Source organism: Nelumbo nucifera, chromosome 8 (assembly GCF_055504915.1).
Source record: "Nelumbo nucifera cultivar China Antique chromosome 8, China Antique-T2T, whole genome shotgun sequence".
NCBI lineage: Eukaryota > Viridiplantae > Streptophyta > Magnoliopsida > Proteales > Nelumbonaceae > Nelumbo > Nelumbo nucifera.
The window spans coordinates 27,431,052-27,486,713 of record NC_142656.1 but is presented as its reverse complement, the minus strand read 5'-3'; the positions used below and the strand labels follow the sequence as shown (position 1 = coordinate 27,486,713).

The window sequence follows — 55,662 nt, the reverse complement described above, 5'->3', positions numbered from 1 at the left end:
CTTACTCCTCTCCATCACACAACTCCTACTCTGCTTCTAGTGGCGTTATACTAGTGATGATGACAGAAGTCGCGATAATGGAAGAACTACTCCAAAAGATGGTTGAAACCATTGACAACCTCAAGAGCTCCAACACTGAGAAGGATCTCCAAATTGCCTTCCTGATGAACAAATTGGAGATACAAAACCGCTAAGCAAAGTCCAGTCAAGGACCTTCTCACCCTCTAGGATTCACTCCTCCAATGACTCCTAACCTCCAAGAGCAGCAGAAGCAGCAACAAGAGGAGCATGATCGGGTCACAGTGCAAAACATGATGCAAGACACCACCCAAGTTTCTATCGCTTCTTTGATGGTGCAACAACTCTAGTACATGATCGCTAACACCATAAGGGCTCAATATGGAGGAGTTCCACAGACCTCTCTAGTGTATGCCAAACCATACACTCGCCGCATTGATGAGATGTGCATGCTAGTCGGCTACCAACCTCCTAAGTTCTAGCAGTTCGACGAGAAGGGAAATCCGAAGCAGCATATACCCACTTCATTGAGACTTGCAACAATGCGGTAACCTACAGCGACCAAATGGTGAAATAGTTTGTTCGCACCCTCAAGTCTACAGCGTTTGATTGGTACACCGACCTCCAGCCCAGCTCCATCGACAGTTGGGACCAACTTGAGAGAAAATTCCTCACTCGCTTCTACTGTACACGGCAAACTGTGGGACTTCCAGAACTCTCTACTATAAGGCAAAGAAAGGATGAGTCCGTCATTGACTACATTGAGCGGTGGAGGAACCTCGCCCTTCAATGCAAGGAACAAATCAGCCAATCATCTGTCATAGACATATGCGTCCAAGGGATGCATTGGGGACTACTCTATAGCCTCGAATGGAACATGCCCACCACCTTTGAAGAGTTAGCTACTCGAGCTCATGATTTGGAGATTTGGATAGGCAAGCATGGGAATCCCCAACTAAGTGATCCACGTGAAAAAAAATGATGAAAAGAAAGAAGTCAAAAAGGACCTTAAGACCTCTTCCTCCAAAGGAAAAGAAGTCATGAATACTACCACTACACCAATTAAGATCTTTGGCAAGAAGAAGAAGATGGAGATCAAAGTGAAGTCTTTTGCAAATCAAGGCCAAGAAAAGTCTAGGCCTACTCTGAAGGAACTAGAAGAGAAGGAGTATCCATTCCCTGACTCCAACATTCTAGAAATGCTCAACTAGCTACTCCAATCAAAGTTGATTGAGCTTCCACCGCCCAAGCGACTTGAAGAGCAAGGACGTATGACCGACCCCAAGTATTGCCAGTACCATCGGATGATAAGTCATCAAACTGAAAAGTGTTTTGTCCTCAGGACAAAATACTTTGTCTTGCAGAACAAGGAAAGATCGAGTTAGATCTTGGTGATAATTTTGCTGCTACAATGTCACTATGGTGACTTTTGGGTCTTTTGACATCACACCTCTACAACCCTCTATAGGTTCTTCCTCCTCTACTCAAGCTACAGTGAGCGTCCAAACCTCAAGGAACTTTGCACCTGGCAAAAGGGAAGTCAACACCACAGCACAACTCAATGGATTCTCCTCAAATTATGGAGACTAGGGGCAAAGTGACTGGACCCCAACTCAATGGATTTTCCTACGGTGTCCCTCCCACAAGGGGCAGTTCCTGTCCAGTTTATTATTAATCAAAAGGTGACCACAGTTTATGCCTATCCTGACATGCCAATGTTTAACAATCCCGACATTCCAACTCTCTATGAGCTAATGACTGATGACTTGGACTACTGAGAAGAGTCGTCTATTTCGAAAAATGAGATAGAAGATGGGTGGTCCACCTTCACCAGCAAGAAACCTAAGGAGAAGGTACAACACCAACCCAAAGGAAACATTTCAAATGGGAGCAAGACTATCTCTATCTACTCTAGTAACTCAAAAACATTTCCTCAAGACAAGATCAGATGGACTGTCATCTCTCGACGTAAGAACAAGGCTCATCGTCTCGTCATCCCTGCGTCAACTAGACCAAAGTGGACTAAAAGATGGTGAGTACACAACGCCTCTAAGAAGAAGAAAGCACCTCAGGTACCACCAGCTAGTAAGGAGGAAGTGCTTCAATAGCTTCATCCAACTCTAGTAACCCTTTGGGAGTTCATGCCAAGAGAACTTTTCCCAGAGGAATGTGTAGCGACATACATGGTGATAATTGACGAAGAGGAAACATCACCATCAGTAGAAGAGGCTTCATTCGACGAGGACGAAGACATGACAAGGCTTATTCAAGAGCACCCCATGTGTGATGAAGAAGTAGCAAAGCAACTGGAGGAAGTGCCATCCCACTTGAGCCTTACCCAAGCGCTACAACTACCGCAGAAGGTTCACTTTGCAATGGCAAAGACCCTGATCCTCCCCAACAAGTACCAAAGCAAAGTACTAAAAGAGGACAACTGCACAGATTGCATGTCGACAATTACCTTCATAGATGAGGATTTACAACTTGGATCATGTCCACATAACAAACCCTTGTATGTTGCTGGATATGTTCGTGAACAGAAGATATCATGCATCCTCATTGATTGTGGATCTACGGTCAACATCATGCTAGTGTCCACTATGAAACAACTTGAGATTGACAATGATGAATTGGTAAAGAGCAAGTTGACAATCCAATGCTTTAATCAAAAGGAACAATGTGTCATGGGCATGGTGCATCTCAAGATATAAATAGGGGACTTAAACATCTTTGGCCCTTCTACATGTCATCGATGCCAAGACATCCTACCAACTACTTTTGGGACGTCCTTGGTTGCATGAGATAGGAGTGGTTCCTTTAACGTGGCACCAATGCTTCAAATATTATTGTAAGGGAACAAAAAGGAAAGTAGTCGCTGAGCTAGAGCCTTTCAACAAAGTTGAAGCACATTTTGTTGACACAAAGTTCTATGTTGACAAGGTCATTTCAGAAGCTCTTCCTGTCTCTATGCCGAAATCTTACACAATGAAAGTTTAGAAGGAAAAGGAAGACACAACACATGAAGAAGAAAATGCATCTTCAAGTGGTGACAAGAATCATCTACAAAATCAACATGCATATGCTACCTTGCCAACAACTCTACCATCGACTTCCTCTTCTTGTAATCAATCAGCCCCCTTGCTTCGTTACACACCAAAGTCGAGGAAAAGGGAAGGACAACTACCTTTTAAGGTAATGGCTGCACCAAACACTATACCAATATCAAATAGCGACATTGAAGTTCTCGAGAAGGATCTTATGCTTCCAATCTCCACAACATCGAAGCCATCGATATCTAAACCGCATCTAAACGGATTTGTTCGAGCTTCATCAACCAGTAAAGTAGGGCAATATCAAGAAGGGTGGTTTGACCCCAACGCTGAGAAGCTCCTCGAGAAGGTAGGTTACAAAGAAGGTGAAAATCGTCAATTAGGGAACCTTGAGCCAGTCCTTACAAGTGGACAAGCCTATGGCCTAACAAAGACGCAAAGAGCTTTACAAAGTGAAGGCTCCCACATCCCTCAGAAAAATGTTGGCTTAAGATACCATCGAAATCCACCAACTCAAATTTCATAGAGGAAGGTGTCATCCAACTACATCACTATAGAAGTGGTGGACAAGAAGGAAAAGAAGCATACACAACGGAGTTCAGTCTTCGACCGTCTAGGAGAATCGAGAGAAAAACAATTAGTTTTTGACAGGCTTGGAGGACAAGATGCTGCTTCAACGTCATCTGCTCAACCACAAAGGACTTCAATACTCTCCCGCATAGGGCCCAAGGGTGCCAATACGAAGAAAAAGGGCCGACCACAAAGTCAAAGCCTACAATGCACCATTGCTACAAAGGAAAAGTTAGAGCCTTAGAGTGTTGTTCCTTCTCGTATGAAGAAGGTGGCAAACTTAGAAGTTTCCTCTAATGAGACATTGACAGTTAGACAATAGACTATTGTCATCTCATCTTCTCAATCAAAGTTCAACTTTCAACCAAGACAAGAGATGGAAGAACAAAGTGAAGGGCTAACTGAGGATGAAGACATTGTCTCGGTTAATCACATCACCATTGAGGAGAAAGAGGACGAAAATCTGTCAAGCACTTCTTCAGATGAAGAACTTGAGCCTGATCCACCTACCATTGAAGAAGGAGGCCAAGCAACAGTGGATGACCTGAAGGAGTTGAACCTTGGCACTGAAGAGGAACCTAGACCTATCTACATTAGTGCACTCCTTAGCCTTGAAGAAGAAGCCAAATACTTCAAACTACTTTAGGAGCACAAGGATGTCTTTGCTTGGACATACAAGGAAATTCCCGGGTTAGACCCAAAGGCTGTTGTCCACCACCTCTCTATTAGGCACGGGGTACGACCAATCAAGCAAGCACAACGTCGATTCCGACATGAGTTGATTCCGCAAATTGAAGCAAAGATCAACAAGCTCATTGAAGTTGGTTTCATTCGAGAGGTGAAGTATCCAACTTGAATTGCAAACATTGTCCCTATGAGAAAGAATAATGGTCAAATTCGGGTCTGCGATGAGTTTCGAGACCTAAATCAAGCTTGCCCAAAAGATGACTTTCCTTTGCCTATCACTGAACTCATGGTAGATGCAACTATAGGCCACGAGGTGTTATCCTTCACGAATGGTTCATCTGGATACAATCAAATTTGCATGGCACCTAAGGATGAGGAACTCACGGCCTTCTGAACACCAAAGGGATCTATTGTTACAAAGTGATGCCTTTTGAGCTTAAGAATGTCGGTGCTACGTACCAACACGCGATGTAGCGGATCTTCGATGACATTCTTCACAAGAAGGTCAAATGCTACGTTGATGACTTGGTTGTCAAGTATAAGAAGAGAGAAGACCATCTCGATGATTTGTGTAGCATCTTCAATAGGCTAAGAAGATATCAACTAAAGATGAACCCTCTCAAGTGTGCATTTAGAGTCACCTCAGGTAAGTTCCTCGGGTTCATTGTTCACCATCGAGGGATTGAAATTAATCAATCAAAGATTAACACCATTCAAAACATGCTAGAGCCGCGGAACCTACAAGAGTTAAAGAGTCTCCAAGGACGACTGGCTTACATTCGACGGTTCATCTCCAACCTGGCAAGACGTTGTCAATCATTCAACAAATTGATGAAAAAGGATGTCCCATTTGAGTGGGATGAGGCTTGCAAAAATGCCTTAGAGAGCATAAAGCAATACCTCCTCAAACCCCTAGTACTTGTCGCACCAATTCCTGAGAAGCTGCTTATCCTATATTTTGTTGCACAAGCACAGTCATTAGGAGCCTTGTTGGCACAAGTCAATGAGGAAGGGAAAGAGAATGCACTCTACTACCTCAGCCAGACACTAATAGGAATTGAGTTGAACTATTCACCCATAGAGAAGACTTATCTTGCTCTCATTTTTGCCACAAAGAAGTTACGACATTACATGTTGGCACATACCGTCCACCTCATCTCAAGGGCAGACCCCCTCAAGTACATCATGACACAACCTGTACTTTTAGAGAGATTGGCTAAATGGGCTCTCCTCTTATCAGAATTTGACATCACCTATGTCCTACAAAAGGCTATGAAAGGATAGGCACTGACAGGCTTCTTTGTAGATCACCCTATTCCAACAAGTTGGGAACTCTTCGAAGACCTTCCTGACGAAGAAGTGTTCTACATAGACATCTTACCAGCATGGATGATGTTTTTTGATGGAGCAGCACGCAAAGATGGTGCGGGTGCTGGTCTTGTATTTGTCTCGCCACAAAGAGAAATCCTCATATACTCATTTGTCTTAATTGAGCTTTGTTCTAACAACATGGCCGAGTATCAAGCTTTAATCATTGGCTTAGAAATGACCATTGATTTGGAAATGCACCACCTCACGGTATATGGGGATTCGAAATTGGTAATCAACCAATTGAAGACAGAGTATGAGGTGCGCAAGGATGACTTAGTTCCCTATCACCACTATGCAATCCAATTACTGAAGGAGTTCGAGCATGCTACCATTGAACATGAACCTAAAAGCGAAAACAAGCAAGTAGATGGCCTTGCCAATCTAGTGGTAGTCTTAGCACTCACGGGTGATGAAGCAACAACAATACCCATTTGTGCAAAGTGGGTTCTTCTCCCTAAGTCACCCCAAGAAGAGATAGAGCAAGAAAGCAATGTGGCTTCTGTATTCACTATAGATGTTGAGGACTAGAGACAACCCTTCATCGACTACTTGCAGCATGGAAAGTTGCTCGAAGATCGCAAACGTAGAGCTGAAATACAACGTCGAGCACCTCATTTCCTATACTACAATGACAAACTCTACAAACGCTCCTTCAATGATGTCTACATGAGATGTATCCACGGAGATGAAGTCCAAAGTGCACTCGACCAAGCACACTTTGGAATTTGTGGTGTTCATCAATCAGGACCTAAGCTCCATGATCGCCATTAGCGGATGGGCTTCTATTGGCCAACAATGGTACAAGACTCAATTGAATATGCCAAAAGATGTCAGGTATGCCAAATTCATGGGGATTTTATTTGCCAACCACTGGAACCTCTACATCCTACAGTTGCATCATGGCCATTCGATGCATGGGGACTTGATGTGGTTGGTCCCTTGCCTAAGTTTTCTCGCCAACACCTCTTCATCCTGACAGCAATGGATTACTTTTTCAAATGGGCTGAAGCGGTTCCTCTTGAGAAGTAAAGAAAGATGTTGTCAACTTTCTCCGGACTCACATTGTCTATTGCTACGGTGTTCCATATTACATAATTACAGATAACGGGAAGCCATTCTCAACAGCATTGGTGACAATTTTGTGACAAGTTTGGCATTAAGTAAAGGTTTTCAACCATGTACAATGCAACAGCCAATGAACTTACAGAGGCCTTTAACAATACTCTTTGTAAGTTACTTTAGAAGATTGTGTCAAGTCCAAAAAAGATTGGCATGAATGCTTGGATGAGACCTTATGGGCTTATCAGACATCTTACCGCACCGCTACAAATGCAACTCCTTTTGCTTTAGTATGTGGTGTAGAAGTTGTACTTCCCCTAGAGAGACAAATGAACTTCCTAAGGATGGCTATCAAGGTGGGAATTACAGAAGATGAGAATGTAAAGCTATGACTAGATGAGCTCGAAGCGCTAGATGAAAAGAGATTAGAATCTTAATAAAGAGCAGAGTGCTACCAAGCTCGTTTAGCTCGTTCATTCAACAAGAATGTTCGTCTTTGATCATTTCAGAAAGGTGATATTGTTCTTGTTGTTCGACAACCTATCGTTCTCTCACACCGTTCAAGGAGGAAATTTAACCCTAAATGGGATGGGCCTCACGTGGTGGAAGAAGTCTACACTAATGGTGCTTATCTCCTTGTCACGTCAGAGGGTCTATGTCTTGGGCCCATTAATGGAAAGTACCTTTAGAGGTACTACTCTAGGTCTTGCATTGTAATGCTCTTGACCCGCATGAGCCTAAACTGTGAACGACTTAAAATAAATGTCAAACATAAAGGTTTCTTCTTTCTTTTTAAAGATAGAAAAGGGGAACTTTAACTTTATTGCTCAAATACGTCATTTACAATGCAAAAAAAAGGAAGAAAGTGGAAAATTGTCTTTCCAAAACATTTTATTTTTTGGGACCTTGGTGAATCCAATCGGCTTCCGAGAGAGCCTCGAATGCCTCTAGAAGTTCAGCCCTCATCTTGTCTATGCCCTGCACTTCTTCTTTGTTTGCAACCTTCGCTTGCCTTAGCTCATCATATCGAGCCTTTGTAGCTGCAAGTGCCACCTCAGCCTCTCGTTGGTCTTGGGCAAGAACACTATATTGGGATAATAAGGAAGAATGTTTCTCCTCTATTTTTTGCCTCTCATCCTCTAGTGCTTGAAACTTTGCGTCGATTTGACATCGCGCATATTCGACAATGGCAAGATCTACTTTAATTTGATTCTTTTGACAACTAATAAAAGATGCGTTCTTCACATGTGCAGCTACCTTTGTGGATAAATTTGATAATTCCTTATGCTTTTACTTTTCAGTTGGAGCATTCTTAATGATATCTCTTTGAGCAAGGTAATCCTCTATGCGTGATAACAATGAATCAACTTTTTGAATTAATAGAGAAGTATCAAAGTGGAAAACGTCCTCAAGGGCCTCTACAATCGAAGGAAACTTGGTTGTTTGCCAACCATTCATGTAATTGAAACATTTCTTGCTTACAGGCTCCAACTCATCCTTCAGGAAGCTCTTTATTCCTTCAATGTTAAGGAATCATGCACATGTCGCAAAATCTCCAGTAGGACTAGTACCTCTTGGAATAACTTGAAAACTCTAGCACTACTTGATTTGTGAAAGGACCTCTTGCACAATGAAAGGAAGAATTATGAGAATTGGAAGATATGGAACTATGAGAATGGTGGGATGAAAGGGATTGTACTTCCTCAGTGTGCTCTCTGCTTTGCATATTAGAAGATGCATGCCCAAGTGCTTCATCGTCAGGAAGAGAAAAGTCATTAATGTTATATCCCAATACATCCACTATATTCTCTATGACATCTTGTTGATAGTGTCATCATGAGGTATCTCTGGGAATAGCTTCAAGTGATAATCCTCTGGCACATGCGGGAAGGCTGCAAGATAGAGAGGCTACATTAGTGAAAAAATTAAGGAAACGGAAACAAGGTTAAAATGTAAAGTATGGATCTTACCCCTGGCAATGGTACGAGGCGGCAGATCAAAGGGAGGAGCTGAAATTAAAGAAGGTGGACTAACCACTGATGATTGGTTAGTTACTGCATCAACAACTACTTTAGTCTCCTTCTCACAGGTCGTTGGTGGAGGAAGATCTTCTCTGCTTCCTAGATTCTAAGAAGCATCAACATCTGTGACTATATATTGTTGGGATGTTCTTGAAGTTGGTACCTCTTTGGGATCGCCATCCAACTCAATTACATTTTGGAACTGTGAGGACGGTGCCTTAGGTCCATGTATCTTCACTAACTTCCGACGAGGATGCTCATTGTTGGAAAGAGAAGTGGTAATAGGGTCATAATCATGACTTCTCTTCAAAGGAGGACCTGTAGGCTGCTTGCTTGAATTCACTGTCTTTCCTTTCCCTGGGATCTTTTTAGGAACTTGTACAACTTTACTTTGATCTATTGTCCCACTTAATTCACTCAAATATAAGGTCCTCACAACGATGTCTTCTAACACTTTTCCTAGACCTTGCATCCACCAACTCAAATAACTAGGGTCACACTAGTGATCAATATGTCCAACAAGCCCTGCAATATAAAATGTAGTACCGGTATTCACCTAAGTAAGGGATAACTACAAGCTATAGAGTTGGTGAGGATTGACCTTATAAAATAAGTGCTTCGGAGACCCCGAAAGTCTTTGATGAAAACCTTGCTGACGAGCAAACCTATGTGGGCTATACATTTCCAAGCAACATTGAGACCCTTGACGCAACATCACATAGATAGGGTGAATGCTAAACATAAATTCCCTAGACTTTATGGAGCAAGAATTATCATCTAAACTATCGCTAGGATTCTGAACATTATACTGCAATTTTTTGGGTCTCCAACTAAAGTCATCTGACATGGCTCCACGAAGGAGGTCTCGAGCTGAATTGGCCTTTGCCTTATAAAAGAAGTAGGCATTCAAGAGCCCTTGGAACATGTCAATGAGAGGTCGTTCGTAAGATGACAGAACATCACTGAATACATCTCTGACAAAGTATAGTCTAACCCAAACATACAAGTAATGTCTAGGAAATGCGAATGTCGATGCCCCAAGGAAGTTAGATGATCCCTTTACTTGTGGGTATGTGTTGGAAAGACCCTGATAATTGCTTGCTAGCACAGGAGGAACCAAGTTATATGTAATCCTTGAGCCATTTGTGATGCTGCTTTGAATGTTCCAGGACGAAGAACATTAAGGCCATTTGAGGGTAAGACAAAGTGACACAGCCACAAAGCTAAGTAGGCTGCTATCCAGCCTTCATTCTCAACTACTTGATCCCTAAGAAATCATAACCTAACAAATGGATTTTCTTTGCACGTCTTAGAGTTGACCTACTTTCTTCTCATTTGCGAAGGCCTATTGATTTTCCTGATTGCATAATATTCCTTGGTCTTCTTGTTGAAATCATATCCAAACTTGACGTCTTTGTAATCCTGGAGAAAGTGAGGATTCAGAGTCCTTTCATTTGTTGTATACCAGAACTCGAGCCAATTTGCATGAGTAATTCGGTCGGATCCTTTTTCGAAGGCAAGTTGAGCATAAGCTTTGAACAAATACTGGCATGAACAAGGCAAACCATCTGAACTAGAAGATATTAGATCCTCTAAGATGGGAATCACTTCCTCGTAATATTCTCAACCAATGGAAATGCCTGAAATCTGTCGGATGTCCCAAAGAGATATTCTGATTTCACCTTGACTGGTCACAAAAGTGTTTGTGTCAGGGCACCAAACCTCATATAGGGCTCTATAAATGTTGTCAGGCCGACTATACACACGAGTAGCTGCATGGACCACTCGACTTAATTCTTTCATGTTCCATGTGTCTCATATAGGGCTCTATAAATGTTGTCATGACCCCATTTCATGGACCCTTGTATCTTTTCTGCAATATAGGGAAATGAACGGTTGTTTGCAGTAGTATGGTGGAAGGGATGTTTTAAGCATGGCTGCCTAGACATAGTAATATGATCCCCTTGGTGCATTTCATGGTTCTCGGGGTACCAACTAATCTCTGTCATCCTCGAAAGCAGTTCTGGTTCAACTCCACTTCGACCATAAGGACCTGTCATCGGCTCATCAACAACAAGTACGAGCTCTGTGTGATGAGCACTCCTCGACCAATGAGCTTTTACCAGTATGCTAGGAAAGCGAAGGAACTATCCCTTCAATGCAGGATCAACATGCTCCATCACCCACCCTTCTTGAGGCAAATTCATTGGCAGAGAGGGTGTAGGAGATGATGAAGAGACATCGTGACAAAGTAAACCAAAGGAAGCCATTACCTACATAAGCAAAATGAGAGTGTCAATACCATATGAAATATTCACCTTAAATTGAAGGAACAAGATATGTGTGGCACTCTCTCATAAAGAAGCTCTACACAAGCTAATCCCTAAGTCCAAGAGACCTCGAACCCAAAAGTCTACGAAGCTCTGGACGTAGAGACCTTGGACCATGAAAGGTCTGTGAGGGCCTACTATTGGTGAAGCTCCACATGTTGTGACTCTCTAGTGAAGAAGTTCTATGCAAGCTAATTCCTAAATGCAAGAGACCTCGGACCCAAAAGTCTATGAAGCTCTGGACCAAGGGACCCCATACCATTGAAAGTCTGTAAGGGCCTGCTATTGATGAAACGATACAAATATGCTAGGTTGTGAAGCCCTAACTCAACATGACATGTTTTGTAGAAATGATTGGATCTCATCATTATACCTGGAATGAATTGTCTCCTTTAAATGAAGTGATCCACAAGTTCCTATATAACAAATGATGGACTACCTTAGTTACAATGGCAATGTGGTACAAAATTCAAGAGAGTAGGTGGCCGCAATGATTAAATAAGCATCAAAATCTAATAGCGGGGGTGATTACAAAGAAAGCAGATATCTAGTTGTTACAATGTAAAGATGTCATCGGGTCATCAAATTAGAAACATGTTTGAAAAGGAGAAAAGTATTCATACACTCGAAGACCTCTTCTATATTTCGATGCATGGGTTATTCAATATTGACATGAAGCAAAGCACTATCTATACAAATTAGACACTCTTTACCCTACAATGGGTTGTTAGGGTATCTAAATTGGGTTATGTGACAAATTTTCAGTGTTTGATTCTTACGAATGGTCAATTGATGGGAAAGGAAATCCAGTTCAACCGAACATCAATTTCTTATTCAAAGCTCTACTCTCTAGAAACATATTTTGAATATTGATTCCAAGCATTCTTCAAGAGTCAATATGCTAGCTTTAACAGTAAATGTGCAATCAGTCATTCAACAACATGCATCTTCCCATGTGTGAGTTTGTGGTGATGGCAACAATAGTACTCGCACCTCAGCTATGGTGACAAAACAAAGCAAAGGTCCATCATCACAGCTAGCAAGATATATTCCCAAATTCACCAAGATTGAATGGTATTACTAATAGAACAAAAGCAATGATTTAAGTGCGACACAGATAGGGGAATTTGAATGTGAAGACCTTTGATTGATGAACATTTTACATAGGCCTACAAGGTTAAGTGGTTATTTTGAAAATTGATGTCATGTTAAAGCTGAATTGACATTCAACCAAGCAAATGAACACAGATTTGCCACACTCATATTGCAATAGCAAAAAAAAAAAAAAAAGCAAAGTGCAAGTATGAGAATTTGCCTTTATGGGTTCGATTTACTATTCCAGTTTTGGGCATCTCACATCAAATTAATTAGCAGACATCATTACAAGAGAATCAACTATGAGCTCATTTTCGTAGTCTAACAGGATAAAGGGATTTATTCAAAGCACTATTCATGAAGATCGACAATATAGCGGTATACAAGGTTATTATGCATGATCAAGATTAAAGAATGCACCATTGTTATTATGCATTAAGTGATCAAATGGTCTACAATCTACTATGGTCATCACATAGAAAAAAGGATCGGACGAACTTATTTCTTGATTATCATTTGTATACAATTGCCTTTAATGAGCAGTCCGAATTTCCTGCCATAGGCCTCTATCCATCCTAGAAAGGGGCTAAAAGATCAATTCAGGTCACCATACATGCTATCAAAGCAGTCGAACATCCCACGTAACCATGGTTTCAATCACAAATGGAGGTTTCATGCTTGAAACCAAGCATATACACCATACATGGGATGGTTGAACTCTAACACTAGGGTTGAACACGTGTTTTCCTCTTTATATGATTGCCCAAAATCAATTTCAATAGATGGGTGTTATTAAATGCATTAACATGTGACTGCCATTCAGATTCGCAAGAAGACAAAAGAGTATTCAAAAACAAAAAGAAGAAAACACTAACCTGTACTAAAAGCTGACTTTGGTCTCCAGCTGTGGTGCTCCCAACAAACCGAACGGATAATCATATAGCTATTAAGATAGCCTGCAATATCTCTGGAATGGCCCAATAGTTAAAAGAATTTGTCTTCGTAATGGTAAAAGCTTGCAATTGTGGCAAGTCTTATATTTGTAGGAAATAGTGGTATTCGTATTATATTAGGAGCCTAATTGGGTGTGCCTACAAGACTCCTCTACAAACCGAAGACTAGCCGAGCCTTAATTGGTAGATGAGTTTAGAAGGCCGATAAAGGGAATATTTCCAATAATCATCTAGTATGTAACAAGAATATGGTTGTGAATTTGTCAATTTACCTATTTTCCTTGACCATTGGGTCATTATAAGTATTGCATACACGATCATTGTGGGGAAAGGCATTGGCATGCATTACAAGATTCGTGAGTTCCTGGTTCTTTGACACCCTATCAAGGCCCTCAAGCTGAACAATATCTCCACAAACATTCAAGTCAATTTATCATTCAACATGGATATCAACTTTGTTGAGGACATCGACGCCGCATTGAACTTCGCCACCTTGTCCTCAAGGGGGCATTTGTAGACATGTGAATTTTTTAAGCCAAACAAATGGGCTTAATTTTACATGATAACCTCTAAATAATATGGGCCTCCATGGGCCCAAGGCCCAAGACTACATAAATTTGTCTTGATGGCCTAAGGATCCAAGTGTATTAAGTTCAATCTGGCTCATCTGCTATTGTAATAGGGTGGTCCTATTGGCAAGACCACTAACTCCTACATAATGGTGCATGTATAGGAGTTAATGCTAACCCAACACCCCACTCACATGGGATTGGTTAGCAAAGTTTGTTGAGGTGGCAGCTTTAACCCTTGGCTATAAATAACCTTGCCTAAGAAGAAATAGAGCATTTTTTCTTCTTTTTGAGAGAATCACACTACAAGAAGCTCTCAGACACCAATACTAAAGATTGCAAACAGCCACAAGCTCCTGCAACCTCCAGCAACTACAAGATCCAAAGAGAAGGGAAAAGCTTCTTCGTTCTCTACAGCACACTTGGATTTAAGCTCTCCAAAGAATATCAAGCCACCACAAAAGGGCCATTCTTAGAGAAGCATCATTCACAGCCGATCAAACGTGAAGCCCGGAGTGAAGAAATCTACACCAAATCTCCCAAAGCACCAAAATCAAGGAAATCTACATCAACACTTCAAGAAGTATGAGAAACATGCCAACGACCCTCATCTTCACCAAATTTGACCGTTAATCAGAAGTTGCTCATGTCATCGAGCGGAAATCAAAGAGAGCTCATTCCGTTATTTATTTTTTTATTACAAATTTATTTTGTAATTTGTCTCCATATTTTGTGGTAATCAAATACATGAAATTTGTGTCGACATTACACTAATGATATTATACATCGGTTTCAAACACAACCCAAGGAACTTAGATTCAGTACCCACAAAAATGGTACTCACATGTCACACCGTATTCACTGCTAATGTAGCCACTTGCAACCCTTTTTTGAGAATATCTCCATACTTGAATGCTTTTTTTATTCATGGGGAGATATTCTCAATGCTCAGCAGCAAATGGATGTCAGTATGGTGTGAACATTATTTTGAGAGGATTGAATCTAATCTCCATTTCTAACATGAGTGCTTACGATTAGAATTTTGTCAAAATTTAAATGGCTAATTGGGGTTAACCTCGAGTTGCACCCTTATTTAACATAAAAAATAATTTAACCATTTTGTAGTCCTTGGATAAAAGTATATATCTATGCCAATAGAAATGTCTCCCAATATATCCATTATTCATTCTTCATAAAAAAGTATATAACCACAAAAGTATTAAATCTTTTTTTTTTTCAATTTCACTATTTTTCTAGGTGCATTTTTTAGGGTAAAAGACTCCAATTATTCAATGAATTGATTAATGATTGTGGTTTAATTGATTTGGGATTTAATTGGCCACCATTTACTTGGTCTAATCATTGACAAGATGGGTTGGTTTAAGAAACTTAACAAAGCAGTATGCACTCCTTCATGTTAAACATCAATTGCAAGCCAAAGTGACCATTGCCCCATAGCATTGTATACTCATTTTTGCAATAGCAGACACTATTAGGATCCATATATCAAATTATCAATGAATTGTACCATGACCTTTGTCAAAGATTTCAGTTGAATTTTCAATGCTCTCACTTTTTCAGAGAAGCTAATGCAATGGCGGATTGGTTGGTTTATGTTGGTTATCATGTATAGTCCCTCTTACAATGATTTTCGGTTAACTTGACTTTTAGTTTTATTTGTTTTAATGATTTTTGGGTTGAACATTCAATACTCTCACTCCTTTAGAGAAACTAATGTAGAGGCAGATTAGTTGGTTAATGCTAGTCTTGTTGATCTCTTTTGTGATGATATTTAGTCAAAATAACTTTGGGAAGGGCAAGCCCTAGGCTTGTGAAACCCATCATTTCTTTCCTTCTTTACCAAATGAAGATTTAAAGATTAAAAATTATTTGGACAATGTAACTACCCTTTGCAAGCATTGACATTAATTATATGATATTATTAAAATAGTCTTATTTAATTTTTATGGAATGGATGTGAAGCCAATGCAAGTATCAGCATTATATAAGAAGATGTGAATTTATGATTTCGGTGAATATACAACATTGAAACCAACTTAAATACTAGATAAACATTACTTTGTGTAATATAAGAATACATGTGTGATATTAGATAAGATCATTTACTAAAACACCCCTATAGTTTGCAATTAATTGGTTTACGGTTTACTATTTATTACTTAGTTGACCTTCCATTAAGAACCATTTCTATTGCCATCTAAAAATGTTCATCTGACCACCTAAATCAAGTGGAAAAAATGTTTAAGGGCATGGGCCTGTGGTTGTTTATTTTGAAAGTACACCTAGCACATCATATCAAGCTTTTAAAATTCAACAATGTTTAGTTTCCAAATTTATCAAACAATGTTTGGTTTCAATTGAATGGAGAGAAAATAATGATGTATGGGTTATTTGTTTGCAATAACATATATTCCTTCTTTGTATAGAGAATAAAACTGATCAAAGAATGGTTTCCCACATTTTATTGTGGGCTAGAACAACATTTCCACTTTTATTTTATTTTGATTTTTTTTTTTCAAATGGATGCTAGAGTCAAAATCGTCATTTCCCATTTTCATTAATTTGATAGAAGGTTAATTAAGCAAATTAGTTGCATACTATGTTCATATTTCAGTAAAACACAAACCAGAGGGTAGGCCGGGTTTAGTAAATTTATGAAACTATAAAGGTGTTTTGTTTGTAAATGACCCTTTGAACTTTTGAAATGGTTCAAATTATGATCCCATTTGTAAGACCGTTGTGGCTTTGGTCTTTGAAATTTTGAAAGTTGGGTGAGAATGGACAGATCAAGGTTGAGAGAGTTTTTGGGATTTGAGTTAGTGGAATAGAGGGATGTGTGAAAAAATGAGTGTTTGAGAGGACGTGGGATCTCCTTGCCCATGAGAACTCACAACACACTATTCCTGTGAATTGGGAACATCTCCCCCTGCATAATACTATGCAGGAGGATGAGATATTCTTCATGTGTGGCTATGATGTCATGTGGGCAAATGTGGGTAGGAGATCCGAACTCATTTGAGAGGTCATTGATAGTGGGATTAGGTGCCCTATTTATAGGGAAGGGTGGTTATGCAACATGCACGACCTTAAGTCATGTTCTCGAATACTCCTTTAGAAAAAGTTCTTTGATTAGTTATGCAAAAAAAAAAAAAAACCCTGATGGAGGCCCATACCAAGAAAGCTCACCTCATCCTTAGGGGCGGCAACTCTAGGATAAGGATAAGGCAAGATCCAAGAAGTCAAGATAGAGAAGGAGCTAAGAATCCAAGATTATCAAGATTAGTCCAAGAAAGATAAGCAAGACTCTTCCAAGATTATCAAGAAAGACTCCAAGAAGCATCAAGATTAGCAAGATAATCCAAGATTCATGCATCTAGGGAGATCGGACGGTGGAGATCAGACAAAGAGGAATTCAATCCTATCTAGATTAGATGTTTTGATCTATCCTAGTTGTTCTTTCCCAGTTCTTTTATAATTTCCAGTTCTTTTACAATTTCAATTTCCAAATGTATTATAAATACTGATATTTTCCAGTTAATGAAAACAATTCATACTTCTCAATTTTCAGAATTTCTTCTTGTTCTCTTCTTCCTATTTTCGCCACCTTTTCTCTCTCCTAGAGAATTCAGTGCTCTTCGCTAGGAACTAGCGAACGCCCGGTGCTTGCATAGCCAGCTCTGGTTTTTTATTGCTTCTACGCTGCGTCAGGTGGTATCAGAGCAGGAAATTCGTCCAATCATGTCCAACCTAGACGGTAGCAGTCGCAACCCACCTCGTGACGGAGATCAGGGGTTTCCAGCTGTTTGGAGAGCAATCGAAGAACAGCGTAGAACCACACGTAACATCGAGCAGCAGTTGGCAGAGATGGCTGAACAACTGCGAACCTTGTTACGGGAGGTTGCTCCACGGAACTGGGAATGTCCACAACAAATCGAGGGAGACGACCACGACAGACCACGACAGACCACCCGCCCATACTGCGCTACGACGATCAGTCCTGGACGACGACAGTGATGATGATCTGGAATTTGGTGATGCTCTAGTTCTTCTCGGCAACGGTAGAAACGGTAGAAATTGGCACAATCAAGGTAATTTCAATCCCCATAGGAATAATGATGAATTTAAACTCAAGGTAGATATTCATACTTTTAGTGGAGATCTGGGTATAGAGGGACTTCTGGATTGGATTACAGAAGTCGATAGGTTCTTTGATTACATGGAGATACCAGAGGAATGAAGGGTAAAACTGGTAGCTTTCCGATTAAAGGGAGGTGCATCTGTTTGGTGGGAATGGATGAGAGAGACCCGGATGAGAGAAGGAAGGGGTCCTGTTCGAACCTGGAGGCGCATGAAACAATTAATCAAAGGTAGATTTTTACCTCCTGATTATGAACAATATATGTTTGAATCTTATCAGAGGTGTGCGCAGGGTTCTCGTAGTGTTAATGAATATACATCTGAATTCTTGAGATTAGCTGAAAGAAATCAATTATCTGAAAGTGATAACCAGCAGACAGCCCGTTATCTAAGTGGTTTAAGACCGTCCATCAGAGATAAAATTGGTGTACAGATAGATGGTTCTTAGTGTGCAGGAAGCAAGGAACCTAGCCTTGAAAGCAGAATTAATGTTCCAAGACAAGGCACGCAGTGATAATTACCGCCGGTACAGCGGGAGCGACAACAGACTGGCAACTGTCGACAGGAACAAAACAGTCCTGGCAGTACAACCTTCTCACCCGGCAAGCACAAGTAACGCCGGTAAGACTACTACAGGAGGACATACTCGAGGTAATCCTTCCAACCCTCCTAAACCCAGTAACCCTTATGCAAGGCCTGCTCCTATTAAATGTTTTAAATGTAATGAGGTGGGACATAGATCCAGTGACTATCCCAGGAGGAAGGCAGTTAATATGGTAGAAAGAGAGGAGGAAGAAGATGTGGAGGAGGAAGTATACTGTGGACCTGATGGGGAAGATGAAGAGGGTCCATACGAACATGAAGAGTATACCTGTGTTGTGAAAAAATTAATGTTGTCCCAGAAAAATAAAAATACTTCTCAAAGGCACAGATTGTTTCGTACTAGATGTATTGTCAAGGGTAAATTATTTGATTTAATTATTGATAGTGGCAGTCAAGAAAATATTATTTGCAGGGATATCATACAAAGGTTACAATTACTTCCTGAAAAACATCCAAACCCATATACGATTGGGTGGATCAAGGAAGGAGGCGGCGTACGAGTGGAGGAACGCTGCAAGGTACCTTTTTCCATTGGTAAGTACCATGATGAAGTATATTGTGATATTGTAGATATGGATGCTTGCCATATTTTGTTAGGGAGGCCTTGGCAATTTGATACAGATGCAAGGCACATGGGTAGGAAGAATACCTACCAACTTGAAAAAGAGGATATACGTTATACTTTGTTACCCATAGCTGAAAAAAAATATTACAAATGCTCCAAAGGCACATGAGAAGAATTTCCTTACCATCACTCATCATCATGCTGAATTTATTAAAGAATGTAAGTATACTCATGAGGTACATTTGTTAGTAGTAAAAGGAGAAGGTGTTAATGATGAAAATAAAATCCCCACAGAAGTACATGGACTACTGGATGAATTCAATGATGTAGTTCAAGAGGAATTACCAAATGAGCTCCCTCCTATGAGAGATATACAACACCATATTGATTTTGTTCCAGGTGCCAGCCTACCTAACTTCCCACATTACAGGATGAGTCCTAAGGAGAATAAAATCTTACGGAAAAAGGTAGAAGAATTATTGAAAAAGGGGCACATTCAAATCAACACGAGTCCTTGTGTAGTACCTGCCTTATTAACACCTAAAAAGAATGGCAGTTGGAGAATGTGTGTTGACAACAGGGCCATTAACAAAATTACTATTGGGTACAAATTCCCCATTCCTAGGCTGGACGGCATGTTGGATAAACTCAGTGGAGCTGTAGTTTTCTCAAAAATAGATCTCAGGAGTGGATATCATCAGATCATGATCCGTCCCGGAGATGAATGGAAGACAGCCTTCAAGACTAGAGATGGCTTGTTCGAGTGGTTAGTCATGCCCTTTGGGCTAACCAACGCATCCAACACCTTCATGAGGCTGATGAACCAGGTATTGCACCCCTTCATTGGTAAATTTGTGGTATTCTATTTTGATGATATTTTGATATACAACAAATCTATCACTGAGCATGTGGGACATATTAGGGAGGTCCTGAAAACATTGAGGGAAAATAAATTATATGCTAATTTGAAGAAATGCATCTTTATGAATGATAATTTATTATTTTTGGGATTTATTATAAGCAAGGATGGTGTGAAAGTAGATGATGAAAAAGTGAAAGCCATTAGGGAGTGGCCGACCCCATCCACTGTCACAGATGTCAGGCGATTCCATGGGTTGGCAACCTTCTATAGGCGCTTTATTAAGAATTTTAGTAGTATCATGGCTCCCATTACTGAATGCTTAAATTTCAATGGGGAGAAGAACAAGAGCAAAGTTTTGTTCTCATAAAAGAAAAATTATGTACTACTCCTGTTCTTGCCTTGCCAGACTTTAATAAATTATTTGAAGTTGAATGTGATGCCAGTGGAGTTGGCATAGGGGTTGTATTGTCCCAAGAGAAAAGACCCATTGCTTTCTTCAGTGAAAACTATGTGAAGCCAGGATAAAGTGGTCTATTTATGACAAGGAGTTCTATGCTGTGGTTAGAGCCTTGAAGACATGGGAACACTATTTAATTGCAAAAGAATTTGTTTTCTATACTGACCATCAGGCCCTAAAATATCTTAGTGGGCAAAAGCAATTAAGAAGTGATTTACATGTCAGATGGTTTGCTTTCCTAGACAAGTTCCCATATAAAATTGTGTATAAGACAGGACGACAAAATAAAGTGGCTGATGCACTTAGTAGGCGTGTAGCTCTCATAAAGACCCTCAGTGTTGAGATTGTGGGTTTTGAGTGCCTCAAGGAGTTCTATGCTGTGGTTAGAGCCTTGAAGACATGGGAACACTATTTAATTGCAAAAGAATTTGTTTTCTATACTGACCACCAGGCCCTAAAATATCTCATAAAGACCCTCAGTGTTGAGATTGTGGGTTTTGAGTGCCTAAAAGTTCTATATGCTTAGGATGAAGACTTCCAACAGGTATGGGAGAAATGTGTGAATAAGCAGCCAGCAGAAGACTTCTTTATTTATGATAGGTTACTTATGAAATGGGAACAACTGTGTATCCCTTGCACTTCCCTCCGCGAAAAGATCATCAGGGATTTGCATGGGGGTGGACTAGCAGAACACTTAAGAAGGGACGTATCTACCATTGTAAGCAGGTGCTATAGCTTACAATGGTGGTCTTCCGATGAATATTGGATATAACTTTCCAAACCTTAGAGGGCTTTATCTTGGTATGAATCAATTCAGTGGCCAAATCCCATCGAGTATATATAAGTGTGGAAGGCTTGAAGATGTAGCATTATATCTCAACAACTTCACCGGAAGCCTACCTAGGGAACTTGGGAACTTGTCAAACCTTAGACGCCTATTTGTGTACAAGAATTTCTTGACAGGTACCATTCCTACATCTACAGGTAACCTCTCAAATCTGATGCTAATCGACTTGGGTGAAAACTACATAACTGGTGAAATTCCACGAGAACTGGGTTACCTTCAAAATCTCCAACTCCTGATCTTTGAAGGGAATATTCTTACGGGATCGATACCAAAAGGTGTTTTTAACATTTCGGCTCTTGAAATCTCTGACCTACATTCTAACTGTCTGTCTGGGCCGCTTCCTTCAAATACTGGACATTCGCTTCACCAACTTAAAGAATTGTATCTAGCTAATAATGGCCTTAGTGGACCAATACCTGCTTCCATTTCAAATGCTTCCCAATTAACTCTTCTAGACCTGGCTCGGAACTCTTTCAATGGACCGATACCTACTTCATTAGGAAATCTTCAACAACTCCGAATTCTCAACTTAGCGCATAACCAACCAACTAGTCAACTAGGCACTCCAGAAATCGTGTTTCCCAGATCATTAACAAACTGTATGTTCTTAGAATATTTGAGCATAGGAGGTAATCGGTTTAGTGGCATCCTTCCAAATTTTATTGGGAATTTATGATCATCTCTTAGCTTATTTGAGGCAGAAAAGTGCCAAATAGGAGGAAGTATTCCCAGATGGATTGGTAACTTGAGCAATTTAATCGCTTTGAGTTTATTTGACAATGAAATCAATGGGGTCATTCCGTTAACAATACAAGGGTTGAAGAAGCTTCAAAGATTGTACCTTGATGCAAATAACCTAAAAGGATCCATACCGAACGGGATCTGTTCTTTGACACAATTGGGGGAACTGGATCTTTTTGAAAATAAGCTCGTCGGACAAATACCGAATTGCATAGGGAATCTCCGTCAGCTACAAATGCTCTTCATACGGTCCAATATGTTAACTTCTCCAATGCCTTTAAGCCTATGGACTATTCCGAATCTCCTATATTTGAACTTGTCAGATAATTCTTTGCATGAGAGTCTACCTGCAGAAGTGGGAAACTTGAAGACTCTAGTACAATTGGACATATCCCGGGAATCAGTTATTTGGCAGCATTCCAAGTACCATTGGTGACCTCCAAAGGCTAAATTGTTTGAGCTTGTCAAGAAATTCATTTCAAGGCCCTCTTCCAGAATCATTGGGAAATTTGGTGAGTTTGGAAGACCTGGATCTCTCTTTTAATAATCTATCAGGCAACATTCCTAAATCGATGAAGAAACTTTCGCTTCTCAGTTATTTGAATCTTTCACATAACAGTCTTGAAGGAGAAATTCCAAGTGGAGGGCCATTTTCCAACTTCGGAGCAGAATCATTCTTGGGGAATGAAGCACTTTGTGGCTCATCAAAATTGGGGGTTCCAACCTGTCCCATTTATTCAGCTGCAAAGGGAAAGACAAAACTTCATCCACTTAAATTTGTTCTTCCTACCATTATTTCCTCTGCAATCCTTTTTGTTTTCTTTCTTCTGCTACTGAAACGTCAAATGGGAAGGAAAAATATCCTACCAATTGTTGGTTCATCGTATGCAACAGAGCATAGAATGATTTCCTACCATGAGCTACTTCAAGCAACAAACAACTTCCATCATGAAAACTTACTTGGAACAGGGAGTTTCAGTTCAGTATACAAAGCTACACTGTCTGATGGAATCATTGTTGTTGCGAAAGTTTTGGATCTGCACCTTGAAGGAGCAATTAAGAGTTTTGATGCAGAATGCCAAGTGTTGCGTAATGTTCGGCATAGAAATCTAGTCAAAATAATCAGCAGTTGCTCCAAAGCATTGATCATGCAATACATGCCGCAGGGGAGCCTTGAAAAATGGCTATATTGCCACAACTATTTCTTGAATCTCCTCCAGAGAATAAACATCATGATTGATGTTGCCTTGGCGCTGGAGTATCTGCATCACAACCAATTGGAGCCTGTGGTGCACTGTGATCTGAAGCCCAGTAATGTCGTCCTTGATGAAGGCATGGTAGCTCATGTGGGTGACTTTGGCATTGCAAAGATATTAAGTGCAAACCAATCTGAAGCACAAACCAAGACCCTGGGCAGCATAGGATACATTGCGCCTGGTAAGAGTTCTCTACTTCCATCTATACAACATCTATGATTAATATATTGTTATTATACATACGTAGCTAGTTAACATGTTTATCTCCTTAATTACAAATTAGTACTAATGTTTCAAAAACTAGACTGGTCTTAGTTGAATCAAGATATTGGATTTGGAAGGTAAGGTAGGTCATTCAATACACAACCGTTAAAGGTCTATATGCAGTATTGCACAAAAAGGTAGCGTAGATTGGTTACCTTTAATACTGTGTTTGGTTTGAAGGAAAAGGCATGGGAAAGGAAGGGAAACATGTAAATAGCTTTCTATGGGTTTCCTAACCTTCCCCTTCCTTTCCCTACATTTACCTTCAAATCAAACAGAGCAACAAATGGGAGTGTAAATAGGCTGAATGTATGGTAGGGACCTATGACCCATTAGGCATTCCCTCCAAAACTGGAGGCATGGGATCAAACCAGCATAACTGCAGGCTTTCCGTGGTTAGGTTAGTAGACCTCCAAAAGGTTCGTCTATTCCTTAAGAAAAGACTCATTAATAGTGAGTGCTCCACTTTATGGCTATGTTTGGTTTGAAGAAAAATGTAGGGAGAGGAAGGAAAAGGTAGGGAAACCTTTACAAATCTTGTATAGCCTATAAGTTAGAGAATTGAGGCAAGAGGAATGTGATGCAAATTTTGCATCAACTTTTAGGCTGCAGAATTTGCACAACCAATGAGTGCAAACGAGTATGAAATGTTCAAATTTCGTTTCAGATAAGACCATAATAGTGTGAGCCATAATATAATCAAAAGGATGCAAAACAATGTCCATTTTTTTGCGTGCAGTGAGCCCACCAAAGGCAAACTAGATGCAACACAAATGCACGAAACCTCACTGATGGCCCAAACAACCAAGAAAGCCCAACTAAGGCCCGGAGTGAAAACAATATCTGCCTCCAACCAAAACATAAGACTATACACATACAAACATAAAATCCACCCCTGATACCTTTCTATCCCTCCCACCTCTGCCCCTCGCTCGACTGCTATTGGGTCTTCTGCCTAATTCTTTTTCTTACTACAGCCTGTTAAAAACGTTTTAACAGCAAAAAGGAGATAAGTCCTTAAAGTAATGCCAAATGCAGCCTAAGACTGGCATAGAGCTCCATCTTTGGCCATTGTTCTTCAGCTTCTACTATTGGTTTCATTTTGGTATGTTTATTACATTATTATATTATAAATTTTAGTTTAATAATCTTTCTTTAAATAGAATTTGATACTCTTTTATCATCAATAGAAATTCATTGTTGATCCTTATCAAGAACAAAGCCATATTTTATGATGATGTTTTTTTGGAATGCTCGTGCATATTTGCTAGTATTTGTTTGTAAGACAAAAAGGAATTGTTATTAATAATGTTTGAGACTTGGAATTTTCTTATTGGTTATGGTAATCTATGTTCAAGCATCTGAGATCTATTTTTTTAGTTTAGTAAGTTTAATATCTAAAAATTCTTAATTTACTCATGTGCTAATAATTTAGATTAGAAATTATTATTATATTACTTTTTCGTATAAATTCATTAGTTCATTATATTGAAATAAAGTTAAAGATTTGAGGTTGTTCTATAAAAATGATGAAGTTTATAAATATCATTGATTGATCTTCAAGTAAAAAGAATCTATAAAAATTAAAGATTGAATTTTTTTTTTATCCATTTAAAATATATAATACAATGAATAGTCATAATGAATTAAAATGTTTATCTAAATAAAACAAAACAAAAAAAGAGTAGACCGGGTAGCTCTTCTCTTTACAGTCACAACCTCTGATTATAATTTTCTATGTTTTCAAAAGTAATAATTGCAAATAAGCATATATCCATATATCTATATCTATACTACCTATAAATGAGTGAATGCCCTTTTTCTCTGGAATTTTCATTGGACGTTTTTTATTCCCTTGTCTAAGAATGCAGTGGGCATAAAGAGGGCATATATGCCTTTTACTCTCAATTCAGAAACTACCCAGTTATAACTGTTCAGAAACTGCCAACTTGTAACCGTTCAAAAATTAATTGCCCATGAATTATAAATAGTTTTGTCTTAGAAATACTGCCATGTGCAAACACACTTAAATGCTTACTAGTATATATATATTAGAGCCAAGTTTTGACTAACATGGCAGAAAAGAATTAGTCCAATCAGTATTTGTTTCTTCAAACATGATATAGTCTGGTCATGCATGAAAGTTAAATTAAACTTTAAACCAAGGTTCAAAATATCGATATGCCCGATACACCGGTATGGGCATATCGGGCGAATCGATACAGCTTTTTAGTGTTTTTTTTGTTTTGTTTTTTTTTTTGTTTTTTTTTTTTGTAACTGGTTCTGGGAGCCGGTTTAGGTCTCCTCCACACCCTAAACTGATCCGACTCTTGATACACCCACTGTAGGGGCATATTGGAGGGGTCTCAGAATGATATGTATTGACCGATATGGGCCGATACGTGTCGATACTTTGAACCTTGCTTTAAACTAAATAGATGGGCCTTTCAAGACATTCAAACTGCACAATTACATCAATAACCCAACATCTTTAACAGTCAAATTTGAGTGATAAGGATTTATTAGAAACAACTTAGGTATTCATTTTAAGTGGATGCCAATCCAGTATTTCCCGATTGAATCAAAATCCAGTTTCTAGCTTTTTCATCGTAATTCCAATGCTGATTTGCGCATATTAACCATGATTACAGGTATGTAATTTAAGGGCAACTTCTGATCAAATATTCCACTTTTCTTGTATAGGGAATTTATTTATTAATTTAATACTGTTTACTTTAACAATTGAAAAGCCATATGCCTTGGTTAATTTCTAAGTTCTTATTTTAACCCTATTTGTTTCATGCATGTGATAATTACTTGGCTATGGTGCAAGCAGAATATGGGTCCGAAGGAAGAGTTTCGACAAGCTGTGATGTTTATAGCTATGGGATTATGTTGATGGAGATGTTTGAGCCTAAGAAAATGGGTACATATGTCACTCACAAGTGAAATAATTGATGTCGTGGACAAAAGTCTTGTTAGCAGAGAAAATGATCCACCTTTGAGACACCAAAGTTTTGTTTTCATCATGGAATTAAGTTTATACTGTTCAAGAGAATTGCCTGAAGAGAGGATTACAATGAAAGAAGTTTCTGCAAGACTTAATAAGATCAAAAAGAAAATTTTGTCAACTTGAAACATTGATGAAGCATGTAAGAACCCTTAAAATGAGAGCCTTAGTCATCAGTTAGTTTAAACAGTGGATATTCATCACCTTTGTAACTCAACGAATATTATGTTTCAGTTGTTTTGTCATCGCAATGGAAACAAAACTGGTCATGTGGCAAAATCTTGTGGTTATTTTGAGTGTGGGGAATGCATATCATATCAATCCCTCCTTTTCTTTTGTTAGTTGATGTGTTATATTGTATGATGATGTTATTTTGCTTGAGACATCTATTACTTGTGAGTATAATGGGTTTCCTCTACCGAAGCATATACTTTACATATTGAATGGCGTAAAGCCATGAGTGAAGAATTTGATGCTCTCATGAAAAATGGTACATGAACATTGGTCCCCTATACTAGTGATATGAATGTTATTTGTTGCAAATGGATATATAAAATCAAACAAAATGTCGATGGTAGCTTCTAATGCTACAAAGCCCGCCTTGTAGCTCAAGGTTTTACTCAACAACTTGGTATTGATGGTGGAGAGGCCTTAATCCCAATTGTTAAACCCACTACCATAAGGACATGCTGTTTCTCATAAATGGCCCATTCGCCAACTGGACCTGAATAATGCTTTCTTGCACGGTGAATTATCCAAAAATGTTTATATGAGACAACCTTAGGGTTTTGAGGACCCTCAATTCCCTAATTATGTATACAAACTCAATAAGGCATTATATGGTCTCAAACAGGCCCCTCGAGCTTGGTTCTCAAAACTTAGTTAGTCCATTCACAACATGGGCTTTAAGGCCGCAAACTCTGATCTTCCTTGTTCATTTATTATACTGACAACATTATCTTGTACACTCTCATTTATGTGGATGACTTGGTAGTTACAAGAAATAGTGTAGATGCTATCTCTCGCTTCATTTCACATCTGGCCGCCATATTTGCTATCAAGGACCTTGGCACCCTTCACTATTTTTGGGGCATATATTGAAACTGAATTTACCTCTAAAGGACTTCAGCTTTCCCAACAAAAATACATTTTGGATGTATTCCATTGTTGTAAGATGGAAGGCTGTAAGCCGGTCTTGCTATCAAAGACCTTGGCACCCTTCACTATTTTTGGGGCATATATTGAAACTGAATTTACCTCTAAAGGACTTCAGCTTTCCCAACAAAAATACATTTTGGATGTACTCCATTGTTGCAAGATGGAAGGCTGTAAGCCGGTCTCTACTCCCATTCCATTGAATTTCTCTCTCCAAGTATGATGGCATTCCTCTTGAAAATCCAAGTGAATATCGCAGCATTTTTGGCTCTCTTCAATATGCTACCATTTACTAGACCAGACGTTGCCTTTAGTGTCAACAAGGCTTGTCAGTTCCTCCAAAACCCAATTGATTGGGAGTTTGTCAAATGCATATTAAGGTACTTGAAGGGTATGATTACTGATTCATTGAATTTTTATGCTACTTGCTCCCCCTCTATCCATGGTTACTGTGATGTTGACTAGGTGGAGTGTCAGGATGATAGGTGCCCAACTGGGGGTATTGCAGTTTTTCTTGGATCTAATCTGGTTTCTTGGCGAGTTCACAAGCAGCCCACAATTGCTCGCTCAAGTATGGAAGCCGAGTTTAGAGCTCTTTCTGATCTCATTGCTAAAGTCATCTGGCTTCAATCTTTCCTTAGGGAATTACACATTACACATTCACATACCATCTCCACTCGTCTTGTAGTGTGACAATATTGGGGCTACCTGCTTGGCTACCAACCCGGTCTACTATGCTCGAACCAAACACGTTGAAGTAGATTATCACTTCATCCAAGATCAAGTTAGAAACGGATCTCTACTGCTTCGGCATATATCCTCCTGCGACCAGCTCGCTGATATCTTCACTAAAGGACTACGTTGGCCCCGATTTCTCTCCCTCAAGACCAAACTCAACGTTTCTGATCGATCATTGAGTTTGAGGGGGCGTATCGGCAATAAGGACTCTATCAAGAGTCGTAATCCTACTGAAACCCACAATGAGATAAAGGATCTATAAGATAAAGCCTAACGGTCCTAATTTATCTGAATCTGTTCGAATATTATTTTCCTCTAGCATTCTTCTTCCCTCTTTAATTCCACTCTTCTGCTCTATCTGTTCTATCCGAATTCTTTCAGGAAGCCATGTCCCAAAAACTAAGGTGGATGATGGGATGATGGGATGGAAGAGGATTAGAGACTTTAGAAGTCTAGGCATGTCAAGTTCTTTGTCTGTTTTGCCAATTATGTGTTTTGAGTAATTTACAAGTTTCGATCGTATGTCTTTATTGCTTTTATTTCCACAGAGCTTTGTGTGAGGCCCACTTTATGAAATCTCTTTGAAAGCCCTTTCAAATGAGTATTTTTCACGTTAGAAGAAAAGAAAAGGTTTATACACCGAAAGCCGTGAAACACCCTTCTTTGATGATATGGAGGAAAGAAAACATGTTTGCATGAATCGAAAAATCAACTTGTCCAAATTGGTTCACACAATGCAAAACCCACCCAATAATACATTAATAATTACTAATTAATAGATGAAACAATTAAAATTAAAAAATAAATTAATGACTATAAAAATATTAAAATAATTAATAATTACTAATTTACACAAATAAAAAATAAAATAATTTTTTAAAATTAATGAAATAATTAAAAATTACTAGTTAATAAAAATAATTAATTATTAATAAATAACACAAGTAAATTTAATATGAATAATTAATTATTAATAATGAGAGAGAGCCACTGCTGCAAGTTGCAGTGGCGGTGGCAGAAAGACAGGGCGAAGAGAGAGAGAGAGAGATAGAGAGAGAGAGAGAGGTCGGATGTTTAGGTTTTTTGGGTTTGGGGTTATCAGGGGCAATTCGCATCATTTCCAAAATATTGTAATGATATTTTGGACTATATATACATCGGCTTTGAAACACATATGGGCGCATTAAGAGCCAATCCAAAGTCTATTATTTTCAGATCTAAAAATAAGATTCGGACTAATTTTAAGAGGTAAAACCAAACAAGAGATGAGGTCTAAAAAATAGCATTTTCAGATACAAACCTCTGAAAATTGCAATCAAACGCCACCTAACAGTGTATCATTTAGAAGGCAATTATTAAATTATCAATTACTAAAAAAAATATTAATGGCCACTCCAATACTTCAAAATTGAAAGGTCGTGATCCGCGGTTTTAACTTTTAACCCTGGTGCAGGTCTAAAAGAACGATAAATCAAAAGTGGATTGGGTATAAGAACCATACCTCAATTGTCAAATATATAAACATAAAATAAGACAATTTCTGTAGATGACTTCAATCAGTGACTGGGGGGCAGAGGACGCGGTTCACAAAGAACAAAGAAGACGTGTAGAAAGGGCTACGACCCAGAAATCAGATGATGTTTACTGATTTCCTATTTAGAGCCTGTGGTGCACTGTGATCTGAAGCCCAGTAATGTCCTCCTTGATGACGACATGGTAGCTCATGTGGCTGACTTTGGCATTGCAAACATATTCAGTGCAAATAATCACAAACCAAGACCCTGGGGCAGCATAGAATACATTGCACCTAGTAAGAATTCTACTTTCTTATTTATTATTGTAAATACATAGCCAAATTTTTTTATCTTCGTGTAAATCATCATCTTCATCATTTCTTATATTCATTATTTGATTAACAACCACCTGCCATCAGTCGTTGGCCTTAAATAATCAATTCCAACAATAATAAAAAAAAAAAAAGTGTTTTAAAAACAAGAGTAGACCAAACGTCATGTCAGGTCTTGGACTCTTGGTTGTACCAAGATATTGGGATATGATTTGGCAATTCAATCCATTTTGGAATAGGGGCTTAATCTTTGTATTAAGAATGTACAATATATGCTTGTGATGGGTAACTACTTCTAGGCTTGTGGCTTTTAGGAAAAGCAATGCCCAATTTGGCTCAATCCTCTGTGGAGCTTAGGGTGATTTGCTTAGACAAATGAATTATCGCAAGTTAAAGATTTGAATCCTTGGCTCCAGCTACAACATTGAATTCATATCGGCACCCTTATAGAGTGTGCCAGTACCCAAAGCATATTCCAATCATATATTGAGAATATCTCCTAATAACAAGTATAAAAGATGTTCTCAATGCATGCTGAGATGTGCATATGGGGCATGTTTGGGCATCAATGTAAATTTTACAGTATTATGAATATTTTGACCATGATCTTCAGCCTGCTCAATAATTTTTCTATTCACTCTGGTATGGCCTTTGAATCAATAGTCCAACACCCAGCATAAACACAGATTGATTCTTTGCAAACCACTGACTTTGGGGAGGGGGTTATTAGTTGTGAGTATCACCAAGTACCAAAAAGAAAAAAAAGAAAAACCACCTTACCCGTAAGGCCAGGACCCCCATAACCCGAGATCAGCTTCTATCAGGGCAAACCTGTGCCCACACTGTTCTAACAGCCTTTTGCAACCTTGCATTGAGAATATCTCCCAATAAAATAAAGCACACAAGTACTGAGATATTCTCAATGCATGGCAGTAAAGACTGTTCAAATGAACTTTGCCCTGACTGAAGCCGAACTCCCATAACCCTGGTCATAGTGGGGGTTTGAGCCCAAAGTCTTTGCTACAACGAGCCAGTTGGCAACTTGTCATCATCACGAATTGCTAGTCCTAAATTCCTAATTACTCTCTTTTCTGCATCACCATCATTTTTGAGACTGAGAGTTCTCCTATCATTTGAAAGAAAGAGAAAAGATACAACACCTTCTCAAATAAAATAAAGAGAAGAGAGACTAAAACCAACCAGGCCCATTTAGACAGAAGTGCCCAATAATGCACATTCTGAACGAAAAACAAAACCAAAAACAGGCCCAAATGTAGAAATTCAGCAAATCCAAGGACTACCCACCCAAACACATACTGGGGGTTTGGGGCCATTCCCAGACTTGTTCTCAAGCTTGTCAGCCAAATATTATGATTACACCAAGGGGGTTTTCTTTTTTTGGATTTGGAGAGAGGGGAAAGTTGGTCAATGGGATTTTGCTTCCCATTAACAAAGAATCCCATATTCATTTTCAGCTTTATGTGAAGAGCAGGGAAAGTTTATTTACCCATCTCCTAGGTGGGTAAATAACTTTCCCGCATAGGGAGAAAGCTACCAACACTTGAATGGGGGCAAAGATGTCCCTTTTAATAATGGATTTCTATGGCTAAAATGGTCATTGCCTTGTTTACCTGATAAATAAAAGAACATGGGTAAATTCACTTACCTGGGTAAGTGTTTCTCAGGAAATACTTATCCAGATAAATAATTTACCAAAAAGGGAACGGGGCCCAATTATTGATAATGCTACTATGAAAAGTGGGTTTAGATAATTCTACATTTTTCTATTAACATATATAAATTCCATATTATATTTAATTTATGTATTCGCGAAACTAGTATAAATGTATAGATTAAATACAAAATTAGAAACTAAATAGTAAGAAAATAGGCTTATATCTAAATCTGAAATCCCACTTAATCCTAATGAACATTAAATTGAAATACTACAAAGGTCATACTCATCTGTCCACAGATAGAAATGGATTCAAATCTGAATGTGATTAAAATTAAACAATCCATTTGCAGCCCAACCTATGGGTTTGATTAACTTCAAAAAACAAAATTCCGATCTGCTATTGTTTATTCGAGCATGATATCCATTTTGATTCTTCCACACTATACTAATGAAGTTAATCTCTCATATGCATTTTAAAACATTGGATCTGGTAGCCTATAGAACTTGGTCATAGGGTGGATTGGTCAGGTGAGGTGATCAGGATATTTTAGGAAGTAAAATAAAAATTTTATTAAAATGGAAAAGAAAAAAAGGATAAGAAGGCAAAAATAAGTGGTCATGATTCGGTAAAGGACCATTCAATGACCCAACACTTTTTAGCAATCAAATTTGAGTGAGAAGATGTATTAGTAACAATTAAGTGGGTATTTATTTTAAGTGGATACCCATCCAATGCTGATGATTTCATATCAGCTGGTATGATTATGGGTATGCGCGCAATATAATGGCTCCTCAATCCTCATTAATCATTCCTCCTTTCTTCTACAGGGGCTTATTTTTAATCACAAAACACTAATTAATTTTACAATTGAGAAGTCATATGCCCTGATTTCTATCTTCTTGTTTTTACTCTTGTTTGATGTGATGATTTCTTGGGTATGGTGCAACTAGAATATGGATCTGAAGGAAGAGTTTCGACAAGCTGTGATGTTTATAGCTTCGGGATCATGGTGATGGAGATGTTTACAGGAAGGAAGCCTACAGACGAAATGTTTTCCGGAGAATTAAGATAAAGAAGTTTCTGCAAGACTTGATAAGATAAAGAAGCAAGTTTTGTTGACTTCAAACTGATACAGAGGCTGGCAGTGAAATATGGTACAGAGAGTGGTGGATGGGTAACAAGGTCTGACCCATCCCCTTTGGGCTGTTCTATCTGGAAGAAAAGCATGGAGGTGGCCCCACTTTTAAGGGAAGGAATCTCCTTTAAGGTGGGAACAAGGCAGAGGCTGAAGTTTTGGAAAGATAACTGGTCTGGGAATAGGCCCTTAGCAGTGTCTTTCCTCAGTTGTTTCAGCTAGCAGAGAATCAGGAGGTGTTGGTGGTATATTGTTATTAGTTCAGTTACAGTTTGAACTCCTGGAACCCTACTTCAGAAGAAATTTTTATGATTGGGAACTTGACCAAGTGATACGTGGATTTGGAGAGAGACTAAGAATGGCCAGTTCTCTGTCAATCGTGGACAGGGGTAAAAATAATGCACTGAACCGGTATTTACACTCCTTCCAAACACGGTCCTAAAAACTTGGCTGATCACTACTTCAGCCAAAATACTTTGTAACTTGAGTACTTTATCAATCTAACTACTGCCCAACAATTGAAGAAAAACCAAAATGAACTACCCATCTCATTTGCCTTGAAACCTAAGGACACTACAGGTCCCACAAGAGATGGCATTTGCAATTCTGTATTTCCCTATTCAAATTCCTACCATTTCAATCACAATGGCCATTCCTAAAAATAGCGTGAATCGCCTAAACATGTGAATTTAACCACTTGAAATGCTTTTTTATTGTTCTAACCATCTTAACCATCCATGCGTTGACCTTATAAGCAAGTTGGCCAAACTTGACCTTAGTTAAGATATATACAACTATATATGAAGTGCCTCAATTTAGTATGGTCTTTCACTCTGGTTAATTAGTTGGGATTCCAATTGGATAGTCCACATTAGATGGGGTATGCGATTTGATATTCACTCTATATGGTTGATGGTTTGTTCAACCAACCAACCTTGAATTGAATGGGCATTTGAGCTTAGATTTGGGCAACGAGGGTATGCATAGTTTTTGAATCTTGTCCTCGACACATTTCTACAGTCCAATTTAGTCAACTTATTTTTAAATATCTGAAAGGACCAAAATGTCCTCGTGAACGGGTGATTCCTAACTGATGCAAAGCTGAAGCTTTCGAAGTTCTATAAGACCTGGAATAAGAGGTGTCTAGCTACTTTAGCTTTTAGGGTTTCGGGGCATGGTTAATTCATTGGCAAGGTGTGTGATGTGTGACTATTACTGAAAGTGTAAAGTTTTCATGGCCCTTGGCATATTTTAGTGAATTTTAACAATATGGTATATGTTTGGCATCCATGCTGCAGCTGCTGATGTGTGGTTGGAAGTACCATTTTTTGCCTATTTTTTTTTTGTTTGGAATCATTGTTGTTAGGTAGGACGTTTTTTGGAGCAACAACAACTTTTCTTTTTGATACCAATGCTCTCAACACTGGTACCCATTATCCAGTGAGTGTCACATCATTGCCCTATTGACAGCAATGAGCTGCAGTTCTAAGAAACCCCAAATTTAACGTTACTCCAAGCCATATTTTCCCAATTTCCGAGGTATGGCTTAGAGCACTGTTTTTTATAGAAAAATGGTTCTAAACAATTACCCGTTTTCTGAAGCACTGTTTTTTCTGATATGACACTGAAATAGCACCATTTTTTGGAACAACGACAATGGTTCCAGACAGAAGCATGGTGTCAACCCACCTGAAGGGAAGCGTCCCATGGGTTGAAGGTATATGGAACCTAAATGAGGGTTTATGTAATATGAAGAGGTTGGTAAAAGACGGTATCTTTATAATGGAAGAAAACAAACTTTAATTGAAAAAATTCCTTAACTTTTCTTCTATTGCAACTATACCTGAGGTATAAAGTTTTCTCCTTTTGGTCTCCGGCCGGAATAACAATGGCAATTGGAATTAGTTGAGTATCATTTCTGATAAGTGAGAATCCAACACCTATATATGAGTCAGCTATGTTTTATATCCAGTAGAGAATATGATTGAGTTTTTCAGTGGTGAACTTTTAAAGTGGAGCAATATTTAACGCTAACGCTGGTCTCAACTCTCAAGGTCATCATCTTTCTCCACTTCATTAATGCCCATGGATTTGGGATTAATTAAATAAAAGACAATCTTTGTGTTGACGTAGTACAACATTTTAGTGGCCTAAAATATTTTGTAGATTATTTATTTGGTTGTAAAATTGGGAAACATAATATCATTTTTTTGACAAATGTGAATCCGTCAACCTATGAGTGATGAATTGTTACATATATCAAATGGAGAATATAATTGAATTTTGAGTGCTCAAGTTTTGAAGAGGAGCAATATTGACCCTTGGAGTCATGGCCATGGTTTTTATCCTCTTCCTTTCTTTAATGCCAACGGATTTGGACTTAAAACAAAAAAAGACTTCTTTATGTTGACTGGATACTTTTTAATGGCCTATATTAATGCACTGATATTAATCGACCATTTTAAAATATAAAATAATTTAGGTGTTATTGCCTTGCAGTTTAATATAAAATAATTTAGGTGTTTATGCCTTGCAGTTTAATAATTGAGAAGGAGAACCTGTGATGGAGAAATGCATTCGGACTGACATATTGGTTGGACCAGTCGAACCATGACCAGGGCCCTAGCTGGTTTCGTCACACCCCCAAAATCTTAAATCCCAAAAAACCAGTGAAAACTGGTGACCTATAGACAGTTTGAACCAGAAAACAGTGAACAAGTCCTGGTTGCGGTTCTACCACGAAATACAAACAATACGTGCAGAAAGTGGAGATGAATCATGAAACCACTTGTTATTTATACAGATTTGCTGCAGCTCAAATTTCCAAACTCTCTCTGCTGTACCAGAGAGCGATTCGTGATCAGGATCATGGGGAATTATTTTGTTATCTCTCTTGTTAGCATGCTATGCTCATGCATTCCATGGCTGGCCACAGCTTATTCCACAAACCTCACTGATCAATCCGCTCTGCTAGCCTTCAAAGCTCGGATCTTGCTGTTTGATCCCGATAACATCTTGGGTGATAACTGGACTACCAACTCCTCCTTCTGTGATTGGATAGGCGTTTCTTGCAGCCATCGCAGGCAAAGAGTCACCGCCTTAACACTTGCCAACATGGGCATCGGAGGCACCATTGAGCCGCAACTCTGCAACCTCTCCTTCCTTGCAGAACTCGACCTCAGCAACAACAGTTTCCATGGACACTTGCCCAATGGACTTGGACGGTTAGCTCGATTGAAACGAATCGACTTGTCCAGGAATCAGTTAGATGGAATGATTCCACCCAGCTTGTCAAACTGCCGGAAACTTGAAGAAATTTCACTCTCAGTCAACCAGTTCACTGGTGGTGTCCCAAGCGAGCTTGGAATGTTGCCTAATCTCCGTGTCTTAGCCATTGTAAATAATAGTCTCAATGGCACTATCCCACCTTCCATCGGCAACTTATCCTTGCTACAAGTGCTCTCATTTTACAGCAACAGCCTACAAGGAAGCATTCCATTGGAGATTGGAGATCTTCATAACTTGCGACAATTACTTCTGCATGAAAACCATCTAACAGGTACCATTCCTTCCACCTTATTCAACATCTCTACTCTGCAGTATTTGTCTCTCACAAGCAACAGCATATCTGGTAGTCTTCCAGTGAATATTGGGTATAGCTTTCCGAACCTGAGAGGGCTTTATCTTGGCATGAATCAACTCAGTGGCCAAATTCCGTCGAGTTTATGTCAGTGTGGAAGGCTTGAAGATCTAGGATTATATATCAACAACTTCACTGGAAGCCTACCTAGAGAAATTGGGAATTTGTCCAACCTTAGGCGCTTCTCTGGCTACATGAATTTCTTGACGGGTACCATTCCTCCATCCATAGGAAACCTTTCAAATCTTGTTATAGTTGAGTTGAGTCAAAACTACATGGTTGGTGAAATTCCACAAGAATTGGGTTACCTTCAAAATCTCCAAATGGTGAACTTTCACATGAATTATCTTACGGGATCAATACCACAAGAGATTTTTAATGTTTCAACTCTTGAATTGGTTGGCCTAGATGATAATGGCCTGTCTGGGCATCTTCCTTCAAATGTGGGAAATCTTTACCGACTTGAAGAATTGTACCTACGTAATAACAGCCTTAGCGGACCAATTCCTGCTTCAATCACAAATGCTTCCCTGTTAACTTATCTGGACCTGGCTATGAATTCCTTCAGTGGATCAGTGCCGACATCGTTGGGGAATCTGCAACAACTCCAGTTTCTCAACTTAGTGGGTAACCAACTAACTAATCAACCAAACACTCCAGAACTTGTGTTTCTCAGTTCATTAACAAATTGTAGGTTCTTAGAGCATTTGAATATAGGGATAAACCAGCTGAATGGAATCCTTCCCGATTCTATTGGGAATTTATCAACTTCTCTTAGCATATTTGTGGCAGAAGGGTGCCAAATTAGGGGAAGTATTCCTAGAGAAATTGGTAATTTGAGCAATTTAATCGCTTTAGGTTTTGATTACAATGATATCAGTGGGACCATTCCATCAACGATAAAAGGGTTAAAGAAGCTTCAAAGGTTGCATCTTGAAGGAAATAACCTAAAAGGATCCATACCAAATGAGATCTGTTCTCTGACACAATTGGGTGAACTGGACCTCTTCGATAATAAGCTCTCTGGACAAATACCAAAATGCATAGGGAATCTCCGTCAGCTACAAGAGCTCTCCATATCGTCCAATATGTTAACATCTCCAATGCCTTTCAGCCTATGGACTATTCCAAATCTCTTAATTTTGAACTTGTCAGATAATTCTTTGCATGAGAATCTTCCTGCAGCAGTGGGAAACATGAAGACCTTAGTGCAACTGGATATATCTGGGAATCGGTTCTTTGGTAGCATTCCTGGTACCATTGGTAATATCCAAAGGCTAAATCATTTGAGCTTTTCACAAAATTCGTTTCAAGGTCCTCTTCCAGAATCATTGGGTAATTTGGTGAGTTTGGAGTACCTGGATCTCTCTTTTAATAATCTATCAGGCAACATTGCCAAGTCCATGGAGAAACTTTTGCTTCTCAGTTATCTGAATCTATCACATAATAGGCTTGAAGGAGAAATTCCTAGTGGAGGGCCATTTTCCAACTTTACGTCAGAATCTTTCCTAGGGAATGAAGCGCTTTGTGGTTCATCAAAATTTAAAGTCCCAACCTGTACCGTTCATTTTGCAGGAAAAGGAAAGACAAAATTTCGTATGCTTAAATTTGTTCTTCCTACCATTGTTTCCTCTGCAATCATTTTTGCTCTCTTGTTTCTGCTGTTGAAACGTCGAATGAAAAGGAAGAATGATATTCCCCCAAATGTTGATCCATTGCATGCAATAGAGCATAGAACGATTTCCTACTATGAGCTACTACAAGCAACAAACAACTTCCATCATGAAAACTTACTTGGAACAGGGAGTTTCAGTTCAGTTTACAAAGCTACATTGTCTGATGGAGTCATTGTTGCTGTGAAAGTTTTGGATCTGCAACTTGAGGGAGCAATTAAAAGTTTTGATGCTGAATGCCAGGTGTTGCGTAATGTTCGGCATAGAAATCTAGTCAAAGTAATCAGCAGTTGTTCCAATCTTGATTTTAGAGCTTTGATCATGGAATATATGCCACAGGGGAGCCTTGAAAAATGGCTTTATAGCCAGAACTATTTCTTGAATCTCCACCAAAGAATAAATATCATGATTGACATTGCCTCAGCATTGGAGTATCTACACCATAACCTAACAGAGCTTGTGGTGCATTGTGATCTAAAGCCCAGTAATGTCCTCCTTGATGAAGACATGGTAGCTCATGTGGGTGACTTTGGCATTGCAAAGATCTTAAGTGCAAATGATCAATCTATAGCACAAACGAAGACCTTGGGAAGCATAGGATACGTAGCACCTGGTAAGAGTTTTACTTGCATACAAAATCTATCATTAGTACACTGTTATTATATACAAATATGCATGGCCAATATGTTTAGCTCTATAAATCATCTTCATTATCGTCATAGGTCATTGCTTATCTTCAACATTTAGTTTTTTTTTTTCTTTTTCTTTTTTTGATAAGCCTTATCTTCATCATTTAGTTAACAACCTGCAGTTTCGGCCTTAGATGATCAATCCCAATAAAATAAAGAGCAATTCTTTAGAAACCAAACTAGACAAATAGTTGGGTTTTGGTCGAACATAGAAATTGGTAATAGCCAATTCAATCTATACACAACTGTTAGTGTAATTTAGAGCTCTTTGTTTGTAGTACAATTTTATTTTGCTCCAATGGGAGTGTAGGTGCACTGACATGAATGCAAATTCTGGTTTATTTTTAATTTGCTTTGGATTTTACTTCATGTTGTTTATTTGTGGGAAATAAAACAGAAGGTAACATGATGTTTCCTCCATGTTGAGGTAGGGGAAAGGGCACAGAATTAGGCTATCTAAATTCAACAACCTGGCTATCAAAAGGGAATTGGGATTTTCCACCAACAAAACACATTCCAACCCCTTATCAACTCGATTTAAGACCGCACATCTCACCATGAGACTGGGACCCACCATAAAAGTGGAACTTGTTTGATGTTGTCTGATTCGAGGTGTGTCGAACTGCAGTGCTCCGAATCAAACATGCAAAAAGATAATCTTATCAACTGGACGAAGCCGAGGTGGAAGGACAAGGTCGTGTACCGAGGAGATCTACAATCAAGAAAGAGTCAGAGGGCCGAGGAAGATGAGGTCGGTTAAGCAAAGTTGTAAGGGGCGAGCTGGTCCAAGTCGATAAGAATAGTGAGAGAGCAAGAGAGCTAGATTGTAGAGAGCTCAAAGTCCTTTACCTTGAGGGAAAGATGCCTTTAAATAGACAAGTGTCTGTGTTGTAGTCGAATTGACTCCTTGTAGGGCTGAAGTGATGGGGTTGCCCCCCGAAGTTCTTAGAAGACTCCGGCTTCCTTGATAGGGGTTCTTATCTTTGTTCATGTAGGACTTCGCTCTCCCCAAGTCTCCTCATGGGTTATGCCCCAAGGTGTCTTGGAGCTTATCCATTCGTGAGTTTCACTGATCTGTGCTATCGCCAAGTGAGTGCTAAGTCATACTGTTGACATAGCTAATGTGTATCTGGCCGAACTCATTAGGTGTGACGTACACGTGGTGAGGGTGGACAACTATAATACGATTCAAACACTAGTCCCCTCGTTCTAAAGTCAAGGAGGAAGTGCTTGGATGAGGTCTTGAGGATGAATGCTTCAGATGTTCGGCTATGGAACTCTTGTCAAAATTCTAGTACCAATCGAGGCTTGGCCTAATTGAGTCTAGTGCTTCAGGTGCTTGGCGCTCTCTACTTCGGTAAGATGTCTTCTTTCTCATTCTTTTATTCCTTTTGTTTCCATTCCAGTAATTCTGCTTCGAGTAATGAGTCTAAGCCAATACCTCAACTAGAGGTCGTTGGGCTCGTTGTGTTGGAGATCGATGTCAACATGGTCGAGGTTGAAGACTTTGACGGTGTGGGAGAGGCTAAAGTTGAGGAGACCAAAAGCGATTCTGAGTTGGTTGAGGCCGGGTCGGGAATACCTAAGGTGAGGCCAAATTAACCGAGGTCCCTAGGGAGGTTGAGGAGGTCGAGGAGGCCACGGTTTGGGAGATCAAAGGTGAGGCCATATTGGTCATGGAGACTGGAGGTGAGGTTAGGTTGGTTGAGGTCCTTAGGGAGGCCAAGATTTGGGAAACCAAAGGTGGTGTGAAGCTGGCCAAGGCCGGGGAGGCCAAGGTCGAGGGGATCGAATGTGAAGCCAAATTGGTTGAGGTCCTTAGGGAGGTTGGGGTCTGGGATGTACGTTTGATTGATTAGGAACTAGCTTTAGTCTTCGGGTGGCTAGTTCCTTGAACTTGAGTATTGCTCAACTGATTAGGAACCAACTTTGGGAATTTTTTGGCTTTGATTTTCCTAGGTTGGCAAAATGGCCTTGGCCTTCTATTGTCTGATGTCTCGAGCTTGATGGCTAGGTTACCTCGGTCTTAGGTTGGTCAAGGTCTTGGGCATGATGGCTAGTTTATCTTGGTCTTAGGTTGGTCGAGGTCTTGGGCATGATGGCTAGGTGGTTGAAGTTTTAGGTTGGCTGGTGCTTAATGGTTAGGTAGCCTCAGTTTTAGGCTGGTCGTGGTCTCAAACTTGGTGGCGTAGTCTACCCCTAAGCCTAGCTAGTTGGTCAAGGCACTTCCAAGCTCCTAGGTTTCATAGGGAGCTTGATGGAGCCTAGTCATCTCGGGGCTGGTTGGTTGATCCTTAGTGGGTTCGTTATGGTGCTTGGTCGACTCCCTCAACACCAGGTCAAGAGGTTTGCCATGGGTCTTAGGCTCCTTAAGGCTGTTTTGACGCCATTGAGAGGTCTTCATTGGTTGTCCTTAGGCTATGACTGGCGGGGACACCGTTCCCACTATGCCTAGTTTGAGATAGGAGTCCCAAGGGTTCGATTGGGTCTTTGTGGATGGCGCTTGGTGTGTGTAGTATGTTGAACACATATCATCAAGAATTAACTTTTATTGTTCAAATATTAGTTACAAGGATTTCAACTAGTTTTGGCAGTAGTCTCCTCGCTTAAGGGGCTCTCCTCTCTGAGCGTCATTGACTTGCTTGAGATGACAATGACGACTCCAACTGAAGTTTGACTTCGGTTGTCAAGCACATTAGTGCAACTTGAGTTAGGGGTGAGCAAACAGTTTATTCGGTTAAAAACTGATCCGAATAAACCAAAATTTTAAATGAAAAACCAAACCGAAACTGAAATAACTGAAAACCAAAATTTTCGGTTTGTTTTTCTATTATTTTGGTTAAAACCGAATTTCAACACTATATATATTTTAATATATATTATACAATGTGTATAACAAATTATATATTTTAATACATAATATAATACAATATAATATATTTTATACATATTATATATGTATTATATGTTAATATATATATTACAGATAATAAAGTTTGACTAATTCAATTTTTTTGGTTAACCGAATTTCTAAACCTGAAAACCAAAACTGATACCAAAATTTTACAAAACCAAAATAACAAAAAATTGAAAAAATCAAATTAAAAAAACTTCAATCAAAATTTTTTGGTTCATTTTTTCAGTTTTAATTGAATAATGCTCACCCCTAACCTGAGTTATCTCTGTTCAGTGCTCGACAGTCATCCACAAAGTGCCTGAGGTCCCCTCTTTGGACATGGTCCTCTATGTGGTTGTGAAGGTCCTAACAATCTTTGGTGTCGTGGCCATGGTTTCGGTAAATCTTGTACTACTTGTCCCCGGTCCTACTTCCATGAGACTTCAACTTCTTCAAGCGTTGTACGAAGTGACGGTTGTGGATTTACAATAGCACCTTAGTTTGAGTAGTGTTGAGTGAAGTTCTTGAAGGTCAAGGGTTGAGTCCTTGGCCTTCGGTTTATGTAGTGATTTGTCCTCTAGTGATCATTTTCAATTCGGTTATCACTCCTATCCTTGTGCTTCCTATTGTGTCGGTCTTTTCAATCTTGCTTGCACTACGCCTGAACTTGCATAATGTTAATGTATTTCTATACATGCTCCATGAGCTCATCTAGTTCAATGGGGGGCTTCTTTTGTAGGGAGAAGCTAAATCTAGACATCCGCAAACTGTTCATTAAGACCGCCATGGCCACATAATAGTTCAAGTTCTTGCCTTGAATGGATTCGGTGTTGAACTGCGCCAAGTATTCCCATAAGGATGCACCCTCCTTTTGTCATGTTTGCATGAGATTGGTTGAGGTCTTCTAGTGCCGACGTCTACTTGTGAATTGTGCTAGAAATGGCTCTTCAAATTGGTCCTAGGTGGCTATCGATCACAAGGGGAGTGTGGCGTACCATTGCCAAGTGACACCTTGGAGTGTAGAAGCAAAGGCCTTGCACATCAAGGCTTTAGAAGTGTTGTGGAGAAGCATGATGGCTTTGAACCCTTCTAGGTGATCGGCAGGGTCTAAGGCACCATCATATTTTTGAACTAAGGGGAATATCATTTTGTAGGGGGTATCTTGTCCATGATTTCCCGTGTGAAGACTAGATCCTTTGAAGGTCGCGACTCTTTTAGGGGACGAGCTTCTACGACTGGTGCTCTTTGGTCAACATGTCTTTGCTTCAACTCATTTAGTTGCTCCTGCATATCCCTGATCTTGGTGCTAAGGTCTGCATGTTTGGTTGTCTTCGGTGGTGTTATACTTATGGACCGAGGCATTCTTTGACAGGGGTATGGATGTTGGAATGGTGGGGTCAAGAGTGAGCATCATTGTCTCGGGTTTGAGCTTGGGACTTAGATTTCTAAGATGGCTGGGGTTGATTACACTCAAGCTTAGGCTTTGAATGATCTATTGGGCACCTTTTAGGGTCCTTGGCATGAGGATGGGCCATAGTAGGCACCTATGGGATTGGCTGTTGTGTTGTTGGGGTGTATCCCTATTGCCCTAACTCTTCCATCATCACAATGAGGCCATCTACTTCTACTCTAAGGCATTGAACTCTTTGGGGTTCACTGGATTCTACGGCCAAGCCTCTCATTGAGAGAGTTACATCAAGAATGGGATCCTCGAGATGGGGACTAAGTGCTAGAGTGGTCGGAGGTGCTTTTGGGATGCATGATCGCTTTCAATGCACGAGGAGAGAAAAGGTAGGAAACTGAAGGTTTTTTGTGTTGGTTCTCACTGATAGCACCAATCTAATGCTATCTGATCCGAGGTCTATCTAACCAAACGTGTAGCAAATAACCTGCTAACTAAGCAAAGCCGAGGTGGAAGGACAAGGTTGTGCACCAAGGAGATTTGCAATTAGGAAAGAGTCAAAGGCCCAAGGATGAGGTTCTCGAGAAGACACTTGGATGCTCAAGTTAGTAATAGGAGGATGAGGTGGATTAAGCCAACCTAGTCTGAGCCAAGGAGAATAGTTAGAGAGCAAGAGAGCTAGAGTGTGGAGAGTTAAAGGTCCTTTACCTTAACGGAAGGATGCCGTTAAATAGATGAGTGTTTGTGTTGTAGTCAGATTGATTCCTTGTGGTTCTGAAGAGATGGGGCTTCTTCTCAGGGTTCTGGGAAGACTTTGGCTTCCCTGATGGGGGTCATTATCTTTGTCCATGCAGGACTTCACTCTCCCCGGATCTCCTCATGGGTTACAGCCCGAAGTGTCTTGGAGTTTATCCATCTGTGTGTTTTGTCGATTTGTGTTGTTGCCTAGTGAGTGTTGAGAGATACTGCTGACGTGGGGACTTCGCTCTCCCCGGGTCTCCTCATGGGTTACAGCCCAAAGTGTCTTGGAGTTTATCCATCCGTGAATTTTGTCAATTTGTGTTGTTGTCTAGTGAGTGTTGAGAGATACAGCTAACGTGGCCGATGTGTATCTGGCCGAACTCGTTGGGTGTGGTGTACACATGGCAAGGTTGGATGACTAGGATATGACTCAAACACTGCCATGTATAAGATGTGCGGTGTGATATCATGTTGTTGAAATGAATTTTGTTGCAAGTGATCCAGACTAAGGTTTTCTCGGAGAAAGGGTATTTATTTAATTTGGGATCAGTAAGGTAGGGAGAAAAATGATGAGATCTCCAAGTAGAATTTTGGTAGGAGGAATTTGTTGTACAAGATTTGCATCAGTTTTCATGGACACAATTTGTTCTATGAATATGCAGTGCTAATTAATGAGACAATGTAAAAATTCATAAATGCAAATCATGGTTACAAATAAAAGATGCAAAACAACGCCCATTTATCATAGTTCCATATCAACAAGCTTTTAGGCGTGTGGGTTGTGTTTCTTAATCTGTCATTAACATGCTTGAGATTTCAAATTCTAGGTATTATCATTCATGTTACTCCATGTCCAAGCATGCAACTTGTACTTTGTGAAAATAGGTATTATATTTCTTCACGAATAAAAGAAAATAGGTATTATATAAATGCTTAAGGGATTTGCTCATCTATTAATATTTTATTATTTATATTAAGAATTAGTTCTAATTATCGTTTTGTATAATTTCATTAGTTCATCGTATAGGACTAAAAATTAAAGATTTCATTAAGATTGTTCTATAAAAAGGATTAAATTCATTAGCATATTGTTTAATTGATCCTCAAGAAATAATAAACTTTTAAAATTGAGACTGCAAAGTTTGTTTTATCCTTAAAAAGAAGTAATTATAATGAATTAATTTGTTTATATACGCAAAACAGAAAGATCTAACCAGGTAGCACTTCTACATTGGTGGAGGGTTGAAATGTGTCTTGTTGGCAGGTGATTCTGACTCAAGCAAGGAGAACGGGATCTGCTCCTCACATGGGCGCCTCACAGGCATATCCACTGTGCATTGGGAACATTTCCCGTGAATAATAACTTATAAATACGGGAGATGTTCCCAATGCATAGTAGGATGTATGTGTGAGATCGGTGTGAGGCACAGATCCGGTCTCCAAGCAAAGTGGTGCTAGGGTACAAGTGACAGAGAGGTTGAAAGCCTTTGTCTTGTTTATTTTCTTCTTTTTCTTTTTCATTTCTTTGCTCATTAAAAAAAAGGTTTGAGTTTATTAGTGTCTTGTGCCTCTAGGTTGGTTTTGGGCTGGTTTGATATATTATACCGGTTATATATTTAGCAATAATACTAATTTCATTGGACCAGTACATCCTATTTTAATTGTTCAATACTATACTGACCAGTCCAATCTCTCATATACATTTTAAAACATTGGATCTAGTAAATTATAAATTATAGAACTTGGGCATAGTATAGATCTGTGAGGTGAGAATGCCAAGATTCAATGAAGGATCAAATTCCATCCAATATCTCCTGATTAAATCAAATTCCACTTTTCTATCTATTTCTTCATATTGTCCATTGTGCATATTAGGCATGGTTATAGGTATGCAATCTAATGAACTCCTGATTAATAATTCAACCTTCTCAGAGACATTTTTTTAATTACTTGCATAATACTATTTAGTTATACAATTGTAAAGAAGTTTTTATTTTTACTACTCTTGTTTCACGTGATAATTTGTTGGATATGGTGCAATCAGAATATGGGTCTGAAGGAAGAGTTTCAACAAGCTGTGATGTTTATAGCTATGGGATCATGTTGATGGAGATGTTTACAGGAAAGAAGCCTTTAGATGAAATGTTTGTTGGAGAATTAAGTCTAAGAAAATGGGTACATATGTCTCTCCCAAATAAAGTAATGAAAGTAGTTGACAAAAATCTTATTAGTAGAGAAGAAAATAATGATTCACCTACGAGACAACAAAGTTTTGTCTCCATCATGGAATTATGTTTGGATTGTTCAAGAAAATTGCCTGAAGATAGGATTACCATGAAAGAAGTTGCCACAAGACTTCATAAGATCAAAAAGCAGTTCTTGTTGACTTGAAACATTGATGAAGAATGTAAGAACTCTTAAAAATATGAGTCTTAGTTACCACTAGCTTATGCGTAGTGATGGATATTCAATACCTTTGTAACTAATTGGATATTAATTTCAATTTGTGTGTCACAATGGAAACAAAGCTGCTCATACAGCAGCATGTTGTGGTTGTTTGGAGTATGGGGAATGAATTTCAACTCCTTTGTTTTGATTAATAGGTATGTTATGTGATGGTGTTAGTTGCTTGAGTCATCTAGTTACATAGATGTGGTGTTTCGATTTATTTGTGTGTAGTTAGTGTGGTTCTTTCTGCTTTTATTCATCTTATGTCTTAGGTTTATTGGTTGTTTTCTGTCAATTTTGTATGTTAGTGTGATATTACTGTTTTAGTCGATTTCCTTTTTAACAAAAACAAGTTACTACTAAGGCCCTGTTCTTTTTTCGAAAAACAACACAAAAAGCTGACATTCTTAAATTTATGTACCATGTAAACAACCAAATCATTTTCCATTCACTAAGTCTCAATCTTGGTATTTTCTTATCCCAATATTTGATCAGCATATGGTCAGTAGGCCAAACCCTGTAACACTTCCCTATATAGACATCGGCTACAAACCTGTAAGAAAAGGGAAAAAAGAACATAAATACCTATATAGGTTTTCCCAGTTGCAGAATTTTCCCTTAACAAGCTTAGAAAATTCCATCCATATGAAACAAATCAACTTAACAGAAGACGGCTTGAAAATTAGGAACTGAATCAACTCTACTTTTGTGCTTTACTCAAGGAATGTGATTTCTTTAATACTAGTGAGAAACATAATAACCATATCTAGAGAAGGTAAAGTTGGAAGTAGAGATTTCCTTGAAATTCTTCTGATAATATGTCAATGGGAATATAAGCTATGTCAATTTAATAGTTTCTTGATGGCATTCCATGATATTGGCACAAGTTCAAGAAACTAATTGAGTCAAGCCACAGGCACACTCCTTGCCCCTCACGCACCAACCCACTTGTCCATGCCCAAGCATTCCCAAACATGAACATGAAACAGTGGAAGCTCATAAAATAAGGTGCAAGTAGATACTTGCTTTATGAAGAAAAGAAGGTGAAAGCTCATAAAATTGAGTAGTGAAACCAATGCTTGCATCCAGAATAAGGACCCATAGATTTGAACATGATGCCACAATGCTGATAAATGGCCCATTTTCATTTCCCTTCTCAATGTGTTGTGCAAGCCTTGCAGCTGCCACATTTAGTGATACCTGGAACAAGAAAATTCACAAGTCTTGATCTAAACTACTGGAGGCTTGCATTATCTGAGTGCGAATCAACTAATTCTAGATCCATAGAGAGTGTTAACTCCTATAAGTTGAAGAGAATCAAGGTAGTGCCTGTTGAGGAGAATAGGATTGTTGAGAAGATTGAAAGAAATGAGATTGAAAATATGCCTGACCCAAACGAAACTCTGAACTAGACCTGTTTCAGATGTATGAGAATTTCCTAACTGTCTCGTATGAAGGAAATGACCTAAGGATGTAATTCAAACTAGTGGAACATATACGACACTTGCTGAAGGATGATGAAGAGGCCGGAATTTTTATGGGAACCAATGGGTTTGTTGAGGCCCTTGTGCGGTTTTTGGGGTTGGTTGTTCATGATCTTAACGAGAAAGCTGTGGAATTTGGAGTTATGGCACTTTTCAGCCTTGCTGTTGACAATAACAGGTTTACACTTGTTCAATAATTTTCTTGTTTTATTCAAATATCTACGTTGGCCCTTATTCATCTCATTACACACAGACATAACAGATTGTGAATTGCACCATATCACAGTGAAATGGTTTTGTGTTTTCTTTGAAGTTCTCCTTGTCATTTTGCTTCCTGGTATATACACTCTATTTTAATGGATTTTAGCAGTAAAATGGATTGAAAAAAATAAAATGGGATTTCCAGTTACTCCTCTCCCTTCCCATACTCCTAGTAACTTGTTCTATCATGATAGGGATGAATCTGCTTTGGCTATTAGGAAGGACATGACCAAATCCCAGTCCAACCTGTGCAAAAGCTCAGGCTAGGCTTAGTTGGGTTCAAATTGGATACCCAAGCTTCATACATGCTTTTAGGTCAATATTGACGCAGCGTGGTAGCAATGAGAAACCGGGCTGGCTATGCAAGTACCGGGCGATCGCTAGCTTCTAGCGAAGAACACCGAATTCTCTAGGAGAGAGAAAAGGTGGCGAAAATAGGAAGAAGAGAACTTGAAGAAATTTTGAAAATATGAAGAATGAATTGATGAATAATTTTGGGAAAATAGCAGTATTTATAATACATTTGAAAATTGTAAAAGAACTAGGAAATAACAACTAGGATATATCTAAATATCTAATCTGATAGGATCGAACTCTCCTTGGTTTGATCTCCACCGTCCGATCTCCTTAGATGCATGGATCTTGGATTATCTTGCTAATCTTGATGCTTCTTGGAGTCTTTCTTGATAATCTTGGAAGAGTCTTGCTCTATCTTGCTAATCTTGGAAGAGTCTTGCATTATCTTGCTAATCTTGGAAGAGTCTTGTTAATCTTGGATTTTTGGATCCTTGCTTATCTTGAATTCTTGGATCTTAGTTAGACTTATCCTTATCCTAGGAGCTGCCGCCCCTAGGGATGAGATGGGCCTTGTGATAGGCCTCCATCAAATATTCTGTGAGCATCTCGTAATCAAAAAAATACAATGATTTCATGTTCTATTTACCAAATAGATCAATTTCGTTTTAATTTTCTTTATGTAATCAAACATGAAAGTTGTTTTTGTACAACCAAACAGAAATGTTACCTCAAGATCATTTCTTAAACAAGGAGCAATTAGAGTTGTTTTCGGTGTTTAAGAAAAGTTCTTTTTAAACAATTTCTGCAAAATGAATAAGCCATTCTTCTTAAACAATTACTGTAAGAATACAAAGTTCTTCTTTTAGTGGGATGTGTGCATAATTTTTCTCTTCTTGGGGGAACTAGATGAAATTTCATGTTTCATGTTGTCCATCTCCCTCCCCCCTAAAAAAATCATGTTTCATGTTGTCCATCCCATTTTGCATTAATTTATTACTTTTGTTATTTAACTAACCATTTAAATTAATTTTATTATTTTATTCTATTCATATTTCCCATTTTTATTTTCTACCTATTTATTATTTTACTTTTATCACTATTTTTCTTATTTTTTGGATTATTGGGTTATTTTACTGAATTTAGGAAACTAATCACCACATTTCCATAAATTTTTCCCCAACTTATGTTTAAAGAATTCAATTAATATTGAAAGAAGTTTGGCTGTTCAACAATCCCAACCCTTAACAGTAAGTCCATATTCCCCCTATGGTCCATGCATCATCAATAGTTTTAACATCAAAACAAACATCAAGACAAGTAAAATATAGAAAAACAAATTGCATAATTCTACTGTCAACGATCTAAATCATATAGTGAAGGTCATATGTAGCCAAGGAATATCACAAGGAATTGAAGCAAAGCAAGAACAATATTGTTGATATGGATTAATAGATATAGGAGGTTTCAATAGGTTCAAATCAATCATTCAAGGGGATATCTGAGGATCTTGGCATCTCCAATTAAAGTTAGAAGCAAGAATGACACATGTTTGTTGTCGAGAATCACTTCACAGTGGGACGCCCAGATCTGTAGCAATCGAATTCTCCTTTTCTTACTATTTCTTAAACTCTTTGATGTATAATGCTACCAGCAACGAAAAGAGTAGCTCTGAAACTGAAATCGATGATTGGGAATCTTGAAACAGGGGACCGCTCTGAAATCGATGTATAGTGCTACGTGAAGTGGGTCACGATCGTGAGGATGAAAGGAAAACCATTGGATAGTTGATTTCAGGCGAGAGTACTAGATGAAACAGGTGTGGCTATGAAAATAGTAGTGGCTGTTGGATCTAGATTGACAGCGGTAGATGTTGAGGATGATGTAGAGAGAGATAGAGGGAGAGAAGAGAAGTGAAAGAAGAGAGAGAGAGGGAAGAGAATGAGAGAAAGAGAAAGAGTTTGGGGAGGTCACTGCTGCTCCAACTCCTCTATTCTCGTCATGAAGATGATGAACTCTTCAGCAGTAATGGTGAGTTTTGGAGAAGGAACAGTAGAAGGGGAGAATCTCTCGAACGGCGAACCTTTTAAGGGCAATTTTGATATTTTCATCTTTTCCCATTTACCCTCCAGCAAACCAAACAAACCCGAGTATGAGAAGGGTATCATTTACCCGGATAGGTAATACCCTTATTCTTGAAATCCGAACATGGGTAAATAAGTCAATGTATCTCATTGACCAAACTTTTCCCCTTCATTTCACAAAAAACGAACGCGCCCTAAGTTTATGAGGAATCTCAACTTGAAGTCAGATTGTCTTCTTCATATTAAATCCATATTCTTCTTTTGTACTCTTAATTTGTTTTACCCTAAACTTTGACTTGATCATGTTTATCCATGAAGTTGTTAAGTGGAAGGTAATTATGTTTTGAAAAAATGATCTTCTACAATATTAATCCATTAACAAATCCTAAACTTTACTTTGTTTCTGTTTCAACTTCAATGGGCCAGGTCAGGTTTTGCTAGGATATGAACAAAGTATAGGGCTGCCCAGGCCCGGCCTATACTGCACCCTGGTTTTAATAACATGCGTCCTGGCCCAAGACCAGGCCCAGACGATCTGGGCCGGGCTGGACGTGCGGGCCGGTGTGCCCACATAAACATATTCAACTTTCAACTTTCAACTTTCAACTATGCTTGGACTTGGCTTGGGATTAGGCCCCCAGTTACTTACGCTAAAACACAATTCAACTTTCATTTATAAACATCTATTATATATTTATTTAAAAAAATATAACATATAAACATTTGATTTTTATATCAAACGTAGCCTTATGTCAATAAAATGAAAAAAAAAAAAAACCAAAAGCGACCAAAATTTTTTAAACATAAAGACTGTAACTTGCCATAAAACAGCAAAATTCTTGCCCTTCTTCCTACCTCGAACATTAGATAGCTTTTCAAATATAATCTGTTATATTTGTAAAAAAAAAAAAAAAAAAAAAAACTTTTCAAACTACTTGTAAGTTGTAAGAGTGTAAAGAGAAACCTAAAGAAACTACTACAACTCTTAGGAAAACGTGTAAAAGACAACTACAACATGTCTAAATATACTAAAACTCTTAAAAACAAGACCCTTAACCATACAATATGTTCAGGCTGGGCCGGGTTTTTTGGGTCTAATGTTTTCAGCACCCAGGCTCATCCTATATTTTATGCAGGCTTGGTACGGGTCCAGGCCAGGCCAGGTCTAGGCCATCCTATAATAAATTTCTGTATTTTATTATATTATTTATCTCCTAAATTATCTCTAATTTCTATTTATCCTCTTCTCCACTTCTTATCTATATCTATTTAAAGAAAATATGAATTAAAAAAATTTAAGAATCATTTAAATATTCGAACAAAATTATATAATAATTTTAAAATATTTATTAAAAACAGAAAAAATAATTATCATAGATTTAATAATATTCATATTATTAATAATTTTATATTTTTACAAATATCATCACAAAATTATATACTAACAATATAAATTATGATTTTATGAATTTTTCGATTACTCAATTTATATGTTATTCAAATAATAAAAATGTAAAAATAAAAAATAAAATATTATTTAAATATGTCAATAACTAAATATCTTAAATGACAAAATACTAAAAATATCTAAATAATTCTATAAAAAATATTTAATATTATATAATAACTTTAAAATAAATAACATTCAAATAACAAAAAATTTTAAATATTTTACATATTATTTAAATATTTAAATAACTATATATTTTAAATAATGACATATTTAACATAACTAGATTTTAAGTAGTTAAAATAATGAAATTATGTAAGAAATTTAAAATTTTCCTTAAAAGTAGAACAACTAAATATAACATCATGCTCAAATTAATAATAACTTAATATTTTACAAAATTAATATTATTGTATTTTCAGTAATTATGTATTGTTTTTTGTGATAAATATATAAATAATTATATATAAATCTACTTTTGTTTTTTGTTTAATAGAAAGTTTTCAGTAATTATTGGAGATTAAACTACTATTATTTAACTTTTTAAATTTAATTTGTTGTATTTTTGTTATAATTTATTGATTAATATTTATTAGAGACTAAACTATTATTTGAGATATTTGTGTATTTTTGCCAAAAAAATTCAATATTTATTGGAGGTTAAACTATTGTTATTTATTAGAGACTAGACTATTAATTTAGCTAAAATTAGGAGTTTTAATGTCTTGGCTTGGTTTGGTTATAGGTTGTTTGGCCAACCAAATTGATCTGGTCTGGTTGGAGAGTTAGTCACCCAAAATCGACTGACCATTAGTGAAAGCCGATCAACTTGGATTGTATCAATTTGAGTCAATTTTCGGTTTTATCAATTGGTTCAAAAGATTTAAATTTAAATTAAAAATATAGTGGCATTACTACAAAATAAATTTAAAAATTAAAATTATGATAAAAATTATATTTAATACATATATATATATATATCATCGAGTGGAATCAAAGAGAGTCTCATCCCTTGTATTTTTATATATTACAAATTTATTTTGTTATTTGTATCCATATTGGGTTTATTCAAATACATTTAATTTGTATCGACAATGGTTGAATACCAATGTTCTGGAGATACTACATGAAATAGTTTCTTATTCCATCTGTGTTTCTTGTGTTTAAAACACGGTGATCAACTTTCCGATTTTTTATACCAAACACAACCTTTGGTGTTCTTGCATAGTGTTGAGCTTAGAGTGCCAGAAGCCATGCCCCAAAATCCCTTCCAAACAAGCTCCAAGTTTGAATGATGGGATGGAAGAGGATTGGAGACTTTAGAAGTCTAATGCTGCATTTTACATTCCTTATTTTAAGGATTTATCTCCTTTTTGTTGTTAAAATGTCCCTATAAGCAATAAATTTTTAATTGTAAAAGAAGATAGGTTCTTAAAATAAGGAATGCCAAATGCAGCCTAAGTCAAGTTCTTTGTCTTGTGCCCATTATGTGTTATGAATAATTTACAAGTTTGGATCGTATATGTTTATTGCTTTAATTTCCACCAAGCTTTGTGTGAGGTCCACTTTATGAAATCTCTTTGAATGACCTTTCAAATGAGTATTTCTCACGTTAAAAGAATAGGTCCTACACTGAAAGCCGTGAAACAACCATGTTTGATGAAAATCTGGAGGAAAAAGCATGCTTACATGAGTCGAAAAAATCAACTTTAGAATAAAGCCATTTTTTAATAACTTGTCCAAATCGGTTCACTCAATGCAAAACCCTCCCAAACTTGCAATTAACAACTTATTCAAAGCTGCTTAATCAAAGCAGTTCAATCCCTACGAAATGAACTCAAAAAGACATGCAGATATCCCCATGGATTAAAGATTTTCAGGTACCATGCATACCCATCCGGTACCTTACTCAAATACCGATTATTAACATGCTAACTTCTCGATGGGTAGGTTCATTAATATCATTCAACTGGTGGGGACCGAATAATGGTCTAAACCCGTCCTACTCGTAGTAGAATATGTTGGAGTGTTCCCTCGCGACCTGTTGAATGTTATTGATAAATGCACCCACTAATTAAGTTGGCAATTGATAATATAATTTTCATAACTTTCTGTTTTTTATTTTTTCTACCATAAAAAGTTGCCAGCTAGTTTACAGTGTACGGATGGCTAATGAATGGATTGGATTGAATTATTTTTTTAGAAAAAAACTTGGGTTGTAATCGAGCTCGAGCCAAGCCGAGATCGAACTTGCAAGCTTGAGCTCAAATCTCTAGCTTGAATTGAGCTTGAGCCTAACACTGTTTCAACGAGTCGAACTCAAATAGCCAAGTATTCGAGATCTGGTACGACAACAGCGATGAGAAGAGGGAAGAATAGAAGGAAGTCAGGATTGATGTATAGTGAAGGTGAGATCAAAGGTATGGCGACAAGATCGATGGTGCCAGACTACCAGTCGTTGCAGTAGTATCCAACTAAAAGATCGTCAAATTTCTCTTGAAGCTTCTTTTTACCACTTGAGCCTCAAACCCTAAGGCCTCGTTCGTTTAGAAAGAGGCCATTTATCTAGGTAAGTGCACTTACCCGGGTAAGTGTTTCCCAAGAAACATTTACCCAGGTAAGTGTATTTACCCATGTTCTTTTTTGTTAAATTTATCCGGGTAAATGAGACATTTCAAGTTCCCCATGTTCTTTTGCCTCACCCACTTTTCTAGGTACGTGGTTAATTTTTCTATGTTTTGTCATTTTTACCCTTGGGTCTAGGTCCATCCTTTTTGATTTATATTTTTTTAATGGGCATTTTTGACATGTTATATTTTGAGCATTTACTCTCCACTTGGGAAAGTGGAGAAGGGTAACGCTTTTTAATGGGCATTTTTCCCAAGTGGGAGAAGGGTAACGCTTTTTTGGGTAAGTGATACCCAAGGGAAAGCCATTTAACGTAGGTCCCACCTAAATCTTGAAAAAGAACATGAGAGAGTTGGTCAATGGGAATCAAATCTCATTGACCGATTTTCCCCCCTTCTAAAATCTGTGAAATGAACGAGAGTTAACTTTGACCCAATGGGTACCCTCAACCCAACCTCACCTTGACCCTTTTTGCTTTACGCAAATGGGTCATTCAACCCAAAATGACCCTTTACTAAAGTGGGGTAAAAATTTCCACCACTAGTTGGCACATTATAACTGTTTAATTTCTATTGACTTGTGAATAAGGCCGTTTGTTCTCTCCTCACCATATCAATAAAAGATATAACCAAACCAAAATAGTAGGTGTTAGGTAGCTTGTTGATAAAGTCTATCTTTGATTTCACAAGGGTTTATTGAAAAAATGTCACCACATTAGCTCCACTTAGGTGCTTTGCTTTTATTTATTGTGCATGAAATCACTGATTGCTTTCATGAAACCACTGTTTGGTCAAATAAACAGTAAAAAATAAAAACGTTTGGATCTATGTGCTAGAAGCGTTAGGGAAAATTTCAAATTCTGATTTCTCCCAATGCCCTAGTTTATTGAAATGAAATGATTATCAGGAGCTAGGCCTATCAATCGTAACTGAA

General features: G+C 38.3%; 2 protein-coding genes across 2 annotated transcripts; both read left to right on the top strand.

The window, feature by feature from the left end:
• The first annotated feature begins 21,988 nt into the window (after positions 1 to 21,988).
• LOC104605458 (putative LRR receptor-like serine/threonine-protein kinase At3g47570) lies at positions 21,989 to 26,894 on the top strand. Its single transcript, XM_088892506.1, has 2 exons — positions 21,989 to 23,393; positions 26,313 to 26,894. The coding sequence occupies exons 1-2, from the start codon at positions 22,529 to 22,531 to the stop codon at positions 26,423 to 26,425; spliced, it is 978 nt and encodes a 325-aa protein (XP_088748632.1). The 5' UTR covers positions 21,989 to 22,528; the 3' UTR covers positions 26,426 to 26,894.
• A 9,000-nt stretch (positions 26,895 to 35,894) lies between these two features.
• LOC109115272 (uncharacterized) lies at positions 35,895 to 46,678 on the top strand. The gene is made up of 2 exons (XM_088893733.1): positions 35,895 to 38,965; positions 46,125 to 46,678. Exons 1-2 carry the CDS (start codon positions 35,908 to 35,910, stop codon positions 46,469 to 46,471), a joined length of 3,405 nt encoding a protein of 1,134 aa, XP_088749859.1. The 5' UTR covers positions 35,895 to 35,907; the 3' UTR covers positions 46,472 to 46,678.
• Positions 46,679 to 55,662: the final 8,984 nt, after the last annotated feature.

Bases quoted from the DNA above. Each gene is read 5' to 3' on its own strand.
- LOC104605458 (XM_088892506.1), top strand. From the start codon at position 22,529: ATGAAGAAACTTTCGCTTCTCAGTTATTTGAATCTTTCACATAACAGT. The intron at 23,394-26,312 runs GTAAGAGTTCTC...TGGTGCAAGCAG, and splicing joins CATAGGATACATTGCGCCTG to AATATGGGTCCGAAGGAAGA.
- LOC109115272 (XM_088893733.1), top strand. From the start codon at position 35,908: ATGGGGAATTATTTTGTTATCTCTCTTGTTAGCATGCTATGCTCATGC. The intron at 38,966-46,124 runs GTAAGAGTTTTA...TGGTGCAATCAG, and splicing joins CATAGGATACGTAGCACCTG to AATATGGGTCTGAAGGAAGA.